Raw genomic sequence first — 72,089 nt, forward strand, 5'->3', positions numbered from 1 at the left:
AGCGCCACTGCCGACTTCGAAAGTGTGTGAGAAATCCGATCATTGCCTCAGATAGATCATACCATGAAGATGAACCTATGCAAACATAAAGATGATTGGCTACCCTGTACAAAAATAACAGGCCGTTAAAATTAATTTCCAACGGTCCAAATTCAAAGATGTATGCAACATAGGTGATGAGTGGTGCACCGTCCATCTCGACTGCGGTCACCTTATTCAATGATCAGATTTCTGCCAGATTCGCACGTGTGATGCCTCGTAAAGGCAGGCATGAAGAGGTGTGCGTGCTGACGATAGCAAACACCCGATGTGTACTTTTTCTTTATCTTGTTATCTTCTCCCCAATCCAATTCATACCAGAAAAAAAGGGAGGAATCATAGGATTTGTACAACGCACGGTTGCAGCGTATAGACGTGCTTTTGAATTCCACAAGTGGGGCCAATGTTTAACTAATCCAGACCGTTGGTCTGTTGTATCCGACCAAGGATGGAATCTGATTTATAAAATAGCACAAACTTTCAAATTCAACTGAGAAATATACTAATAGCACAAACGTACAAACATCTGCCAGCATGACGCACATGTACAAGATCTAATCCATCCATCAGCATCTACCACTGTGTAGATGCCCCTGGCCCAAGAATCCGGTCAATCCGCTAATTGGGTGGGCCATATTTGCAAAAGACAGTGCCAGAGTTTTCAAACCCGTCCGTTGTTTCTAACATCGTGGCCCGCCTGCTGAGTGGACCAGATTTATTTTTGGGTCAGCGAAGCGGACCCACATGATGGAGGGGTTGGATAATGCTCATGTGGTGGCATTTACATCGGATGCCTAGCACACGAGTGTGGGGTCAGCAGAGCGGGATACAGATAGGGATGCGATCCTAGGGAGCGACTTCGCTGCGACGAGGAACTAGCGAAGTGATGCGGCCCTGCTTGTGGGGCTCAAGGATATTTTATTGTATATCCATGCCGCCCATCCGTTTTTACAGATCATTTTAGATACTGAGACAAAAAATGAAGTAGCTAGAGTTTCATGTGGACCACACCACGGGAAACAGTGATTAATAACCATTAAAAACCTTTTGTGGGTCACAAAGTTTTGGATCAAGCTGATATTTATTTTTTTCATTTCATCGATGTCCATGTGACCTTATAAAAAGGTTGGATGGTAAAAATAAATTATACTGGGCCCTAGGAATTTTTTAATGGTGGGCTTTCAACAAATACTGTTTCCTTTTGTGTGGTCCACCTGAAAATTTATCTTCTTCATTTTTGGTCTCATGATCTAAAATGATCTGAAAAAACAGATGGACGGAGTGGATATACAATACATACATCTAGATGGGTCCGACGGTCAGGGCCGCACCCACATTGCTCGTTCCCCGGTCGCAGCCAAATCGCATTCAATCCTTGGGGCCCACCATGATGTGTGCGACATCCACTCCGGCTCTCATTTTCTCCAGCTAAGTTAAGAAAGGATAAAAAAACACGGCCGATCCAAAATTCATGTGGGGGATACCAGATGGAATTGAGGGGATGAAATCTCCACCGTTGAAACCTTCCTGAGCCCACCGTGACATATAGGCCATCCAACTCGATCATAACATGAGTCCCACCAGGCTATAGGGGAAACCAACATATGAGACATCCAAAACTTCGGTCATCTCAGAAAGGTTTCGATACCATCCCCAAATTTCCTGTGGTGCGGCCTATTTGAGTTTCGGATCGGCCTTATTAATGGAAATGGATTTGCTACTACCCCTGCCACCAGCCCGGTGGCTGATGGTCGGTGCTCTGTGGGCCCCACCATGATGTGTGTGTTTCATCTATTCTGTTCATCCATTTTTACAGATCATTTTAGACCTCTAGCCCATAAATGAGAGGGATATAAATTCAGGTGGACCACACCACAGGAAAACAATGGCGATTGGATATCCACCATTAAAATCCTCCTATGGCCCACTGTACTTTTTATTTGACATCCAATCTGTTGATTAGGTCATACAACCCAGATGAAGGGAAAAAAACAAAGATCATCTTGATCCAAAACCTTTATGGCCCCTCAAAAGTTTTCAATGGTCGACGTTCATTCAACATTGTTTACTATAATGTGGTCAACTTGAGATTGGGATATACGTCATTTTTTGTCTTATATCATCAAATGATCTAAAAAAGTAGATGGACGGCATGGATGAAACACATACATCATAGTGGGCCCCACAGAGCACCGACCATCAGCCATTGGCTGGTGGCAAGGGGAGTAGCCAATCCGTTTCCCTTAGCGAGCTGGTGCAAATGATGGACGGAGTGGATGTCACACACATCAAGGCGGGCCCCACGTAGCTTTTGTTTACGCGGGCTATTCGGGTCCGATGGATAGCTATATATATACAGCAGAGGAGACGGAGAGAGATCTGTCCATCCGATCCACAGCAATGTTTGCTGCAGCAGCAGTTGGTTCTGTTGCGGGTTTCTCATTCCACAGCAGCAGCGATGGAAGCGCTTTCAATCCTTCCATAAATCCATCTGCCTTCTGTTGCTGCTGCTGCTACTCTCTCAAACAGTCCTCCGCAATCTCTTCTCTCAAACGGCTCGCGTGCACCTCGAGATTAGCCGTGTCCGGAGGCAGCAGCAGCAGCAGCACCGGCAGCAATGCCAACATCGAAGGCCTCGAGCAAGAAGTCGATGAGGATCAGCAGGCGGCTGATGCTGCTGTCCGGCTGACTCGGGTTTGATTTTCCAGACTCCCATCTGTTCCCTTGCTTTCCCACCAGTTTGGATGAACAAGTTAGAATTGAAATGTGAACGTATTCAGTCTAATCGGATGAGGAAATCACTAAGCTCTTGTTTCCTAGTATTCAGACCATCCAAATGATGAGAGCCGCACCTAGAAGGCCAACAAACCCAAAATCACCTGACTAGATGTAGGATCTATCCATTACATGGTTTTCTTTTGTTCATACAACTGTCTGAGATTATCAGATACTATTTAGTTTGTTTACTGCAATTTTTGGCATGTCAAGGATTCCATCTATGTCAAAGAGCTAGAATGGTTTCTTTTTGGCAGTCGTTTGGATGCCTGTTAGTTTTTAAGTTGTACATGACTTCTTTTTGGTGAAAGTTGCTTGCAGCCTGTTTGGATTTAAGCTATAAGTCACTTATAGGAAAGTAGTTATTTATTTATTTTTATTTGTTTTATTTTATTTTATTTTATTTTATTTTTGTGTGTGTGTGTGTGTGTGTGTGTGGGTAACTTGTCTATCAAGTATAGGTAAGCAGTTGTGTATTCACACCAAACAGAGCTTGAAGTAAGGAATCGTTCCAAAATCTTCAAATCACATTAAAAAAAGCTTGGCATAATATATGCCATTAGGTTGAGCTCATCTAAATGAATCTATGAGCCGATTCTTAGGCTAAACCAATCGTCAGATAAGATATAAAAGTGGGCCCATAGATTCAAAATACCTGAAATGTAGAGCAGCTACTTAAAGATAAGTGGTCACATGTGGCAAACTTGTGCCACATCCAAGCCTTGTAGCAGGTCATTGTGTGGGGCCCATGGCCCAAAACATAGGAAAGTCCAATTATTCTTATTTTAAAAAAAACACGAAAATTTGCAATACTTAAAAATCTAAGTTATACATGGAGCTAGTTGCACACACCCTTTAGACCAACTAATAAAAAAGAAAGAAAATCAGAATCCAAACATAACTGATTAGTGGAGATAATTAGTTTGCTTGGCAATGCTACATATTGGTTGAGCTTATTAAAGGCAAAACCAAGCTTTTCAATATGGAGATTAACATGGGTGGTTAATAAAACTTATATTATTTAGACATTGCACACGTCTCATCTCGTCAAAGCTCGAACACACAGTTTACAAGTGCCCACAAATGAGAATATAAAAAAAAAAAATCCAATGGTCCTATCTCATCAAACAAGTGCCTGCAAATCGGGGGTTAAGATTGTTTCAAAGAATATGATTTTGGAATTGTGAACTAGCAGACAGTGGGTTCCACAATTTATTTGGTTTAAGTTGAGAAATGTCTACCACATACAATGTTTAAGTGCCTAGTATCAAGTGTCATACGTGGCTTGAGTGTCATATTACTTGACACTTGGTTCCCATCATACACATAAGACTGTATGATCCAAAGCTCTGCGGGGTCCAGCATGATGTCTGCTTGATAATGATAGGAAAACATAGATATCAGCTCACTCCAAAACTTCTGTGGGCCCCTAGGGTTTCAATGGTAGGTGTACAATCCCCACTGTTTCTTGTGGTGTGGCACATTTGAGTCTTGGTTCGCCGTTATTCTTCGGTTCACGTCTTGAAATGATATAGCAAAACTGATGAATGGAATGAATTTTAGACAGACATTGCAGTGGGCTCCAAGTTGCTTTTGGGTTTGCACAGGTTACACATGCTCGGTCCGTGATGACCCCACACCTCTCACACTTGTCTTCTTCAAACTCCACTCTTTGAAGAAAAAAATGCTTGAAAAAAAAAAAAGATTTCACATACTTCAATTTGGAACATACCAGAGGAGACAACAATTGCCGGAAAGGGGTTAGAAGGGACAAACACTGCTGGATGCTCACCGAACACCAAAAAAAAGAAGAAAAAAGAGAGAGACTTCAAGTCACCTACAACTTATCCCATTTATAGACATCCAAACGGCCCCTAAGTCAGTTCATGCAATTGAGGCATGTTTGGGACGCACCCTCAAAAGGGTCTTTGGCAGCTAAACGCTGTTTTGAGCCAAAATCCATTCCGCCTCATGCGTTTGCATGCACTTTCGCAAACCTCCATTTGGTCCCCACTCGTCTAAGTGGGTGCAAAAAAGCCCACTTGCCGAAAACCAATATGACTAGTGTTCGGCGAGTTAACGAAAATGTTGTGTGAGAAACAAGGGGCTTGTGGGAACCCCTCTTGTGGGAGATATCTCCAAATGGGCCCTTATTCCCCTATGAGAATACAAAAAAACTAGTTTGTGATTCATTCTGCAATTTTTATTTTTTAGGGAGTAACCATTACACTACTCCAATGTAGATTGGGGTGTTATCTACTCCCTGGATATGCTTATTCACCATGAAAGTAAATGATACTTGAAATTCGACAAATTCCCCCCTTAAAGGTGTTTTATTGATTGTGGGGACGTTACATTATCCACCCTGACATATAACATGCCATTAACTTACAACTCTTGGAGAGAAAACTTGATTTAAAGGAAAAACTATACTACATTGTGTGTTTAGGATTTGAATGGTCAATAGTATGTGTACGAGTGTAGGTGATTGTGTGTGATCATGGTTAAAGTTGGGTGATCTAATTGATCAAAGATGTCATTATTAAATAGGTCCTTGGGTGGGACTTGTGTCAATGTTGATTCACTCCTATTAGTTAGCATAGGTCTAAAGTATCATGGCCAACACTTTCCAAAGTGTCTACAGGTTGTGTGAACTTGAACAAGAATACAATGATGTTTGTTTAGAGGGTTTATGCACTGGTGGGAGCAGTGTTTGAAGTATCGGTATCGTTACAAGTTTTTCTAGCCGGGGATACGAAAACAATATTGATGTCGTTGATAATATTGTTGATAACTGGAAATGCGGGGAAACATGGGGAAAATGGTGGAATTTCTTAGTGAAATTTCAGAGGATGCTAAAATACACATTCACATCTTTAAGAATAAAAAATTGCAAAAAGAATGCATACATAATAAATTTCCATTTAATGGGGGCTTAAAAACATGTGTTGTTGTAAGAAATCAGTCCAACCATCCCATTTATCCACCCAACCATACATTCAACCATCCAACATTCCATCCAAACAAACATCCATTGATATTTCAAAATATTGATAACACACGATATTTCGCCGAGAAATTGTCAACAACTGAAAAGGAAATGAAAGATTGTGGTCTTGATCCCCCGCCCATGTTGTTATAATGATAATATTGTGATATTATCAATATTATCGTTGATAAATTGAACACTACATACAACCATGCGCTCATAAAAAAAAATTGAAAAGGAATTTTATTTTAATAAATAGATTTTTGGCGATATTGATACATTGGCGATATTATCGAAACACCGCCAATACACTAGTGATACTAGCGACACCTGGAATTTACACAATCGAGGGCGATACATTGGTGATATCAATATGTTAGCAATACAAGCGACACCTGAAATTTACATAGTCGAAAATATTGGCGATACATTGGCGATACTTAGCGAGCGGAGTCTGGTAATATCGATATATTGGCGATACTTGGATTTTTTACACTGCCAGTGTTATTGGTATCACTGAGCTGGAGATACGGATGATATCGAGAATATTTTGATAATATCAAGGATACTTCAAACAATGGGTGGGAGTCATGGAATGTGTTGTGAATAGTGGGTTGTCTAAAGGGAGCAGAGTCTGGTGAGACTTAAGGTGCAAAGGTGCTTGACATCTCAAATATCCAGGTTGACTCTGCTAGAGCCCATGGAGTGTGGACTCAAACAATGGTGTTTGGACGTAGGAACATTTTACCGCTGCTCTAAAAGCTCGAACTAATAGAGCGTGGCGAATCAATCTCTATATCTCATAGCACGAGCCTCACTTCACATGGGTCAGGCCCTCGGCCGAACCCGTCCATTGTGGGCCCCACTTCACATGGGTCTTGCCTCACACGAGCCACTCGCCTCACACGGGTCGCCCACCCCAAGTGTGCCCTTGCTTCACACAGGCCACCCCACTCGAGCCTAGTGTGAAAAATGAAAATCCCCCTGCATTAATCATCCCTGGTGAGGAGTCTCGAACACGAGACCTCCCGCTCTGATACCACATTGATGTAGGACAACTAACCACTTGCTCTAAAAGCTCAAACTGATAGAGCGTGGCGAATCAATTCCTTTATCTCATAGCCCAGGCCTCACTTCACATGGGTCAGGCCCTCGGCCGAATCCTCCTCGTGGGCCCCACTTCACATGGGCCCACTTCACATGGGTCTTGCCTGACATGAGCCACCAGCCTCACATAGGCCGCTCAACCCAAGTGTGCCCCTACTTCACACAGGCCACCCCACTCGAGCCCGGTGTGAAAATGCCCATTCATTACACAGGTTGTGTATGACTCAATCAAGAAAACAAGCCGGTGCACTATGGGCATGTTACTCTTTACTGCACGCAAAGGAAGCCTGATGATGCTTCATTATAGGACTTAAAACACTGTTAAGAAAAGCACCATGGTGTGGTGTTATATACTGTTTGTAGGATGTTATTTGGACATTGTTGTGTTCAAAATCACGTAGACCCACAACCTAGTAGTTGTAGTGGCAACTGCATCGCGCTTGGGATTAGGCCGAAAGCAATGTTAATTGGACTGTGGGTTGCTTCGATATGTACAAGGGAATGGGAACGGGTACACGGTATCCTACTTCCTCCAATACATGATCTTCTAGGGTTAGGATCATGTGGGTCACTCCAATGTGTAATTTAGCATCTGCAGTGCAGTTTTATATGCAAATTGATATTGTAATTTGTAAACTAAATGATGACTATGATCATAAATCTCACATGCATAGAATCATAATATATGTGTGTTAATGTGTAAATTGATGTATAAATCTCTAAGATCTAAATATAAACTCAAGTTACATAGTGGTGGTGCAGATCTAGGTTGCTGTGAATTGGGGGAGTTGGTCACGATAGTAGCATCATAGAGCTGATTTTTAATTTTACCAGGGCCTATAGGGAGTTGGGATTCAATCTCTAAGATCCAAATATAAACTTAAGTTACAAAGTGGTGGTGCAGAGCTAGGTTTGCGGTTATTGGGGGAGTAGGTCACAATAGTAGCGGCATGGAGCTGATTTTTAATTTTTTCAGGGCCTATAGGGAGTTGGGACTCTAGTTATGCAGAGGTGGCAACTATGTTGTCACCTGTGTTGAGGGTCATTAATAATTTAATTGAACTAAATGCAACTATGCTGTCACCTATGTTAAGGGTCATTAAAATTTTAGTAGAATTAAACATTCTTCCGGCAATTGGTGAGGGAGATTCCAGAAATGCTATTGAGTGCGTGAGAGGAGGGCTTTTCCTGTGGAGATGAGTAGATTTGGTTGAGGTCCTGAGGAATCAGACCATTGTATGCTTTTAAGAAAATATGCTTCCTCATGTCCCTTGGGAAGCTAATGATGTGGCTTACTTTGTGGCCAAAGGTGGGGTGTCAAGGGCTTATCTCCTTATCGATGATATAAGGAAGTTGCTGAGTCATTAATGAACTGGGCGTGCGGTGTTGTGTATTTGGTCTTTCTTATTTTGCATCTTTGGGCTTGTTGTTGTTTGTTGTCTGCTCATGCATTGAGTCGAGCTGTTTCTTTGTTGTTTCATTCTCTTGTTTTTTTGAATGAAATTTCTATGCTTATATATATAATTTTGGATCAGTAAAAATATTGACCCAGATTGCACAATTCAAAACTAAAAATGGATGGTTGGCACTTTAGGTAACATTCACCTAGAGTACTTGGCTAGAACACCATCTTGTTTATAGGCTTTGGAGTTGGATCCAGAGGGGTATGATCGGTCTGAAAGATTGATTTAAGGTGTTAAACCGGGTTGCATGCTCTGACTAGAGCTTCGTAGTTAGAGAACAACCATATGTCTTGAGTGGGGGCATAGATTGCATCTTTGGTATGAGTGTGTTAGCACTTTGATAGAGTGAAGTGAACGACTTTCACGGTTTAATTGGAACCACGTTGAAGGCACTGTGCTATCCACTTGGTGAATGAAAGGGGTTGCACATTGATATGTGGTCCTTGTTGGTACATGACAGTGAACAAGATGGTATTTGTGAAGGGATAAGCACGTGCTTGTAGACACCTGTGTACTGGGGCAAAAGGGGTTTTTTCTGTGATTCAAATGCGAAGGGGACTATCTCCTAACATTGGGGCCATCATGCCCTTGGTTGTCCACAGGGAGAAGTTCCTTCTTGAGGAGAAATCTTCCCCTTGACATAGACACCATTGTGTCTATTGACTGTCTTGAAGAGAAATCTCCATTCTCAGAGGAGAGACATGACTTGGATTTTTCTGAATCCCCTTACACCATTTGGGAGTGTTGGAGGGAAGTATGCATAAAGAGAGAAGAAAGGTCTGCACATCTATTTGCAAAGCATGCTACTCGCCTTATTCTTTTCATAGGATGCTCCCTAGAGGGAATGCGTATATCTCCAGGACTCCCTCAAAGTGGTATTTATATGACCTTGTTGAGAATTTTAAGGTGGTGTAGAAAAGTGGTATGTACATGACCCTGCTGAGAGTTTAAAGCAGTGTGGCCTTGAAAGAGTGAAGTTTGCCCATGTGGCAGCCCACCCTTGGTTGGGCTGTTACTAGGTTGCCAGCATGTTGGTCTGAGGTGGCAACCTCTGATTGTGCACCGAGAGTCTCTTAATGGAGATCAGTTTCCCTTCACGTGCTTGGGCATGAATAATGTGTATGTAGTTGAAGGGAAAATTTTCTTGTTTAGACGATTTCTTGGATTGTGGAAAGTATATAACTCCAGCCTAAGTAAGAGATGCTTGCAACGATGCCCATCTGTAATGGAGTGGCAAGCCCATCTAGGGTTTTCTAGTCCCCTTTGGGAAATGTTGTTGCAGCTGCAACTGCCAGTAGACCCCATACAATGCTTGGAAATGGGTGAGCCTTATGGAAGCTCCAAGTGGCTGCCAGTTGCAACATTCCCTGTTCGTAAATGATCATAGCTACCCATCTTGTGCGCGGAAGCTTTTCGACTTTGCAATGTGGTAGGGGCTGCCTTTTGCCAGACTTAGTAGGGCAAGTCCTTGCTTGTGTGATCTGTTGGGAGCTTTGTGGTTTCTGCCATGTGGTAAAAATTGCGATGGTCAAGCATAAGCTGAAGGCAGAAGTCCTTTCCTTTTTTGCGAACATTTTTTTTAGCAAAATGTCCCTTGACACAAGCTACGGGCGCAAATAGAGTTTGCCCCATACTCGTGCCCCATACTTGTGGCTGAGTATATTGCAACCGTTATCTGTGGCCTTGTTGTGTGAATTTTCTTACTCAAACAGCTATGAAACCATAGTTTTTGACAGTTAGAATCCAAACCAGTGAACAAGAAAGGTTCAAGAAGAAAAATCTCTCAAAAATAGAAAGCAGCAAAAGAGTTGCAAATAATATAAAATTAGTAGCATCAAAGGCAGATTTGAAGAAGTCATGGTAGTGGAAGCGAGAAAGGGTTTCAATGTGGGATTTGGTAGGAGCTTATTGCCTCCAATGTTTTAAATATCGATGATATTGGCCGATATATCCCACAATAAATCTTGTATCCCACTTTGCGATACAAAATGCACAAGTAGTGCCGATATATCCCACATGTTCTATCCAATGAGCATTTTCAATTTCCGATCTTTTTTTTTTTTTTTTTTTTTTGTTGAAAGTATGTTAAATCAGTATCAAATGGTTATAAATCCATTGCTTCTTCATGTTTTGCATGACAAATCATGCAGTTTGAGCTTTGATTTCGATATCCATTGGTTCTTCATGTTCTCCATGTTTTTTTCAAAATTTTCCTTCAACCAGCTATCAATTGAGACTAATTTCGAAATATTTAGGAGTATATGATGAAAGGATCATCCCACACACTCCAATTTCGAAATTTGAGTGTAGGTAGTTTGATTTGGGGAAAATTAAGAAAAATTCAAAAATTCCCAAATTTCTCCCAAATTGCTTACAATGTTGCACTCTAAACATGAAATCAAGCATGTATGAGGGCTGGTCTACTGATTTGTCAAGTCCTTGTCAATTTTTGGAAAATAAAAATCATTTTAATTAAAAATGATTAAAATATCAATTTGAATATAGTTGCATTAGTTCAAGAGTGTTTAGGAGTGTTTGATGAAATGATCATCACATACACTCTAAATGTTATGCATTCAATTTGAATGTAGTTGCATTAGTTCAGTTAGACATCGCATAGCTTAGGACCCTATACAAAGTGTATATTAAGATATTTTTTAACAATCCTTGAAGTTTCATTGAGAAATTCAACCATTTTCCCAATGTTTCCCCATGTTTCCCAAAAAGCGCGATAAATTACCTGATACAGACGATATATCCCGTGCAATGACCGATATGTATCTGTACCCAAGGATGCGATACATAACACGATACTGATATTTCGAACACTGATTGCCTCTAAAGAAATAATATCCTGCTTATTCGCTAACAATCATGTACTATAAAGGTTCATAATGTATTTCTTGCGTCCCTATAGAAGTATACTTTTAGTTGAATATCCACTTGGTTTTCTTGTTTATTATAAACCATATAGTCACCAACATGAGTTTCTCCTCATATACGAGTCGTTAAAGTATTTTGTAGATCTTGTTTATTTGGTGTCTTTAGTTGCTTCATAGTTTATCCATCCTTTAGATGCTAAGGAATTTGAACTGTTGTCAGAATTGCATTGGCTTGTGTTGCAGGCTTTTTGATTTCATGCGCCATAATTTCCTGATTTTGATATTTCTTCAGGTTGAAATTGTATTAATGTGGGTCTATTTTCTGTTTTATTCTGCTCTTAATGCATAAATAGGATCTAACACTTAGTTTCTGTGAAGAAGTAGAGGTCTGCTGATTGGAAGCTGGCGGGGGCTTATAAAGATAGTGGAGACATCTACGAGGGTAGGATTGAAGGCTTCAATGGTGGTGGTTTGCTGGTTCGATTTCATTCGCTTGTGGGCTTTCTCCCATATCCTCTACTGTGTCCTGACCATTCATATAAAGGTAGTTTACTCTATTGTATTTTCCATTGTCAAGATTTGAGATATTTTACTTGTAAATATCAATTAAAAGAACTGTTTCGATTTTTAACCTTGTTTTTATAATGGCATGCATAAAATACGTGAAACATGTTGAACATGTTTGATTGATTACATTATGGTTACATGTTTTCCCTTTTTGTTCTCATTTGTACATATAGAACTTCTCTAACTGAGGCATATTGTTTAACATAGCATGTGAAATGCTATGTTAAACAATTTCATGAAACATGTCAAACATGTTTACCTTGTTTTATAATGGTATTCAGAAATATGTCGGTCATATTTAATGATAATAGAATGGTTACAGTGGTTTCCTTTTTGTTCCAATTTGAGCTAATAACACTTCTCTTTGGTCACATGAAATGCTAGGTCAAAGGAATACATTCTCTAATTCGATAAAATGATGAATTTCATCTGTAAGAATGCATACTTCAGGGATTGAATATCATGTAGATTCCTTTTCTTTTCTGGCATTCAATTATTCGATTATTGTATGTTTTTTTTTTTTTTTTGCTATTACATAATCCTTAATTCATAAAAATGTTTTCTGATGTTTTTTATTCAAAAATCAAGAAATTTATTGCTTAAAGTTGATTATAGAGCAAATAGACTCAGACAACTTTTGTCCATTACAAAATTGGATGAGATAAGCTCCATAGGAAAAGAATATGTAAGAGAGCTGATGCTATGATAATAATGTGTATGCAAGAGTTCATGCTTCATTGAGAGCTGATGCTATGATGATGAATATGCAAGATTTTATGCGTCCTTGAAGGCATATGAATTTTGAACATCTCCAATTCAGCTGATTAAAAATCAAGATTTTGAAAGGGCTTGATATACTATTAGGAATGTTTGACCTCTTCCATTCCCAATGGATAACATTGAGGAGTATCTACAAATACATGGCTATGGTCCCTTCAAATCACAGTGGTACCATAATCATGATGCATAGCCTACACCTTTTTATGGAGTCACTAATGAGCAATGTTCAGAGTATCGGTATCATTACATGTATCGATGACCCTATGGAAATATGTATCAGTATTGCTGATGCTGGGAAAAATATCATTGTTTGAGGAAACATTGGGAAAAAAGGTGGAATTTTTCATTGAAAATTCAGGAGATGTTAAAAGACACTTTTTTTTTTTTTTTTTTCCCGACAACATAGGGTGTCCCCACCCCATTTTGAGGTGAGACTATTCCCTGTGGATGCACGCAATCACCCGCAACCATGTGCATTGGGTGATAAGTTTTAATTTACACAAGTAGGAATCAAATATTGGAAAGAATAACTATACATAATAAGTTTTAATTTTATATGGGCTTAACCATGTATTGTTGAAAAACTCAATATAGATAAATATATAAATTGTAGCCAATCAATAGATTGGCCAACACTCATTAATATATGAAATTTATACATTAAAAGAATACACATCTTCCAATATAAAGATGGAAAAATTAGGATTTCCCCATTTTCCCCCATTTTTAACTTAAATATTAAAATTTTCACCACAAATCCATTTCAATGCATGAGAATAATGCATGGACATGGATTTCCATTACAATCCATGCTAGAAGTTGAAAAAAATAAAAATAAATGAAGTTTCTATGGATTTTTTGTCTCCTTTGAGTTCCAACCTGTCTTCATTTGAATAAAAATTTCTCCCCAAATCTAAACTCTGATTTAGTAAAAACCAAGAGTGATCGAAATCACCTAAAGAACAAAATTTCAAAAAAAAAAAAAAAACTTATTATTATTATTATTATTTTGGGTTTTTGAGAAAATTTCCAAATTCCTGTTTAATTTCTGCCAACTTACAGATGTTTCCTTGGTACCGGGCATATCGTTGTTGTTATCGGTGATATTATCTATTGTATTTCCAACAACAGGGAACTTTTATAAGGGATTCTTCTCAAAGTATCGCTTGTATCGATAATATTGCCAATATTATCAAAAATATCAGTGATATTGGGAATTTTTTTACACTTCCAGCAATTTTGGTACCGTTGACATGGCAATATTGATAATATCAACGATATTATCGATAATATCACTGACATTTGGAATGCTGCTGATGAGTAATGGGCCCTGATTCAGTGAGCGCTTTCTTTTGCATTTATGAAGAACCAACAAATACCAATAGATCCATGGTTGCCTCAGCACCTCTCATTGCATGAACCTAGTGCAATCATTTCCCTGTTGAGTGAAAAATTTCTTCTAGGTCCTTTCTATCTCATCAAAACTAGGGTTTTATAGATAAAGAGGTAGTAAACATGGGCATCAGGTGAAGTAGTCAAGACTTAAGTGTGTGACTTCGTCTAGCAAAAACAATGCCTAATTCAAGTAGGTAGTCTCTTTCATTCTCTCAACAAGTTCTTAATCTTGGTTGTTTTAAACTACGTACTTAAGAGCAAAATACAAGTACTTTAAAGGTTGTTAATTCTCTTAAACCAAGCCAACTAGCTAATTGCTTTGTCAAAGTAGTCTCGGTATTCAATGGAGCCTTAATGATGAGTTCCTAGCAGTGGTTGGTCTTCATTAAGGGTCGACGTTAAGCCCTTCCCTTCATGTGGTCGTTATGGATGAGTTAACCCCTAGGGCTCAGGATGAAGTCCCTTCGAATATGTTATCTGCAGATGGCGTGGTGTTGATTGACGAGACTATAGATGGGAAAATGCTAAATGAGAGGTTTGGAGGAAGGATTTGGAGCCTAGAAGGTTAACAATTAGCAAAATTAAGATGAAGTATTTGGAACACAACTTTAATAAGAAGAATTATGGAACGATTCTTTAGTTAAACCGATGGTTGGGTACCTTAATGCAATGTGTTTCGCTACCTTCACTAAATTATTCGAGAGGATGGGAAGATTGATGTGGATCCTTCCAATATAATTAGCTCTAGGTGGTTTAAGGCTTGCCTCTGGGATGTTGTGTAATTGCTGCATGCCTGTGGAACTGGAATATTTTATATGATAATTATTCCACTGGCCATGCTATATGAAGCAGAGTGTTAGCAATTAGAAAGCAACATGAATTGAGAATGAGTACTGTGAAGATGAGAATGTTGAGATTGATGTAAGAAGACTAGGAAGGACACAATCTGAAGTGGCTTAGGAGTGGTCCCGATAATGAGATGCAATGATAGAGAGTAGATTGAGATGGTTTGATCATGCGCAATGATGAATGGAGGTGGCTTTAGTAAGGAGGGTAACACTGGTCATGGTGGAAGGGCCTGAAAAGATGATGAGAGTAGGACTTAAAAGGACTTGAATTGACGTGGTGAGAAGGGATATTAAGGTTTGTTCACTTACTGAGGATAGAGACTTCAGTAGGATTGATTGGTGAAATAGGATTCATAAAGATTGCCCCAAAGACTTGGGACAGGGCTAACCATCTACCTATTCTTGCAAGTAGCGAGCCACCTTATGATATCAATTTTGGAACCTGCCGGAAATTATGTTGATTGCCTTTGGAACAAAGATTGAAAGAAATTAGTAGTGGGGTCTATTTCGAAGATTCCAAGATATGGACATAAATAAGTGGGACTGTTCTTAATTGGAGTCTGAAAGGGAAATTTTGTAGGATCGCTATAAGACTAGCCTGCTTTACGGGACAAAATGTTGGGCACTTAAGGAACAACATGTTCATAGGATGTATATAGCAGAAATGAGGATGCTGGGATGGATGAGTGGCAAGACGAGGAAGGATAGAATTAAAAGTTCAATGCACTCGAGGGAATTTAGGAGTAATGCTTTCATGTAATAAGATCAGGGAAAGTAGACTTATGGTTTGGGCATGTGCAATGGAGACCGAGAACCGTGCCGGTTATTTGGAGTGAGTTGGTGCAAGTTGAAGGCTGTAAAAGAGGAAGGGGACGGGCCAAAAGGATGTGGGTGGAGGTAGTAAGAAGAGACTTGACGACCTATGGTCTAACTGAAGTCATGGTCCTTCATAGAGTGGAATGGCGGAACAGGTTCAGGTAGTTGGCCCTCAATTAGTTGGAAGGCTTAGATGATGACGAGGATGATGACTATTGTTAATTGCAACTATGACATGATCAAGTGAAATACACAAGTCCATGCAGAAGTAGTATAAATTCTCTCCAATACGAATTGAGGGAGTTACTAAACCATATTGTTCCCTTCCCAACTTCAGGTTTGCTAACCAAAACCTTTATAACCATGAATTAAAATACTGTCCGATTCGACTCGTTATCGCTTGAACGCGTCAGAGTTGGGCCGCCTATACGGTCAAAATGGCTAACTCGGCCTCAACTTAGTCAATGCAACAAAAGATGAGTCGGCTTGATGCTTAATGAGTTGGGACTAGGGCTATTAATTGGTACCCGGACTTGCGGTTAGCCTATGGATCCTACCCGGTTTTAATAGGTTGGGTCCATTTTCTTGGACCTGTCAAGTAGTCGGGTTGGGTTTGGATCTCAACTTTTGTGAACTGGTTAAATTCAGGTCCAGTTGGGTTCGAGTTGGGTCCATCAACGAGGACCCGGTTAAAATTGGGTTCAATTAGGTTCGAGTTGGGTCCATCAACTAGGACTTAGTTAAAATTGGGTTAAATTCGAGTTGGGTCCATAAACTAGGACCCGATTAAAATCAAGTCGGTATGGGTTAAATTGGTTGAGGTTTGGGTCCAATTAGTTTTAGTGGTGATTTTATATATTGTTTATTCTAGCAATGAATAAGGTATCCCAAGCCATAGGCATGCACACCACACATTTGCGAAAGTGGCACTTTGGCACATTTGTATGTGCTCTAAAGCTATCTATGAAGTGGCCTAATGCAAGGGAATTTTCACATTGGGCTCGAGTGGGGTGGCCTATGGGATGCAGGGCACACTTGGGGTGGGCAGCCCGTGTGAGGCGGGTGGCTCGTTTATAGCGGAACCCATGTGAAGTGGGGCCCACAAGGGGGGTTCGACCGAGGTCCTAACCCATGCGATGTGGGTCTTGGGCTTATGAGATAAATGGATTGATTCGCCATGCTCTATCAGTTCGAGCTTTTAGAGCAAGTAGTTAATTGTCCTGCATCATGGCCCCAACCATGTAAATGCTCATTTGTGACCTCAGCTAACTGGAAACCTAGATTTGAATATCCAATGGGTACCCGAACCCGGTTTGATCTAGGTCTGGGTCCTCAAGTACAAGACCAGACCTGGCAAGATCCAAACCTGTTAGCCCAGGTAAGGGCACTATAGGACCCGATCAAAACCCGATTTGTTATGTGACTCGTTTGACACATGTGTGTCTACAAGCAAACACACATGCACACACACAGAAACATGCACGCATGCATGCCTCGCTAGCAATTAGTTAATTGTCTTGCATCATGGCCCCAACCATGTAAATGCTCATATGTGACCTTAGCCAACTGGAACACCAGATCTGAATATCCAATGGGTACCTGAACCCGGTTTGATCTAGGTCTGGGTCTTCAAGTACAAGACCAGACCTGGCAAGATCCAAACCTGTTAGCCTAGGTAAGGGCACTATAGGATTCGATCAAAACCCGATTTGTTAACAACCCTAGCTAGGATGCATTATGTGACTCGTTCGACACATATTTTATACATGTATGTATGTGTGTCTACATACACACACATGCACACACACAGATACATGCACGCACGCATGCATGGCTAGCAATTGGCTAGGCCTGGGCCGAGCAAAAGCAAAAGTTGGAACAAGCCTAGTTTGTCAGGCCCAGTTTGACTAGTTCAAATTTTGGGCCTAAACCAACCTCAGGCCTGCCCATTGCCAGGCCTATATATGTGTGTATGTGCGTGCACGCGCGTGCATACACATGAAGATGGGTTTTTAATACCCATCTTTCATTCTTTGTTTCTCATTTTTGAGGATTGGAGAAGGAAGAAGACCTCTTTAGGAGACTTTGTTGCCACCAATCACAAGTATCGATATCGCTACAAGTTTCGATGGCCAGGGATACAAAAACAAAATTGATATCATCGGTAATATCACTGATAACCGTAAATGCGGGGAAACATGGGAAAACAGTGGAATTTTCAGCGAAACTTCAAGAGATGTTAAAATGTACATATTTGCATATTTAGAAATAAAAAAATTGTCAAAAGAATGCATGCATAACAAGTTTCCATTTAATGGGGCTCAAAAGCACGTGTTGTTGTAAGAAATCGGTCCTACTATCCCATCCATCCTATTTTAACCATCCAACCTTCCATCCAAGCATCCATCAATATTGCAAAATATCAACAACACATGATATTTCATAAAAAAAATCATCAACAATTGGAAAGGAAACGAAAGATTGTGGTCTCAATATTGTGCATATTGCGATATCGATAATATCGAGATATTATCAATATTATCAATGAGAAATTGAATACTACATACAACCATGTGCCCATGAAAAAAATATGAAATAAATTTTTTTTCTTTCTAATAAACAAAAATTTGATGATATCAATATGTTGGTGATATTATTGAAATATCATCGATACACTTATGATACAAGCATTACCTAGAATTTACGTAGTCGAAAATATTGGCAATACATTAGCGATATTGATGCATTGGCAAGACGAGCAACACCTAGAATTTACATAGTTGAAAATATGGACGATTACCTTAGTGATATTGATACGTTGGCGATACGTAGCGATTAATTGCTAATACCTGGAATTTCTGATACTACCAACGTTATTGGTATCGCTGAGCTGGAGATAAAGATAATATCGGAGATATTTCGATAATATTGGAGATAATTCGAACACTAATCACAAAGCACATTAAAATCTTCAGATTTGTGATTTGAAGTTTCCGACCAAAAAACCCATTTTGATTTTTCAAATTGGAGTAAATATTTAGTTCATGTTTTATTTATTTATTTATTTTTATTGGTAAACTTGTTGATTGTAATCAACCTATGTAATAGACTATTAGATAGTACGTGATTGTAATCAACCTATGTAATAATCTATGTGCTTGTGGGAGTTTTATGCTCTCATTGCCAGTCCCTAGCACGGATGGAGGGTTGTGTCAGGTTCGTAGCTGGCGTCAAACTTATGCTATAACTTCCAACATGAAGCCAACCCCAATTTGTTGGGATAAGGCTTGATGAAGATGATGATGATTGTTTTATATTAGTGTTTTTGAACACAAAAGCACCCCTAAATCATAGATTTGTGGAGTTGAGCTTACATCCATGAATCTATGATGAAAATTTTATTTGTTGAAAAATATTGGATAAATAAAAATTCATTTTCTTTGCTGTTTTGCATGTGCTCAACTTTCTATGATCATGATATGGTGTTGACACTATTTTCAACCTTAGATCTGTCTTTCGTGAATTTAGTTGTTACACACTTGTTAGACTTTGAAATCTTGAATGCATCTCTAAGTCTCTTTATCTACATGTCTGTTTTGCACGTTTTTGCATACTTAGTGTCTATAAATCATTAAATCCATTTAAATTTCTTGCAAAGTTTGTTGAATTTGCTTAAATATATGAATATAGTTTATATTTCTAATATTTCTATTTTTTAAAAAATCAAATTTTCTTAAAATATTTTTGATTCTTCCTTAATTTTCCAGACTTTTTAAAAACATTTTTAATAATTCTTCCAATTATTTTTTGGAGCTTTTTTTTTTCCACCGCAAAAAATAAAATAAAATAAAATGCCTCAAACAAAATTCTTCTAGTTTATAGATCATTTGCATGGACAGAAGTAGTTCTATTAATACATACTTAAATTTTCAATTCCTAAAGATGTACCATTGTCGTAAGAACTAACCTATTATCAATGTTTGATGATACTTTCATATAGAACCTCGAAGAAACATTCAAGAGATTGCAAAAGATCTAATCGGTTCATTTATTTCTGTGAAGGTAACCAGTTTCTTTGTTCAACATGTCAAGATGTTTAGTTTATTCTGTTTCACTCCAGTAACTTCAGATACCTTTTACTTCATTATTTGTATTTTGCAATCGTTGAAGTTTAATTTCAATTTTTTATGATACTTATTTTGTGTCTCATTTTTTACTATTTATTAATCTTAAACTTAAGAAGTTCTCTAGGAATGTCTCTTAGGGCCTGTTTGGGAGCTTGTATTTGGAATGTATTGGAATCCAAATCACAATTACACTGTAATCAAGGTGATTTCAAATCCTTAGTTGTGTTTGGCAGCTTGTAATTGGAATGCACCGGAATCCAAACATTTTGTTTGGGAGTTTGTATTTGGAATGCATCGGAATTCTTTAGAATGTTTATAGGACATGAATTTTATGAACTAAATCGGCTTTAATATCCTAAAATAGTATACATATGTGAATTTGATAGAATGATTGTAGTATGCCCATTGAAATATATACTTTGGCAAAAAATGAGGGAATTTTGAGCCTCGGGTGCGCCACAAACTTAAGGATCATCAACGAGCGACTCATCGATTACACCCGAATTGTTTGGACAGTTTGCATCATTCTATTGATGTGATTTTAGTGTTGTAGCTGATAATTGGGTTATTTTGAGGTATCATCAACGTGCCACATGTATAGCGTATTAGTAGCCTAGTGAGTAGTGACACCTTTGTTACTTGTGTGACTCTTCTGCCTTTAAGAAGGGAGCCAAAAAAAGGCATTTCATTCCAATTACACCCAAATCACAACAAAAAGTGAGATTTTAAAACACACCAAAACCATGTAATACCTTTGATTCCATTTACCGCCAAATACATGTCACCAAACAATGGATTTGGGGTAAAATCCCCTCAAATCCTCTCAATCCCCTCAAATACACTTAAATACAAGGTGCCAAATGGCCCCTTAAGAGAATTAAATTTCAAGGATTAATGCTAGGAAAGTGCAACCATAAGAGTGCATCAAGGTGGAAGAATTCAATTTTGGATGATCTAAATTATGAATGTATGGCTTGTTCTTTATGTTGTAAAGCCCATATTTTACAAGAATATTAACATCTACATTTTAAGAAAAAGAATCCATACGATTCTCCTCAAGAAAACTATTTTGCCAAATGACTTTCAATTGCCACCACCACCATCACATGGCGGCTACATTGAATGATCTTAGCCTTCCAAGGATGTTTTAAACATGTGAATCAAAATAGCATAAACAAAATCAAGTTTAGGGCATAGAAGCAGAGTACAAAAGAACAACTCCTCCCTTTTATGGAGGAAAAACTCAAGGAAGAAGATGGTCCAAACACCGTAGATCCAAAGAGGTAATTTTCCTGCAATTTCTCTAACACCACCAACACTATAGAACAAACCCTAAGAGGATGGTGTCCTCTTTCTCTCTACCAAGCCCTAAGCAATGTCAGGGCAAATGCATTGGGCATAGGATCCTTAGTACCGTTGTTAACTGGAAAGGCTAGGTTGGGCCGTGCTCTGTCCAAGCCCAGTCTGTTAAATCCTAGGCTTGAGCTTGGCTCAGGTAGTGTTCGAAATATCGGTATCGGACAATGTATCGCACCCTTGGGATACAGATACGTATCGGTTATCGCACGGGATATATCGTTTGTATCGCATAGTTTACGCACTTTTTGGGAAACATGGGGAAACATTAGCAAAATGGTTGAATTTTTTTTATAAAACTTTGAGGATTATTTAAAAAAACCTTAATGCACACTTTTAAATCATAAAATATCAAAAAAGAAGATAATAAATTTCCTTTGTATAAGGTACTAAGTTATGCATGTTATCTGATTAAACTAAGGTAAATATATTTAAATATGATGCATACCATTTATAAATGTATAAAGATATGTATGAACATCCAAACATCAATTGGAATTCATTTTAACATATCATTTTAGCGCATGGGTCGAAAAATAAGGTAGATCCAAATCTGAGGTGGACCACACCACACAAAATAGTGTTCATTGAATGATCATCATTAAACTATTTTGGGCCTATAATTTTTTTGGATAAAGCTAATATTCATGTTTTCCCATCCAGGTTTGTCAAACCTCATGGATAGATTGGATGGCAAATAAACGTTACGGTGGGCCCTAAAAAGCTTCAATGGTGGACATCATTGCCACCACATTTCTTGTAGTGTGGTACACTTGATCTTTCATTTGTCTCCTTTTTGGCCTCATGCGTTAAAATTATTTATGAAAATGGATGGAGGGTGTGGATTGGCTGGTGTACCACACGAGGTATGAGCATGTGTCGTGCGAATATGGGATGCAGATTTCCTACTAAATCCTTTCGCAGGAGTGGGGCACACCGTGATGTTTGTGAGAAATCTACTCTATCCATCAGTTTTGTGGGATTATTTTAAGACTTGAGGCAAAAATTGAGCAGGATCCAAGACTCAAGTGGGCTGCACTAAAGAAAAAGGTGGGTAGGGAAATTCCTACCGTTGAAACCTTCCTGGGTCAACAGTGATGTTTACATTCCATTCATACCGTTCATTACGTCATCACTACTGGGATGAATTGAAAATCCAAATATTAGACTGATTCAAAACCTATGGCCCCTCGAATATTTCAACTGTGGACCTTCAATCCTCACGTTTTCGGCCTACTTGAGTCTTGGATCCGGCTCATTCTTGGCCCTATGTCTTAAAATGTGTTCAAAAAATGGATGGATGAAGTGGATTTCTCACAAACATCACGGTGGACCCTACCTAAGTTTCCAGCGCATGAACTTCATGCGAAGCCCGGACGCGTCCCACGAAATCGGATTGCGTACTGAGTTACTCAGTGCGCTTTTATTGTACTGAGTAAACTCAGTTGGACCCACTGTGAATGTTTGTGGTTTATCCACACCGTCCATCCATTTTTACTGCTAATTTTAGGGGTTTATACCAAAATTGAAGTAAATCCAAAGTTCAAGTGGACCATTACACAGGAAACTGTGTGGAATAATGATTTCCACCGTTGAAACCTTCCTAAGGTCCAAAGTAATTTTTATTTGTCATCCAACCTGTTCATAAGATCACAAAGACATGGATGAAGAGAAACCACAAACATCAGCTTGATCCAAAACTTCTTTGGCCTCCAAAAAATTTTCAATGGTAGAGGTTCAATCAAAATGTTTCTTGTGGTGTGGTCCAGTTGAGATTTTAATTTGCCTCATTTTTGGAATCAAGCCATAAAATTATCTTTTAACATGGATTAGCGGAGTGGATAAAATAAAAAAATAACAATGGACCCCACAAGTTTACTCAGTACGCTAAGGGTACTGAGTTACTCAGTACGCAATCCGCTTCCGTCGTCCACGTCGTACAAACAGTTGAAGGGAGATCAGAGTTACATGGCCCCACCAATAATGTATTTATCATATCCACACCGTTCATCCATTTGGAGAGATCATTTTAGATCGTGAACCCAAAAATGAGTGACATCCAAACCTTAATTGGACCACACCACAAATAGCAGTGAGGACAATGATTCGTACCGTTATAACACTCGTAGGTCCACCATAACGTTAGCTTTCCATCCAATCTGTTCATGAGGTCACAAAGACCTTGATGAATAGGAAAAACAAATATCATACGATCCAAAACTTTTGCAACCCCAAAAGGGTTTCAATGGTGGACGTTCAATATCCAGCTGCTTTTTTCCAGTGTGGTCCACTTGATCCTTGGATCTGTCTTATTTTTCTCATAAAGCCTTACGACGAGCTCGCTAAATGGAAGAACGGTTTGGATATAATATATACCTCATGATGGACCTACATAACTTGATGACGTCAACATAATCGGTGACGTGCGAGGCACCGTCCGTCCGTCTCCTTTGAATAAGGGCTCAGGGCCCTTTTTTTCGAAGCAGAGAGGGTTCCGGCGCGTTCCAGAACCCTAAAATCTCTCCCAGGGGCACCCTAAAATCTCTCCCAGGGGCTGATGATTTCGGGGATTTCGACGGATTTTGCGCCCAAATCTCTCTAAATTAGAGGCTTTTGTTCGAATGGCCCATCAAACACAGCTTCCGATCAGGGCCATCTTCTTTACAGGTACCGAAATCTACCGTTGAAAGTTTTTCTTTTTTTTTTTTTTTTTTTTCATTTTTTTCGGATAATGACGCTGTCCCAGGTGCGATATCGACGATAATATCGGCCGATATCTGAAGTTTTGGATTTTTGGTATCTTCCGGGGGTTATCGGAGGAGTTTCGTCTCGCTAGGGTCCGATACCGATAATATCGGCCGATATATCGGCCGATAGTATCGATATTTCGAACGCTGGGCTCAGGCTCAGGAAGGTCCAAAATGTACAGACCCAAGTCTTTCCTATGATGATTATGCGTGGCTTGTAGTGTTACCTAGACATGTGGCATGAGTGCCAAGTCTTCTAAAGTGTCCGACATGGTAAACTACAATAATCTGGGCAGGGGATACTTCAATACACAAATAAATAATAGTTTAATTAAACAAATAACATAAAATGATAGAAACATTGAAAAAAAAAAAACTAGAAAAGAGTATCAACATAGTTCCAATAACCAATTGCTAGTAATCTAAAGAAAGAAACTAATAATTGATTAAGAGAACATCAAGAATCACACATAATCATCTTAAAAATTGTATTTTATATGAGCATCACTTGGTCTTTTAAAGAATTAGTGCATCCCAACAAAAGAACAAAAGAAAAATGAACTACAATGCTTGTGATTTTTTGTTGTATCAGTTATGGAGGTATCTATATTGAAAAATAAATTTAAATCGAGAGATCTTTGCCTTGAAAATAGTGTTTCACAAAAAAAAAAAGATAGAATGATGAAAGAAAAACTGTGGACTATTGTTTGGACTCCTCACTCGAAGTGTCCAAAACTTGGCACTTTTCAGTGACATCATGATGTCCAAAAAAAGTAGGTCAACTATAACAAAAATGAGTTCTTACCATTCAAATACAATACAATGCAAGTAATAACACATCCCTTGTCAATTTGAGGGGTAAAAATGTAGAAAATTGGATTTTCCTAATTTCCCCCATTCACCCACTTAAATGTTGATTTATTCACCACAAATCCATGTCAATGCATGAGAATCATGCATGACATTACAATCCATGCTAACATTTGAAAAAAAAAAAATGAAGTTTCTATGGATTTTTATCACCTTTGAGTTTTGGCTAGACTCTGATTTCTCCCCCAAATCCAAGCTTTGATTCAATAAGAACACCCCCCCCGGAAAAAAAAAAAAGAAAATTGAAGAATAAAATAAAATAAAATTTGATGATTTATTTCCCACGAATTTCTGGCGTTTTATGGAAGTATCTGTGGTATTGATGATATTATTGTTGGCATCGCCAATGCCAAGGAACTTATACTGTTCAGAGACCAAAGTATCAACTGCATTGCTAGCATCGCCAAATATCCCCAATAATATTGAAATTATAGCCGATATTTGGAGTTTCTATATTACATGGGGTTTCGGTATCACTGACCTAGCAATACCGATAATTTCTGCGATATTATTGATAAAGCTGATGTTTGGAATACTGATCAATGCTGATTGTGGATCCAAAAATAGATCTTTAACTTCCTACAAGTGGAGCCTACTTTTGAGGCTTGGGGCCATCTAATAGAAAGTAGATGTGGAAGGATGGACTGTTTGTAAGCATTTTGTGAGAAAGCTTGGACTTGTGAAGGCCCCTTCTTATAATCTAGGACATTGAAGGCAACTTTGATAATTAAGTAGGGGCACTTGGGTATTAATGTAAACTCTATAAGTAATCCCACAAGGATCTGGGTTGTTAATGGGTTGGGTTGGCCTGCGGGCTTTCAGGCCTGGCTTGCTTCGGGCTGGTCTTGGGCTAGAATATTAGGCCTGAGGGATGGGCTCGAGCTTAAAATTTAAGCCCTTTCATTAATCTGGCTAGGCTCGGGTTGTGTTTGGGAGCTCGTCAGCTTGGTCTAGCCCTTATGGTTCAGCATCATATCAAATGTTGGTTCCATGTTCTTATGGTGATACTGGAGGACTTTAGACATCGAGCCTGAAATGTAGCACTAGTCGTGTCATTACCATGGATCTAGACATTGTATTCTTCCTTTTGGTCAGATGAATCTGTGCCAGGGATTGGTCATGACAAAATTTTTCCTCTCATCCCTGAGCATTAGATCTAACTCTCATTTCTTACTTGTAACATCGAGCGTTTTGCTATTGAGAATACTGGCTAATGGTTGATAGTCATCATTCTTGCAAGTTTTGTGCACCAAGCTCTAATAAATAACTATCCATGTTGCATCATGCAACAATTTCAATCATTCCAATTAAAATAATATGAGAGAAATATAAGTCATAAAGTCATCACTCAGGTTTTTCAGTGTGATAACTACCATTCACGTTAATAGAACATTTCACTTTGAAGTGGACCCCACATGTGACTCATGTCTAGGGCCATCAAGTCTCATGTTATCCCCCTGTTTGATGGACTGGAAAGATGTATGTATCAATGAGAAACTGAATCATGCAATTTTGTAATTTCTTTCAAAATGGGTCCACAAAATGGAAAAAAATAAAATAAATCTACCATAAACTGGGCCTCCATTTGGATGATGCATCTCATAGAATCGGGTTTAGATATGTATTATGAAGCTAATTCATCCATCCAATCCTTCCCAGGATGAGGGAATTGCATGTAGTTCATCTACAGTGTATGAAAACTGCAACCCAAGGAGAAAATTCTGCTCATTGATTGTAGAAGTTGCTTACAACCCATCATCTGTATCAGATTAGTAAAAATATTTGCATGTTAATGGTTCACTCATGGAACTAACAGAAACGAAGATGAAACTCAACAATTCATTGCCAATCAAAAGTTATGGCCCATGGAAGACGTGGTTTCAGAATCTGTTCAGCAATGACAGTTTTGTAATTTTACGAAAAATGTGAAATCTCTCAAGAACGGTTTCTTTTTTGATCGTTTTCATCCTTGTTAATATCAGAAGGCCTTGATCATCCCCAGGAACTCAATACAGACTTAAAGATTGAAAAGAATTGCAAAGATGAGGTGATTCCCTCAATTTACAAGAAATATCAAACCTGAATTTGGTAAGTGTCTAATTTTGAACTAAGCACCCTAATTAAACCAGATCCCTTTTTCAAGAATTTCTAAAAATTAGGAAATTTCTAACCTTAGATATTTTCTTCTAATTAGGTTTCCAATCGAACAGAAAACATCCAGCCTACGGCCTTTGGTCCCTTTCCTGTATGAAAATTTCTATTTATGATACTCTTTTAGAGAGGATATCTAGATCATTAGTAGCATGACAAAGGACGAAAACCGTAGAAGGAAACTTTCTAGAACATGGATTCTTTCCCAATTTGTTTTTTAAAACATGTAACATAGTCCATTCTTGTGTGGAAGGGCATCACAGGATTCATGCAGCTGACCCCAATTAGTTGGGATAAGGCTTAGATGATGATGATGATGATGATGTAATATGGAGTGCAAGCTGGAATAGACATCCATGGCACCCATCTTTTGCGCAACTTGCAACCATGAAACTGCTTTAAAATGGGTTAGATCTTCATGGAATGACCGACAATAAGACCCTGCAAATTGTTCGTGGTTAATCCTGAACATAGCATTCAGTTCAAGCTTTATCAACTCCATCAGTTGAAGCAAAAGCCGATTAAGTTTGCTGAAATTTCAAGGATGGAAATCCCATGAATGGTGTCCTGCAACATGATAAAGAACCCACCTCTCATTCAGCCCTGCAAGAAAAATACTATGCAAACAAGAGCCCATGCAATAGGTTCTTATATTCATATATTTGGATGTAGGCTCAGATCTGATCACATGTACAGCCCTTGTAGTATTAAACAAGCAGCTTAAGATTGATCTAAGCATGCTAATAACATAAAAACATGCTGTGATAGAACCAAAGCATAGTTCAAAAATAATACCCCAGAGTAAGGCTAAATGTATAGCATGGAGAAGCATCAAATGGAAGAGAAGTGTGTTCCAACGTGATCGATCTCCAAAAGTCTAAGATTTAAAATGACATGTCCGAAGCAGCCCCAAACCGTGGACTCTAATACCTCTTTTGTAGGCTACATTGAATGTTTTTAGCTTCCCTATATGTGAACCAAAATAGCATACAAAATCAGATTTAGGGTATAAATGTAGTGTACAAAGTACAACTTCTCTTACCTTTCGTGAAGGAAAAAATTGTAGGAAGAATATGATCTAAAAGCCACAGACCTGAAGAGGAAATCTTGCTTCCAGTCTCTCACCCCAAATGCACTCTAGTCAAACTCTAAGAGAGGGTGTGATGTGGGACATGAAATTAAATATGACATGCAAGAGTTCAAGTTTTAGATTATACTAATTTTAGACAATCACAAAATTCCACATCCTACATACGATCAAATATTCAAAAAGGGGTATCTATGGGGGTCCAAGTTTACACAAGTTTAGGGATGGATCAAATAACATTATAAACCAAATAAGCCCAAAGGATTGTAAGATTCATCCATTCTTGCAAAGGATTGTTCCTCAATTCAAGAGATTCACCATGTTTCAATTCGGGGGAAAATCTAGGGTTTGCAAAATTGGGGATAATTGAGATTTGGGATTCTTTAGGGTTAAGGACATGAATTTAAGGCTAAATAGGAGGAAAATAAAGGAAAGATAGCACTTGAGATGAGCCACGTGTGTGGACAACAGCTGGCCCTCGGTGCACGTCTGTGACCACTCTTCCGCACGTGTGTGGGGCCCACAAAGTCGGAAAACGACTCCTAGGCTAGGATCGGCCAGGGTAGGACTGCCTCCATGCCAAATTTCGTGTCGATCCGCTGCACGGTTTGTGCGTGATGCTCCATCAAAGTTTCAGCCCCCTTGACGGGCTAGAATCTGAAAGTCTATTGTGAAAGAGAACTTGGGTACAAGAAAGGGTGAATCTGAAGATGTGAGGGATGTAGAAGATGATGGATGTGGGGTTTAAAGAAGTGAGGATGATTTGGGATGGTTGTGGCTTCGCACCACGGTAGTTAGCTCTTGAGGAAGGGAGGGTTTCACACCCAATTTGATTCTTCAACCAAAGAGATAGAGAAGAAGAAAAACGTAGAATTTGTATTTAAGTAATCTACATAATCAAAGCCGTTTATGATGTTTCTAATAACGAGAATAGTCAAAACTCAAAATCCTAGATCATCAAAGGTAGTGGGCCACGATCATGAGATCCGATGGTAGAATCTATATGATGATCAGGTCCACTCCAATGCTCCATAGCACAACCCCTAACTGTGAGGCCCTCCAAAAATGTCGTCGTCGATCTAGATTGAAAGTGGGGCCCTCCTCCTCCTTGAATATGTGCGTAGGGTGGGGGGCGTGCGCATGACGTCCCCATCAGGGTGATGCTCTCCTCTTTTGCTCCACAAAACCTTAAACAATTGGAGAAGGAAAAGACGCTAGTATGTGTTGGAAGCATGGTTTTGAATATCGGTATCGTATTGGCTTGATATGATATGCAATATAGCGCAGAAACAACTCACCCAAAAAAGATTGGCCATATCTGTTTGTATTGCGGCCGATATTCTCAATATAGGCTAATATGGACATAAAAGCCTAAATTTGAATTTTTTTCTTCTTCAAAATTTCTCTAATTTCCTTTTCTTTTTCATTTCAACTATGGGGGAAGCTTAGAAAGTCATGTGACTAGATTTAAGCCCATTTTGGGGATAAAACAAAAGATTTGAGTGAGATTCAATGATTCAAAGCAGAATGGACCACTATGGGAAAAATTGGAAAGGGTGACCATCCATTTTATTTTATTTTTTTTCAATTTAATGGGCACCAATTTACTAAATCATACTTGATTTTTGTTCAATTAGGACCCATTTGGTTGACTTCCAACATTTCAAGCCGGAAAACAACGTTCTTATAAAAGAATGGTTTGATGCACTTTTGTATGCATGTCTAAAATACAAAAAAAAATGATAGATTCTTGAATATCTCGTCCCCCCCCCCCCCCACTTCTTCTGATTTATTTATTTATTTTATATCGTAATTGTTTGCCTTACAAAAAATTCTACTGATATGGGTCAATATGGGCTGATATTGAAATGCGATGCCCGTACAATATCGTTTTTTGACCGGGCTAATATGGACCCCAATACTGATTTTTAGACCTCAATAATGCACAAAGCAACCCCCTCCACAATCACACTCAATAAAACATACAGTAGTAACCTCTGCTCGATAATCCCACTTTTTAATGCATGAGATAACCCTTGCTCGATAATATCACCCCTGCTCGATAATCCCACTCCTTAATGCATAAATTATCTAAAAAATATAGTCAAGGCAAACAGCATGTTCCAAAACAACCATCTCTCACATGATTTCAACATACATGATTTCTATGAAATGAGTTCAAGTACAACACATGCTAACAATTTAAGATCAAAGTAAAGTATTTTTCCAGTAATAAATTTATATTAAAAAATAAATAAAACACATCTGGAAATTTAAGAAATTACATAAACAACCCTGAAAATTAGAATTCTAGCCATTGATTTAAGCAATTTCAAACAACGAGGTGTAGGTTTTCGCATAATTTTCGATCCAAGGCTTGGGTTTTCCATGCAAATCACTCCCTGACTTAATTGAAATCATAAATTTAATATTTAACACCTTGGATTATAGAGAATTAAGAAAAACCCTTCTTAAATCTAAAGGACGGAACTAAATGGAATAGAAATTTCAATTCTAGCACATACGGACATAATTTCCCTACACTGCTTGTCAAATTGATATAAAATTTGGAAAAATTCAAGAAAACCTAATTTCCATGATTAATAACTAATATTACTCTAGCAATAAACATAAAAATTTAGAAATTCAACGTCTATTCACAATTTTTACCAAAACAGTGCATACGGTGCTTGAAATTACAGTTTAAGAAATCAGGTGAAAAAATAATTCAAAAAATTAAAACTTCAAGTGGAATCCCCAATAGTACCATTAAGATCTCATATTGTTCCAACAACAAAGAGGGTAAAATAAATTTATAGGGTTTGGGGAAGAAATCATCAAAATTAGTGTGTTTGGGTGCACGAATTTGCATAGTTTTATACAATGTTAGAAATATCGGTATCGTGTTATGTATCACACCTTTGGGATACAGATACGTATCGATTATCGCATGAGATATATCGGTTGTATTGCGTAATGTATCGCTGTCATTGGAAACATAGGGAAATTGGTCAATGTTTTCAATGAAACTTCAGTGATTGTTAAAAAAGACATCAACACACACTTATAAATCAAAACATTACAAAAAATAAGTGCACATAATAGGTTTTCTTTGTATGGGGTCCTAATTTATGCATTGTTTAACTAAATTGATGCAAGTATATTCAAAGTCTATTAATATAATTTATAAATGTAATAAGACATACCAAAAAAACAAGCAATACACTCAAAAGCAAAAGAAGAATCACTAGATTAGGTTACATATGTTTGATTTTATGTTTGGACACATAACCGATTTGCTAGAAAGTGGGAAATTTTGATTTTTTTTTTTCAATTTTCAGCAACTCGGCCCATCTCCTCCAAGTCTCAAAATTGAAGCTCCCAATCCATGTTTTTTCATGCAAAACATGAAAACTCATGGATTGTAATAATTTGACACTGATTTAACATGATTTATAGAAAAAAAAGGATTGAAAATTGAAAATGCTCATCGAATCAAAGATGTGAGATATATCGCACTACTTGCAAGTTTCGTATCGCACTGGTGAGATACAAGATATATCGTGTGATATATCGATCAATATCGTCAATATATCGATCAATATCGTCGATATTTAAAACATTGGTTTCGTGAAACTACTTATCAAATTAATCTAAAAATTGAGAGAATTAATGTAATCCTAATTCTATCATCTAAATATCTATTTATTCCAAAAAAAAAAGAAGAAAATTTTGATTACAAGGTTTGGGTGAGAATTCACAAAAACAATGTAATTGGGTGTGGAAAATTGGGTAGTTTTTGGAATTCGGGGGTGAAATAAAATAAATTCAAAAGTCACGTCAGGATCACTCCCTTTGATGTAGGTGAATTTAGAAAAGAAGAAGAAAGAACTCCTTAGCCAAAAGCTCCTCCTCTCTCTCACTCTCTCTCACGTTTTTTCTCTCCAAATCACATGAGGGCTAGACGTCCCAACCCACCCTATTTATAGATTTGGGTAGCTCTCTCTCTGCTCACACATGTGAGAGAGATCCTCATCTCCTTACAGAATCTTCCTTCCTATACTCCTTCCATTCCAATTACCTTTAATTCTAGGCTCCTTAATCTCGAAGTAATCCAACTTAAACTAGAAACACAATCCCTTTTGGAAACTCTAAATTTAGAAACTATTTGATGCAAGACAATTAACCACTTGCTCTAAAAGCTCGAACTATTAGAGCATGGTGAATTAATCCCATTATCTCTTAACCCAGGCCCCACATCGCATGGGTTAGGACCTCGGTCGAACCCCCCTTGTGGGCTCCAAATCACATGGGTACCGCCTCACACAAGACACCTGCCTTCCCCGAGTGTGCCCCTGCATCCCACAGGCAACCCCACTCAAGCCCGGTGTGAAAATGCCCCTGCATTACTATTTCTCACCACACATTACTCCTTTTCCTTCTCCACCACTACTTTCTAGCTTCTCACATTTCCTTCTTACCATGAAATACAAGGTATGTCACCACCTGCCTAACGTAGCTAGGGATGTCCCACCTTAGGGTCCATGTGATGTGTGTGTAATCTCATGTGATAATTGCTCCGGTGCGATTAATGTGAAAAAATGTAATATATGCAATCCACTGTCAAAATTGTATTCGGATGGGTCATTTGATGGATATCATGAATTTATAAAATGGATGGTTGGGAAAGTTTGTAAATGTGAAGCGAATGGATGATTCGGTAGTCAACAAGGTGGGCTAACTAGAGAACGGTTTAGAATCATGGATCGATTGACGGTTGAGGTGATGTAAGGGTGACATGGGTAAAGACATGTGAACCGTTATAATTCATGGTGTATGGCTAGATTAATGTAGGATGATGTGATGGGGACATGGACAGTTGGATAGGTGTATGTATGTACGCGAAAGAGAATGTACGGACTACATTTTGGTTAAGTGATGTACAATTGTTTAAAATCAATAAAAAAGGTTATTATGGATGATTGGGTGGTCCAATGGTCAAGTGAGCGGTCGAAAGGCTAGATCGATGGGTTATTGGGTAATGTGGTCGGGTGGAATTGCAAATGGTTAAGTGTAAATGAAATTATGTGGTTCAAAGTATGTATGCCTTGAAATGTACGTGGTTACTAAAGTGAGGAATATCTCATAACAGAGTTATTAGATAAGAATTTAAATGGTAGGAAAGGTTCATGAGAAGTTAAGGAGCAATTCGGTTTCCTTCATCAGATGGTCAAATATATGGATGGATACAATGCTTTAAGGGTTGGTTTACCATAATGGGGCCGTCTACAATTTGAAATGAATTGATGAATTACATGGTCTAAGGTTACTAAGTCATCTCAAAGGGCCGGATTGGTAAAAGATCGAGTCTATAGGCTAAAATGCACGAAAGATCGTCACTTAGGATATATGTGAAAATAAACCCAAAAATACAAAAATTCCAAAATAGAGCCTAACTATTATAAGGTTGAAGAAAATCAAGGTTAGCTACCAAAATTCAAATAACAAACTCGAAAAAATATTTGGGATATTATAATATCCTTTTTTTTTTTTTTTTTGAAGAGTGAACAATACCCTTCTTGAGCTACCTTGTTCGTGCAGCTGCTGACATTAGCTATCTGGATGTTGGCATCAGCAAGTCACTGTAGCATGATCAACTCAGAAAACTGTAAAATTTCTTTTACCTCGCTCTAATACCAAGTAGAGATTCAGGTAATCCTAAAAAATGGAGAAAATAAGGAAAAGATGAAGAAGAAGAAGAGAAGAAAAAAGAGAGGAGGAGAGGAATTTTGGGGAGAGAAATGATTAGTCTATCATAATGATAGGTTAACCTACTTATATTAATGAGAATGTACGAAATTATAATAGTGCCACTTGGTGGTAAATGACCAACTTACCCCCCACATACAAAATATAGAAAGCACCTGAAGAACAAAATATGCAACTAAAATCTCTCCCTCTCTCTCTCTCTCTCTATATATATATATATATATATATATATATATATATACACACATACATACATACATATATGTATAGGGTGGGCCCGATAGTCAAGAAAAGCTCATCATGGGACCTCATGATCGTAGCCCACTCGTCGGATTGATGTCATATTTTAGGTTTTGCTTATTGTTATTATTTAGAACATCGTGAACGCTTTAGATTTCTTTGTTTGGTCTTTATTTTAGTTTACGTAACCGCCAAGTAATAGGTTGCGCACATGGTGCGAGTTTTGGGGTATGGGATTTTTCCTATAAATAGGCACCCCTTGTAGTTTTTTTCATTCATTCAAGCTTAATAAAAAAAATTCTTGCTTTATTTTTCTGCTCTCTTCGTGAGTTGTGGAAGAATTTAAAAGTGGGTGCGAAGCTCTCCCTTTTTGAAGGGCTAACTACGTGGTGTGAAGCCACATCTATCCCCATCTGTATCTACCCTCTCCCATCCATATACCTCATCTTTTATCATCATTATTGCTTTGAAATTTTCAGCCTTTGTAGCTATTCATCCCCGTACAGCCAGTTTCCATAATCTAGACCTGTAGGAGGGCTGAAACTTCGGCGGAGCACTACGCCTCGACCTTACATCGGATCGTCGTCAAACTTGGAGGGATTGGAGGTCTCCCCCGGCCTACCAAGGCCTAGGTGTCACTTTGGGGAGGCGGGCTTTCATCACACGTGCGGCCAGCCCACCCGCGCACGTGCGTCAGCTCCGGATCACCATCTGCAAGTAAGAGCTTTCTCTAGGTCAGGTTTTTCTCTTTTCATTCGTACTTCCTAAACCCTAGACTTAGTTTGCATTAGCCCTAATTTATTTGGCCCCCCCCTCCTTTTTCACCCTAGGGTTCCTTGAATTGAAATTGGGGAATCCCTTGGATTAGGGATTGATTCTTATGCATGTGTGGTTGATTTCTATTTCCCTTTGACATCGTTTGGCTTATAATTTTTATTGGTCCAGCCCTAGCCTATGTCGGCCAGGACTCGCATAGATTCTCCTTTCATTGAATGTTTGGACTATCATCTGTGTAATTGTTTTTGAATTGGTATGATCTAAGCCTGAATTCTTGCACTTCATACTTGAATTTCATGTCCTGCATCTCTCTCTCTCTCTCTCTCTCTCTCTCTCTCTCTCTCTATATATATATATATATATATATATATATATATAGTTTCCTATTGGCTTTCCTCATTCTGAACGAGGGGATAAACTTGATCCAATGTGGGAAGTTCATCTTTCCCAAAATCTGCATGGGGGTTAACTCATACAAAGAGTTCAAACCCGCTAGGAAATCAAATATTCTATTCTGTTCAACCTTTTTTCGATGTCTCTCCATATCGGCATTCGTATAGCCCTGTAATAACTGGTAATGGTCAACTCTTCCTATAGACCCTGAAGAGTGGAATAATAAGTAGCCAAACTCTTCTCCCCCTGACGAAGAGTAGAATTTCCTGGCAAAGCTGATAGACACAAGCAATATTTTGCCATTGGGAATAAATTTTGTTTACTTTATCCTACACTTATAGGGTTGTTCGCAAGAAGTCTATTGATATGAGGTTGCGTGGAGTTAAAAGTGGCTAGACATAACCATCAAGTTCTCTTGCTCCCACTCATCATACGAAGAATCATCAGTAGCAGGTTCCCTCACCTGACCATTCACATACCCGAGTTTTCTTGTCCCCTGATATTCATCTTGACGGATTGTTGACCATTCAAGAAATCTAGCGTTGCCCAACTTCACAGTTGTTATTTACAATTTAAGGTTGTCACTATAACCACCTATGGTTGACATGGAACTCGATACCCCAGAAACATTAAGTATCCTCTGAATAACTGCTAGTCGACATCTTCTCATGGAAACAACTTGTATTCTCCAGAGTGTTGGAAAAATACCATCTAAAATTCTGATTTTATCTCTATAGAGTTTCAGGGTCAAATTAGAAACAATGAGAAATTCGCGAATGAAATAGGGACGAGACATCGGTGTACCTTCACAAAGATCTCACGACTTTCAAATCTTCATTGAATCCGCTGCATTTTGCCCAAAAAATTAAAAAAAGAAGAAGATGATCCAGATCTTATGCTCATCAGGTCCAACACACGAGGCCGTATGATTGCTGACGTCAGTCGTATGGATCTATGGCATAACAGTCAGCAACAAAGCTTGTATATGAGAAAACACAGGTGCTTTCCCAGGTCTGATGCCAAAAAGAAAACGAGGGAATAAAACTAGCAAGAAAAATGAAGGAGAAGGAGAGAAGAAAAGTAGAGGAAAAAAAGAAAGAATAGTTTTGGGGGTCAAAATACCAGGTGTCTCAGGCCCCATTTTTTATAATTACAAAAGCAACTTTGAAAAATTAGATATAAGACTCTATTAGTACTCATATTACAAAAAAGCCCTTCTAACCTCATATCTAAACACTTACATGCTGTGTCAGGCCAGGCCATTCATCATTGGCCTTAGTCCAGCTCGGCCTAGGTACCGAGCCTGGATTTTAGGATTAGCGAGCCTGGATTTTAGGATCAGGCCTGCCCTCAGGTCAAGTTTAGGGGTCCAAGCCCAAGCCCTTTAGGACTGGGCCAACTAGCTGCTCAGCCCATTGGCACTCCTACGATGTAGTAGTGCGTGCGTGTGTTGGCACATCTGTGAGTGTGTAAGGGTTTGTGGGTACCATCTACTTTACCGTAGAAAAGGCAGTGCCTAAATTGCTAGAGCCTGGATTTTAAGTCCGGGCCTGCCCTTGGGCGAAGTTTAGGGGTCCAAGCCCAGGCCCTATAGTGTTGAGCTGACTGGCTGCTCGGCCTGTTGCCACTCCTATGATACATTGGTCAGTGTTGATACTTAAAACATGTGTGTGGGTGTGTACGTGTGTGTGCAAGTGCGCATGAGTGTGTGTGTGGGTGTGTACGTGTGTGTGCAAGTGTGCATGAGCGTGTGTGTGTGGGTGTGTTGGTGCATGCACGCCTAAAGTATTGGAGAAAAGGCAGTGCCTAAATTGCCGGAGGAAAGGCAAAGATGATGATGATGATGATAATAAAGTGCTGCTACCGGTTAACCTATTTTAAACTTTAAACTTAGTCACCAAGTAAACAAATAAACCTAACTTTCTAAACTTATCAAGCAAACTACCAACTATTGAAACGAACTAGTAACTATAGAAACTGTCCAACCTAATGGACAACATGGGATTCATAGATCAATATGATTGGACATGGGGCCCCTATATCAACTTGACCACCATTAGGTCCGCTGCATAATTGATTGGTAGTTCTTGGGGTCCATATCATTGATCATATAGATGGTAGGATCCACCTTTGGCCTCATGGCCTTAATTGTCTTATAAATGCTGAATTAAGTTTCAGTGGCATGTGGAAAAATATCGTTCCAGAGACAAATTTCTACTTCATCTACCCTGCTAAGCATCAATCTCTTCATCCTTTTGAATGATAGAGCCATGATATGAGACAAACATCATTATGAGGTCATGGTGATAATGAAGATATTGAAGGATCAACATGTTGGGTTATGTTCAGGCCCAATTTTATTATCTATTTTTTGTCATGTGTTATATTGTTACCAGAAATAACAAGACATAATACATGGCTACACTGAAAATGTCCATCACATTGTTTCTCTTGGTTGAGGTGTGCAATCATCTAATATTTGTGGGGCTGGGTGTCGTACGGTTATTGGGTCACCAAGACCCTTCCCTCTTTATTTTCCAGTCTTATTTTCATTGTGCTCATGTTCATTTTTAGTTTTTTATTGTATTCTTAAGATTTTTATTCATATTTCCATACTACTTTTTCTCTTTATTATTGTTGGTTGTATTATCTTCATCAAACTGAATCCCGGCTTTCTAGGGTTGGTTATATTAGTTATCTTCAATAGACTTAAATAACATATTGAAACTAGTTTATTTATTAATACTTGGTTAATAATCGAAGATGATGTCACGTTAGAAACTAAAAGTTGTTCTTTTTTCTTGATTTTCTAGGCAATCCAAGTGAGTGAGGAGAAGAGAAAGTTGATCTTCTCTGAAAAGGATGCCATTTGGTCAAGGTTTTCAGGCCAAGTAAATATAGGGGATGTTTTTGAGGCAAGGGTGGGTTCTGTGGAAGACTATGGTGCCTTTGTTCACCTTCGCTTTCCTGATGGTATTTATAATCTTTAAAAAAGTATTCATTGCCATTCGTGTTTTTAATAAAAAACCATCTTACCAAGATGAAAGATGACTAATGTTATTCTTGCAAATTAGGTTGTTATTATCTCACTGGACTTGTACATGTTTCGGAGGTATCTTGGGATTTGGTTCAAGATGTTAGAGATATCCTAAATGAAGGGGATGATGTTCAAGTCAAAGTTATTCAAGTGGATAGGTAAGGTCATCAGGTTTCTCTGTGTTTTTCTTAGTTACAAACATGGCATTTTACACATGTGACCATAGATTATGTTCTTTGTATCATTTTTCTGACTATGAGAAGAGATATACTCTTAATGTTGGGTTGGCCAAGTCATCCTCATGGTCAAATCTTTAAAAATGCACCTTCTTACATTATAGGTTTCTCGTTTATCTCAGTCCATCTAGTTTGAAAGCTGGTAGTGCTCTTTTCTTCTTCTTTACTTCAATATAATATATGATATAATTTAATATATATTACATTATATAGTGTCATTGTTCGAAGTATCCCCGCAATTATTGAAATATCCCCGATATTATTTGTATTTCTAGCTTGGTGATACCGAGAACACTGGTAGTATAAAAAATTTCCAGGTATAGGTGATATATCGCTAAGTAGCTAATGTATCGATTTCACCAATATTTTTGACAATGTAAATTCCAGTTGTTGCTTGTATTGCCAATGTATTGATGTCGCCAATGAATCACTAATGTTTTTTACTGTGTAAATTCCTGGTGTCGCTTGTATCGCCAGTGTATTGGCGACATTTCGATAATATAACCAATGTATTGGCGACATTTTGATAATATCACCAATGTATCGATATCGCTAAAAGTCTATTTTTAAAAATAATTCCATTTTAGTGTTTTTTTTTTTTTTTTTTAAATTTATTGGTGCGTGGATGTATGCGGTGTTCAATTTGTTAATAATAATATCGATAATATCACGATATTATCATTACCACAACATAGGCGATATCGAGACCATAATCTTTTATTTCCTTTCTAGTTGTTGACGATTTTTGAGAAAATATTGTGTTGTTGATATTATGAAATATCGATGGATGTTTGGATGGATAGATGAGATGGATGGGATGGTTGGATTGATTTCTTACGACATGACATTCTTTTAGGTCCCCATTAAATGGAAACTTATTATGTATGCATTCTTTTTGCAATTTTTTGATTCCTAAATATGTAAATATGTGTATTTTAACATCTCCTGAAGTTTCACTGAAAAATTCCACCATTTCCCCATGTTTCCCAAATGTTTCCCCGCATTTTCGGTTTTCGGTTACTAGTGATATTATCGACGATATCGATATCATTTCCATATCCCTATCCAGCAAAACTTCTAGCGATACCGATACTTCGAACACTATAGCATTCATATATTCAGTTACAATTCACAACATTGTATGTGTGCATATTTCACTTTGTACTTGTGTTATACTCTTGCCTTTTATATTTATTAGTGACACTCAAACAAAAGATTTACATGTTTGAGGTGATAAATGTTTTGAACTGTAAAATGATATGTGATACATCACATATAATATGATATTATAATATATACTAGTTTATAAATGTTTGATGTTATGTTATGAGAGGAGGTGGAAAGGGGATCTTTTGGCTCGTCTTAGAATTCTAAGAGAGAGGAAAGCATTGAGAAAAATTGCAGTATCATTTATTAATCTTGATTCACTTTTAGACCAGTCATCATGCGTCGGGGACTCTGCAAAGTTCTTGGCGAAGTAATCTCCAAAGTGCAAGGAGAAGTCATGTTCGGTATGTAGAAATTGGATGGGGCCTTGATGAAGAGAGTGTGCAACTAATTGGATGTGGGGCCACACCACATAAAACAATGGACAACCACCCAAGAACCTCCAAATTCATGTGGTGTCCCATCTAATACTTGGACCAGCCTTAATTTTGGGGCATCCCATTTTCATGGTGGGGTGACCCCATATAGTGGTATACTTGATGGTTAGATCAACTTTAATGTTTGGGGCTCCCCATTTTAATGGTAGGGTGCCTATGCTGGATGGGTTGGATGCCATAAACCATGTTGGGCCCCATACACACCTCTTTTGCAACTAGTTGGGTACAAGACTGCTACTTGGTGGAACATGATTTATGCAGTTGACTCATTTAGTTGGGATAAGGCTTTGGTGGTGATGACGTGCATTTGTGTCTGTTTGTGGGGGGTTACATATGTGCGTATAGTGATCTAGTAGCGTTGAACGATGGGTGGATTTTAGAAACACAGCGGAATAAAAAAGTTCTAAAAAATCCGATATTATTTAGTCAATAAGGATCTCTGTTTAGATCTGGTCATGTTTTCAAAAAAAATAAAATAAAAATCTAATTCAATTAGATAGTGATCTAGCAGTGTTGACCGATGGGTGGATTTTAGAAATGCAACGGAATAAAAAAGTTTTAAAAAATCTGATATTATTTAGTTAATAAGGATCTCCGTTTAGATCTGGTCATGTTTAAAAAAAAATAAAAAATCTAATTCAATTAGATATACCCGATGATGAGCCATTGATCGAATGTTGCTGTCGATCTCCTAAGCAAGGGAGCCTCTCCCAGATCTATCCCAGGTGGAAAAGGGCAGAGAGTCGCCATCAGGATCCTGGTAAGGGCCGGATTTGACCTTGAGCCATATGAGAAATGGACCACTACACACATAGATGTACATGTGTGAACTAGAGCGGCCTAGGCCTGACCCACCTCTCCTCTTCCTCACTCTCTCATTATCTCTGGCTCTAGCTGGAACGTCCACCATAAAGAAAGGGGTTCTCCTTGGAATAAGATCTTATAAGGAGGATTTTAGGGTTGCAGGAGGAAACACACCATATAGTGCTCCACCACCCTACGGAATATCTGTGTACCCTATTGTGAAGGATGTTAGTAAACCTCTAGTAATCATGCACTCCAGTTGTCCAAATCTCTTCACTATCAGTGGTTACCATTCAAGGAGGATTTTAGGGTTGCAGGAGGAAACACACCATATAGTGCTCCACCACCCTACGGAATATCTGTGTACCCTACTGTGAAGGATGTTAGTAACCCTCTAGTAATCATGCACTCCAGTTGTCCAAATCTCTTCACTATCAGTGGTTACCATCCTTGGGCAATTCCCATGCCACCTAGGGTATGGATAATCTCATATCTCAATCATTCGATATCCATTAAGTGTGATTTGATTTAAAACAAATCAACGGTTGAAAAATCTCGGTTAACCAATTGAAAACCTCATAGGTGCCGGCTGGCCTTTTAAACACTTGATGGACTATCCAAACCATAAGATCACCTACCTATTCATGTGATATTCATGTCTCGGGAAGACATAGTGGATCCCTTGTTAGATCATGCATACTTTGAGGACCCTGATGAAGAAGCCCAGCTACACCCACTTTTAGTGGCTATGCAGAAGCCTTGTAAGGAGAGCCAAAGCATGATCAATCAGGGCCTCTCCATCTGCACATCCTGAGGTCATAGGGATTTGACAGAGCTAGTGTAACCACAAGCCTATTCAAGTCTGGGCACGACGAGTCTCCAAATCTTAATGCTTGTAAGCGATCCGTGTCAACGCAAGTGACAAAGGCCTAATCCAAGGAACCATTCATGGCTCACTTACACACTCATGTGGGGTAAGGAAAGAGGCGATCCGACACCAAGTCGGCCTTGATGAGTGGGGACTGTCCATCCTAACACCAAGCTAGTCCTCTCACATGAGATGACCATCCAATCATAACACAGTTATGCTCTAGAACCAGTTTGGTCATGGCTAGGACAAGTAGATCCATGAACGCAACTCTCCCATGGTTATCAAGCCGATGTGTTCAATCTCGAGTGCCTAAGAGTATTAGAGGCGATGCCTCTCAAAACCCACACAAAACATGTTCCATAAGAATTAATTAAGAATAATGAACACATAATATAAACTGAGATCCAATAACATTGGTTTTCTAGGGCACAACCCTAACATTGACATTACTATAAATTATAATTAGTGTTCATCTCGGTGGGCATTTCCCCATCATTCTGAAGCCTCAAGTTCACCCTTGAGCCCCAAAATCATGTTGTTACAAATCTCGGGTGGGCCACACTAGAGGGAACAACATAAAATCATGCCTAAAACCTCACGCATTTAAAGAATGGATTGGATGGTGTATACATGTCATATTGGGCCCCATGCACAATCAATGGAGGGAGTTCCTTATGGTGTGGTCTACTTGAGTCATGGTTTGACCTGATTTTTGGGCCCAAGGCCCAACCTGGGAGGGCTCATCTGACGAACAAATTGGATATCTGACACACATCATGGTGGGGCTCATGGCGGAACCTATGATAAGTTATGGTAGAGTTGGAACTATTAGATCATACACACAAATACACTATTTTCTCTTTTATAGGTTTATTATTATTTGAATTTTACTATTATGATACTTAGGTGCCATTTGGGAAACAGAAAAATAAGGCTTGAAAATTAATTTAAGTGCTGAAAACTTAAAAGTGCTGAATTTTAGTATTTATAAGCAATGTTGTCAAATTGCATATGCGATTGTATGCGATTAGCATATGTTGTTCGCATATGTGATCGCACAATCGCATATGCCATGGCATATTTTTTATGAAATAATAAAAAATATAAAAAAGGAAAAAAAATGAAAAAATTCTAAAAAAAAAAAGGAAAAACTTGCCTAATTAGTACACATGATTGGATTAGGTTATTTTACTTATTTCGTTATAGTTTGAGTGCTTCATTAAGTTATATATATTTAATTACTTATATTATATTATATAAAATTTAATAAAACAATCAAGCTACATTAAAAGAGAACTAATTATTATAAACTTTGAACAAAGAAATTTTAATGATAAGTGGATAATTTGAAACAACTTACAAGTTATAACTTACAACTTAATTTACAAAAAGCAAGCACAACTTATAAAATACCAAAAATAAACGTACTTGAAATAATTGTAGAGAGATTAAAGTAAGAGAAAGAGTAAGAGATTTAGAGCTTTGGAGTAAAGAATAGTGAAAATGGAGGGGATATGAGTGCCTATTTATAGGCAAAAGTTCTCCAAATTGAAATAAATAAAAACTAAAAAATTGCTTCCACTCTGGCTATTAGGAAATATGTGATTGCATATGCAGTATGCGATCGCATATTGGTCGCATATAAAAGTATGCCATGACATACTTGCTAGGATCGCATATGTCATGATGGCATATGCGATTCGATCCATAGTAGGTGCATATGCGATCGCATTTGACAACAATGTTTATAAGTACTAAAAATCTGTTTCGTAATTTGTCTAGAAAAGTCTTGATATCTGAAAAAAAAAAAACACTTTTTTCACGAAAAACTTGTTTGGTAAACACAAACTACAAATGCCTGAAAATTGACAATTTGTCATATTTGCCCATATTGTCCTAATTCTATTTTTTGTAGAGTATGAGACAGAACTTGTTATTGTCATGCCTCAAAATTTGGCACACCTATGCCATTCTTTAAAAAAAAAAAAAAAACTTTTCCCAAGAAATAAAGCCGAGTAGATGAATGGGTTGGATCTTTTATGTTTGCCACATAAGGTAACATGAATTGATTGTGTAAGGAGGCAAGTAGATGATACCCGTCTCAAGAATATGCACTGTACGTTCAGATTTTCAGTTTCCACGTGTGGCCTTTAATTTTGTACTTAAAAGCACATTGGTGAGACGAACCACACCATTGATGATGGATTCCATTTTAGATGGAGAAATAATTCAAATATATATTTCTTAGGGCCCATCATGGATGGCTTATGATTATAAAGAATCACTTTTTAAGGCAATCACAACCATCCCATTGATGGCTTGGAAAGGGAATGACCATAAAATAAGGCCAAATAATGGATGGATTGGATCATCTGATCGGTGTGGTTTTGCATGGTAATCCATGAAATGGACTTGATCATCCGCTAGTATTAAATGGAAACAGATTGGGTACTAAGTCTGTGGGGCCCACCGTGCATGCATCTTATACATGCCTGCCATCCATTTTTAGGATAATTTTAGGGCATGAACCCAAAATTGAAGCATATCCAAAGCTCAAGTGGACTACACCGCAAGAAACAATGGGGATAATGATGTCCATCGTTGAAACCTTCCTACGGCCCACAATGATGTTAATTATCATCCAACCTGTTCATAATGTCATGTAAACCTGTATGAAGGGAAAACAAAAATATCATTTTGATCTAAAAAATCTATGGCCCCCAATAAATTTTCAACGTTAAGTGTTTAATTCACAATGTTTCCTGTGGTGTGGTCCACTTGAGTGTTGGATATGCTTCAATTTTGGGCTTGTACCCAAAAATGAGCCTTTAAAATGGATGGATGGCGTAGATAAAATAAATACATCACGATGTGCCCCAGAATTTACTCTATTAGGCCCATCGTGGGTGGTCCACTTATCGGATTGAGTAAACTCTATTAGGCCCATCGTGAATGTATTTGGTCTATCCACGCCGTCCATCCGTTTTTCCATATTATTTTAGGGGTTGAGACCAAAATTTAAGCATACCCAAAGATCGAGTGGACCATACCATTGGAAACAGTTGGAATAATAACTTCCATCGTTGAAACATTTCTTGGGCCCGGTGATGTTTATTTGTCATCCAACCTGTTCATAAGATCACACAGACATGGATGAAGGGAAAACACAAATACAAGCTTGATCCAAAGCTTCTGTGGCCCCCAAGAAATTTTCAACGGTAGATGTTCAATTCACACTGTTTCTCATTGTGTGTTCCACTTGAGGTTTGGATATACTTCATTTTTAGGCTCAAGCCCAAAATTTATCTATTAAAATGGATGGACGGAGTGGATAAAATACATAAATCATGGTGGACCCCACGGTGGGCTTGGACGGTGCAAGCTCACTTGGTTGCACACCACCCCACCACGGCTTTTAGCGTGGTGTGTGGGTGCGAACGTCAGTAGCGTGTGGACGTGACGTCACCAAGTTCTGTGGACCCCACCATGATGTATGTGTTATATCCACATGGTCCATCCAATTAGCGAGATCATTTTAGGTAGTGAACCCAAAAATGAGGTAGATCCAAAGCTAGGGTGGACCACACCGCCAAGGCAGTGGGAACAATGATTCCTACCATTGAAACCTTCATAGGCGCTATGGCCCACAGTGGTGTTTATTTGTCATCCAAGTTGTTCATAAGATCATACGGAGATGGATGAAGGTAAAATACAAAAATGACATGGATCCAAAACTTTTGTTGCCCCTAATGATTTTTCAATGGTAGGCATGTTCAATTCACATTTTTTCCTGTGGTGTGGTCCATTTGAGCATTGGATATGCTTCATCTTTGCGATCAAGCCTTAAAATTATCTTGTAAAATGGATGGATGGGGTGAATAAAATACATAAATCACAATGGGCCCCACACAGTTGACTCAGTACGATAAGCATACTGATTAATAGGTTGCGCACGTGTCACTTGTTTGTATCCATGGATTGATGGGTCGATGTTATGTGGGGCCATCATAATGATAAATATTTTATCAATGTCGTCCATTTATTTTGATAGATAATTTTAAGGCATGAGTCCAAAATGAGACAGATCTACATGACTGCATCTTAGGTGGACCACACTAAAGGAAACAGTGGTGATTAAATGCCCACCGTTAAAAACTTCATAGGGCCATTGTAATGGTTTTTTTTTTTTTTTTTTTTTTGCCATCCAACCTCTTGATTAGGTCACACAGATCTTGATGAAGTGAAAACACGGTTTAGATTATGTTAGAATTTGCCACATGTACCATTTTCAAATGCTAGGTATCAAGTGTCATACGTAGCCAGAGTATCAAATACCACACTGATTGGATAATCTAATCCATCCTTGATTTGACATCTTTGAGTTCATTTACTTTCACATGTCTTAATTACTGTATGACAGCTGCATTTGTATTATATGAACTCATTTTGGTTACTATTTGAGTGATTTCTTACGACAACGCACGCTTTTTGGCCCCCATTAAATGGAAACTTCTAATTTAATGCATTCAATTTTTTCATTCTTGAATATGTAAATATGTGTATTTAGGCATGTCCTGAAGTTTCACTAAAAAATTTCACAATTTTCTCCGTGTTTCCCCCTTTTCCCCTACATTTCCGATTATTGGCGATATTATTAGCGATAATGATATTATATCTTTATCTCTGGCCAGCGAAACTTGTAGCGATACTGACAACTTGAACACTGGATGTATATGTTTGATCAACGCCGTTCATCTGTTTTATCAGATCATTTTAGGGCATGAGCTAAAAAATGAGGCAAATCCAAAACAAATGTGGACCATACAGAAGTTAAAATGAAAATTGAGCATCTACCGTTGAAAACTTCTTGGGGCCATAAAAGTTTTGGATCAAGCTGATATATATATATATATATATATATATATATATATATACAGAAACGCTCACCTGCGAACCAGTTCGTACATACTACGTACGAACTTTTTTGAGAACCCATCATACGTGATTTGGATCCAAAATCCGAACCGTTCATGTGAAGCAGCACCTCCTGAAACCCTCCGGGCCCAAGTTTTACTTTGATTTAAAACTTTTATGGGCCATGAAAAATGAAAATGGTTTCCTCCCTTGATTTGCATTTCTCTTTGCTATGGCCCACCAGAATATTAGATCGGGGTGAAAATTTGTCAAATGGGGTTTTATGGGATTCCGCATCACATGGACCATTCAGATTAGACACCCATGGCACGTGTGCAAAGGTGCGCACGTGCATAGGTGCGCAGGGGAGCATGACTCTATATATATATATATATATATATATATATATATATATATATATATATATATATATATATATATATATATATATATATATATATATATATATATAGGCCGAACCCCCCTTGTGGGCCTCACATCACATGGGTTCCACCTCACGAGCTACCTGCTTCACACGGCTGGGGCCCGCCTCACACGAGCCATTTGCTGTGAAAATGCCACTACATTAATCACCCCTGGTGAGGAGTCTTGAACACGAGATCTCCTGCTCTGATACCACTTTGATGTAGGACAACTAACTACTTGATCTAAAAGCTCAAACTGATACAACGTTTTAAATCAATCCCTTTATCTCATAAGCCCATGCTCCAGTTCCCATGGGTTAGGTCCTCGGCTGAACCCCCCTCATGGGCCCCACATCACATGAGTTTCGCGTCATACTAGCCACCCGCCTCACACGGGCCACCCACCCCGAGGGTGCCCCTGCATCCCACAGGCCACCCCACTTGACCCCAGTGTAAAAATGCCCATTGTGGGCCCCACACAAAATTTCATTTTTAACGGTGGACATCATTATCCCCTTGTTTCCAATGGTGTGGTCCACTTGAGCTTACAATCTATGTCATTTTTGGGGCTGATGCCCTAAAATGAGTTGGCAAAACAGATGGATGGCATGGATCAAATACATGCATCATGGTGGGACCAACGGATATTATGCACCCGATATGTGGGTTGCAATCTCTCTTTTTGAGGCACATTTATTATGTTATTTCTGTCTCTCTCCAAGTGTCTGTGAAAAGTAATCATAACCCATTTACCACCATTTATTGGGGTAAATGGTTAAACAAACAAGCCCTTATATGTATTGTGGAATGATGGTGTTAGAAATCAAAATATCTTTTTTCGTTGATATACGGAATCAAATTCCGCTTTTCCAATGTGATTCTACATTCAAGAAAGGTAACAAGACCATAAATTATTAAAGGATCCTTGTATGTTTTTTAAGAAAAATTTCTTGAAAGACAAAAGAAAAGGAAAGATGAGAATCATTTAATTTTTGAATAATTCTATGTTATGATAGCGTTAAAGTTTTTAATTTTTTCTGATTTATTTATTTTTTCATATTTTTAAGAAAATCATTAAAAATCTTACGATTTACAGTAAGATTTGTGATATGATAACGATTTTGATAACATTGGCCCTAGGAAGTTTTAAATGGTGTGTGTTTAATCACCATTGTTTTCATGTCGTGTGGTCCACTTGAGATTTGGATCTCCTTCATTTTTTGGACCATGCCCTAGAATGATTTGGAAAAATTGATGGACAGCTTGGATATACAACACATAAAACGAGGTGGGCCCCATGGTCAGGGCAACGCGCACTGATGTGTTTCTTGGTAACACAGTCTGCTCCCTGCCTACTTGGGATGCAAATTGCCTGTGAAAGGCTTTCACAGAAGTTCCTGTGCTTGGAAGCTAAGTGGGTCCCTCTATGATGTTCGTGAAAAATCCACTATGTCCATCCATTTTTTCCATATCATTTTAGAACATGAGACCAAAAATTAGTTGGATCCAAAACTCAAGTGGGCCGCACGAGAGGAAATAGTGGGGATTAAACGACCACATTTGAAACATAGTATAGCCACAAAAGTTTTGTATCGGGCTATGTTTTTTGTGTTTTCTGTTCTTCCCAGTAAGAATGACCTTATAAATGGTTTGGATGGCATATAAACATCAAGGTGGACCTCAGGAAGGTTTCACCGGTAGGCATTTCTTTCCCCACTTTTCCCTCTTGTATGGCCCATTTGGGTTTTGTATTCGCCTCATTTTTGGTCTCATGTCCTAAAATGAGCTGGGTTAGTGAACATGTCCGAACAGAAAGTTGGACCTAGCTTTGGTTAGTGAATATGTGATATTGTTTTCCGTTTTACATTCCATGTCTACGATTGTTTTCTTCTGAGGATTCAAAAATAATTGAGTTCTCTTCATAAAATTGCTCCTATTTACATAAAAGTACCAGTTTGAGCTTTAAGTGGTTTCATCATGCAGGGAGAAGGTGAGAATTACCTTATCAATTAAACAGCTGGAGGATGATCCTCTTCTAGAGACGCTGGACAAAGTTATTCCTCAGGTGGGTATTTTGCTATGGACATGGTTTGTATATGCCCTCTTAAATTTGTATTAATCTTGCCTAATCTGAAGGTAAATAAGTTCTAAAATGCTTGCTGAATATGAACTTAGCAGGTCGAGTCTGATAATTCGAGCATGCCAGATAATTTGAGCACTGAATCTCTTCCAGGTCTTGAAAGCATCTGTGAAGAGCTTCTACAAGAAAATGGGTATGGTTGGTTTATTGCTGGCTTATAACTGAATCTGTTTGTGGAACCTTTGTTTCTCTTGTGTTTTTTTATTTTATTTTATTTTTTTTAAACCTTCGTAGGTGATTATTCTGTTAATTAAACCTTTTTGACCAATTTAAAGAAAAAACATTATTGTGATAATGCTGAAGATGATTAATTTTCAAAATAATATAGTGAATGTCTATAAGTTTAAATATTTCAACTTTTTTTGGTTCCTTCAAGATTTGAAATACTAGGTAAAAGTTTTTCTACCTTTCACATGTGCAATGATATGTTTGTTTATCTGCTCAGGAACGATGCTAGCAATATTCACTCCATATATTATGAGATTTTTCCTTAAGAAATATCCATGCTGGCATCATAAAACTGAACTAGTTTTATGTTTATTTCACAACTCATGAAAATGGAATTGCTCATACAAGCATTTTATCATTATTCAATTTTGCATGTCTATCTAGTGTGTCTGGTTATGAGATCTACTCATCCAGTTAGGCTCTTTACAATTGTTTGCATGGGCATTTCTTTTAGCCAAGAAATTCAAAGGAGGTAGATTAGCATGTTGCATTTTTCGGTGTTGTTCAAGAAATGGGAACCCCATCTGAAGGGAAGCCTTGAAATACAATTGTGACAATGTTTAGTTTTACTGGAGACTGAAAGCTTCTTGCCTGTGTTAGTGTTGGATGTGTCCCTTGCCCCTTTGGACTGCAAAGAGACTGTTAATAAATTAATGTTGTCATGCCTTCATGCTAAATCCTAGTACAATGGGAAGGAGAAAATCAAGTGATGCATTTCAACAATCGAACCAAAGAGAGTATTTCAACTGCAAAGGACATTATTGCCTTTGTCATTAGGCAAGATTTATAGTTCTCAGCATTATCCTTGAAGCTGGAAATAACAAATGATCCAGAGGTATCTTTCTGCCCCAATATAAACCAATACAGACCCCAATCTTTTTCTTATTTATTGGGTTAGTATCTGCTAACTTCCACATCCTTTCTCAAAAATGATCCAGCGGTATCTTTCTGCCCAAATATAAACCAATACAGACCTCAATTTTTTCGCATATCTTGATAAGGAAGTTTTAGTGAACCATGGGCATAAGCATTATCCTTGTTTCATCGTTCAAAAAAAAAAAACCCACATTACCCTCGTTTCTCCACACCTCATCTACCATTTAGCGAGGAGCATGGTTTCACAAGGATCCACTTTGTATTTCCAACCTCTTTCATGGAAACCACCTCCGTATGAGTCTCATCCATAGTGGTAGCCTTGCAGGATCCTTCTAATTAGGTTCTGTTCCCACTTCGAATTGTGTTCGGACTCTTGCTCTTGTTCCTGCTTCCTGCCTATTTACACTTGTTTACATTTTAAAAGAGATGCCTCCTGGCTCCCACACCCGAATCTGTTGCTGCTTCACTTCATGCTTTGTGCAACTATAATCTGTTAAGCCTCCTTCGCTGAGCTCATTGGGGAAAAAATCATCAATGTTTAGTCATTCTTATTTTCCTCTTACCCTTAAAAAAAAAAAAAAAAAAACTTATTTTCCTCAGTATTTTCTTAGTTTTAATACATTAGAATCAGTTAATTCATGGCAAACCTTCATGCGCAAGCTGGTTTTTGCCAAATACTGGCTGATCTTTTACTGCCACATGAGGGGTTCAATAGATCCAAGATTTTAGTATCAGTCACATAATGTTTTAGGAAATATGTTCTTTTGTGCATATATTAATTAGACATGGATTTCATGAAAGCCACTTGGATGTAGAAGGCGGAACTTACTACTCTTAGAAGGTTTATATGTTGTTTTTGTCAAATTCTTCCTAGCTCTATATTGTGTTCCTATGTGCTAATCCACGTGCTTTATAGTAAGTGGTGACACACAGTTTGATGCACAATGTAGGAACGTTAACCCAACATTTCATGCTGCTCTTTACATGCGTGGGCGCGCACGCACACCCGCACAATGTTGTTAATGATAAGTGGAGTACTTGATTTCTCTGTGAGTGGACCCACATTGTCATAGCATGTGTAATGGGGTTTGACCATTGTTAGTTGAGAAAACCCACATAATTATTTAGAAAAAAGAAAACAAAAAAATTGCTAGTATATATTGAGCCATGTCCAAGGGTGTTATGTACACATTCATGTCGGCATGGCAGAAAACCTAGAAGTACCATTTCCTTGTTAAATAGGTATTTTTTGTATATGAACAAACACATGTATTTTGAGGTAGTTTGTGATAAATGCAAATTGTTGGTTTCAAATATTAATTTTTTCCTGGATACAGTACTTTGGGATGCATCATTCTTGAAAAGTTTAATGTTGTGCTTGTGTGCCAAACATGGGTCTTGGGCATGCATGTCAACTTTAGCATTTACGCCAGAACCTTGATTCACTGCTTCCTTTTGTATATTGTTAATACACTAGTATGTGTTTTCTTCATATTCTATGCTATACATGTATCTGTAATGGTAGAAAAATAATTAGTTGGAATGTATCTATTATTAAATTGAACAATTCTTTTTCAACTCAATGATTTTCTTTCCACTCCAGAATTTCGCATTTATGCAACAAAGAAACTTGATTTTGGTATATTTTTGCTTCAAATAACAATTATAGTGCACAAGGCCATTGAAACATTATCAATACATCAACCTGTGGCAATGTCTTAATATTACTGTTTTCTTTCATTCTATACGGTAGTATGTATTTGGAGCTTTGCTAAGCCCACATATATGTTGAGCTCAAGGTATTCAATAATGGTAACAGTTGGCATGATGACTGATTGTTAAATCATTACATTACAAGCCATAATGGTCAATATTGTTTTAAGAAACAAATCTGAGAAAATATTAAAAATTGCAAAAAAGGGGATTCCAAATGTGTATTCTTTTCTGGTTTTGAACATGTTTATGATGGTGTAAATAACTTGAGAGGCGTAGACTGACTTCAAAATTCCTGTGTGTGTGTGTGTGTGGAGGCGTAGACTGACTTCAAAATTCCTCTGTGTGTGTGTGTGTGTGTGTGTGTGTCCACGCCCCATTTTGAGGCAAGACTATTCCTTGCGGATGCACCCAATAACCCGCAAACCACGTGCGTCGAGTAATCCCGGGGAGGGGAATCGAACTCATGTCTGTGGGGAGCACACCCACGATGCTCTTGCTGTTCGCCCAAACCCTATGCGGTAATTCCTATATTTAATTTTCTAAATATTTTATATCAATGATTCGATATAAATAAAATTACATAGCACGAATCTAATGATATGATAGTTATATATTTATGTTTATATAACCATTTTACACAATTTTCCTCAAGAAATTTGAGGGAAAAATAAAAAATTAAATTCGGATGAATAGCATATGGCCAATTTAGCACCCAATCAAATACCCTTAAAACAGCATGAAATTCATGCAATCTATGGACTCATCCCACTAATGCGTATCCTTAACCATTTTACACCATTTCCTTTAAGAAAATTGAGGGCAAAAAAAATAAAACTTAAATTCAGTGGATAGTGTTGGGTTGATTTAAGATGACTCAAATGTCCTGAGACCAACTCAAAATTCATGGAATCTGTGTAACTTGCACCGTTAATGCACATCCTTAATCATTTGACGCCATTTTCCCAATGAAATCTAAGGGAAAAAAATTCAGATGAACAGTGTTGGGCTGATTTAAGACCACATGTATACCCCCAAAACGGTTCGAAATTCATGTAATTTTTGAAACTCATCTACTAATGCATATCCCTAACCATTCGACACTATTTTCCTCAAGAGATTTGTGGAAAATTTAAATTAAATCTGGACGAATAGTGTGGGGCAGATTTAGGACTGCTTGAATGTCCCCAAAATGAGCCAAAATTCAGGCAATCTGTGGAATTCATCCCATTAATGCATATCCTTACAATTTGATATCATTCTCCCCAAGAAATTTAAAAATAAATTTGGTACTATTCATTCTAAAAATTAATTAAAATTATAAATGCTAAAAAAGAAGAAAGAAAGAAAGAGATGAAAACATTGATGAAGTGCATGGTATGTAGATCTAAACTCTATGCACGTATTTGAACAATCTTTTACCTAAAATTTTTTTTTTTTTTTATTTGTCCAAATTTGGCTCCTGATCTTCGATTCTTCAAAAACGGCTTAAATCTTGTGTTTTAATCTTCAAGGATTGCACAAATCTAGCTGAAAATAGGTTAAAAATGACCCAAGAGGCAAAAAGAGCAAAAAATGGAGGAGATGATGAAAAATTAGAAAAACATGCTCTAAAAGGGGGCTTATATATGAGGCACAACCTTGGGCCATTATGGTCCTTTCTTTTCTGTGGAACGGGTCATTTCGACTCCATAACGCGTAACAGCCTTGACCATTACCGTTATGTAACCATTTTTTAAAACCATGGTGGATCCCTACCCATCCACACATAGGAAAATGTGCTAACACAGAACATGTGTATGAGAGCCGAGCTTTCCATTAGGTGGGCTACACTATTTTGATCTTCTGGTTCAAGAATAAGGTTGTTTTGCTTAGGTTCTACATGATAGAAAGCTCAGGTTTCACAAATGTTCACGTGTTTCATATTGGTAGGTGTGCTTGCATGCAGTTGGGTAGGGCTTCACAAATTGTGGGATTAGCAAACAATGTGTGTTCCTTTCTACTTATGTAGAATTGTATTTGTGTGTGTGTGCGCGCGTGCGCGTGCATGCGTGTGACATAGAGGTTTGCTTGCTCCTGATTGCCTCTCCACATAGCCACAAGTACAATCCTGGTATATATGTAGGACATCCAAGCTGTCTATCAGGTGGGATCCACTATGTAAATGATCTGACCAAGAATCAAACTGGCTAATAATCAGGTTGCATTTATGAAAACTATGGACAGCCTAAAAGAAATTGCAAGTTTTTTTATTTTTTATTTATATATTTTTATTTAAATTCTTGTAAGTGTTTTAGCTCATGTGTGGTCTTTCTTATAGTTTACCAGCCTGACCTTTTGGCCAGATCATCTACATGGTGGTTACACCTGATACACAGCTTAAATGGCCTACACATGTGCCAAGTAGGTATGTGTGGCTGTGTTCGGGGCTTGCCAACCTTTGCCAAATAACTATATGGATGTCTGAGCATGTTAGATGCTGGGTCTCATGTTTGATGCCTCATGTTCTTGTTAGATGTACATGTTTGCTTTTTTATTTTTATTTTTTTTACACGCATTCACACCCCCACACACTCACACTACAGCGGGATTTCACCACAATGGGTACTCGAACCCCTGACCTCGTGTTGAAACTCTTGCAAGTCTACCACCGAGCCATGAGGAAGGACCCAGATATATACGTGTATGCTAATTAGTTCCATTCACCGCTATTAACTGGATTCTCTTTTTACTATACAAAGGAAAGTGGATACATCTAGTTTAGTCTGATAAAATCTCAACTACGCATTTATGCTATCACCTTCCTGCTGCAAAGACCCACAACTACAAAGAGTGAGTGAGCAGATACTGAAAAGATTGCAATGCTCAAGCCACACAGAGAATAGGAGCATTTGGTTGAAGCAGTTTCTTTCCAACCATTTGCATTTTGAGGATCTATCATCCTTGGCCCAAGGATATGAATAGTACCCTCCAGCCATTAGTTTGTCTGAGAGCAACCTAGCTTTTAGTGATCATGACCATCTATCTGATGGGTCCTACTATGGACAGGAGATGACCATGTTTCTCCTACACTTAACAATCCTGACACTTTGATCAGTGTCAATAATTCACATTCAACAGAAAAGGCCAAAAATTGCTTGTATAAGAACTTCCATTCTGTAAGTTTTTTGAGCATCCCAATCCTTGCTAGGGCCAATCAGATCAACCACCTTGGTTATTGAAACATGTGCCCAGGTTGTAACACTCAGGATTAAAGATACCATGTATGCGCTGAGATCATATGATCCTTATTGCATTTTGAGCACTACTGCTGAACTGTTAAGAGGTACACAAGAACCAGCCATCTGAGCTGCTTACTACATAAATTCTTGTGATTCTCAAGCTTACAGTCCTTGATGAAATTACTTCGATCTGTTTTTTGACATTCCACCTATTCTTGTGCAGTATTACTGGTGTAAGAATTGGCCGTAAAGGATTCGAGAAGCGTGTGGTTTCACAGGACTTGGAGCTTTGGCTTTCAAATGTGGGTTATTTGTTCTTGTTCAAAATATCAACTAAGAGCTATTCTGTAACTTTAGTTTTCATTATTGGCCTTTCAATCATGTTGCTCTCAGGCACCAGTAGAGGACAAACAATTCACACTCCTTGCTAGAGCTGGCAGAGAGGTTAGTGTTTCTTTTCTTTTTCTTTTTTTTGGGTATTGGTGATCTGTGACTTGTCTTTCGCTCGGTACTGGCTGGTGTACTTTTGAATAATGGTAATCATAGCTGATCAGCTGGTCAGAAGGGAGCCATGGTGATGTGTAGAATTTGGAGACAATGATGGTCATTAGCTGGAAGGATCAGGCATTTGTTTCATTCTTTTAACCTTTCTATAATATTGTCAAAATGTTCATTAGTTCCCTTTAACTTCTGGTAGGTCAAGGATTCTATCTGTTCCAGAATCCTGCTTAGAGGCATTTAGTGTCAGCCTAGCAAATGTTTTATTGCTGAGATGTAGGATTCCAGATTTATGGGGTTTATGGTTCGGTGATCTGGAGTTTTGATCTGATGGGTCCCACCATGAATGGGGGTTACCTTAAACAACCCCTAGATAGGAAGATCTCAACCTTTTGATCAATGGCCTACAATTGGCAGCTAAAGATAAGAATAGAAACAAACTGCATTCAATGAAAAATAGGCGAAAGTATAGAAGGATTAGGATCAATCTGGGTGATTTGCAATGTCTTCATCTGATGTGGGGTCAATCAGATCAACTGTTTGGATCGCTGAGCCATGAACTCGACATGTAAGGCTTGTGGAGGTGCTCAGGACCTTATAGTTCCTTGGCTAAATAAGGAAAAATATTGTTATACTAAAAATCATTTTCATGAGGGCTTTTCTTCTAGTTTCGCTTCTCTCATGAAAGGGGGGGGGGGGGGGGGGAAAAAATAATTGCTAATAAAAAAAATCTTGTTGCTTATTGATGGCATTCGTTATTCAGGTCCAGGAAGTACATCTGACAACCGATCTTGATCAGGATGGCATCAAGAAGGCAGTACAACGAGTATTAGCACGCATCCCATGACTTCATACATGATACAAATGCAGGTCAGATTTCGGCATGAAGATCTGTGGCTGCTGCTTTCTGATTATCCACTCAGAGTAAGACCGAAAATTTGTATTCCTACCACATGCCTATACTGTAAAAAAGTAACATTGATTCAAACTAGCCAGCATTTCTTGTATATTGTGTCAATTGAGTAAACTATTTTCATTGAAACCACCACTAATGCCTCATCATCATCGCAATGGTCATCTTCATCATCTCTCATCATGGTCATTATCTTCGTTGTTAATGTAGATGAGACCAATGAACATCAGTCGAAGAAGACTGTGATGTCGTCTCAATAATGAGTGAAACAATGAAGTGCATTTGCCAAACTTTAAAGGAAAAAAAGAAATAGAAAAAAGAAAAGTAAATGCCCTCACACCAATTGAATCAATACTATGAAAACTACATCAAATGTACTTTCAGGATAATTCAGGCCTATACAACAGTTTGCAGCACTAGCTTACACCTGAACACCTTGAATATTGCATCCAACATACAGAGAAGAATTAGATAAGAAGAGGATGTTGTGAATGAGATTTCAGAGAGGTGGGTTTATTGCATTGGCCAAATTACTCTCCTAGGCCCTGTTTATATAGATTTCTCATTTGTACAGGGGCAACTTGGTCTCTTCATTATGCAAAAACCATTTTGGGGAGGCAGTGATTTACTGCCTCCACCAGAACATGCGATGTGTTGCCTGTAACCCACCATAGGAAGCCTATCATGTGAAAGAGCCTTCACTAAATTTCCCATCCAATGAGCGAGGCTGTAGTTGTGCATGCAGTTTGAATTGTCTGTAGAAATTCATGAACATACTAGCACCTATTGAACAAAAATGAACTGAAACCATCTTTTATGTGTCACCCAAACGCAAAACCTCTTATTATTATTTCTACAAGTCATGCTTAGACCTTTCAAAAACAAAACAAAAATTAGAAGATGATGCAGGCATATTTCTAAAAATTTAGTGACTCAACTTGAAACTCAGCCCAGTTTACTATGAAACTCATCCATGAGCCTGACTTGCTTCTGACTCAGCTAGAATCTTTGAGCCAACTCACCAACTCGGTCGACTCGATGCAACTCCAACTGAGTCAATTGCTGAGTGATGGGATTGTTAGTAAGAAAAAGACACTGAGAAAGAGACTCAAACCAACAGCCTCTAGCACTGGTTCAAACAATGTTGCCAAACAGGCATGTGATAGACTTAAGTCTAATTTCACCATTTATTATCTGATATTAATTCAAAATCTTGATTATCACTTGGAAAGCTTCTCTACTTAATTCTTGGGTTGATTTGATTTGAGTCTTCGAGTCAACCAGCCCAACTGCACATTTAGTCAAGTTTTCAGGTCTTTGAACAATGCATACAACTAGTTGGACAGCTAATCCATGTTCAACTACGAAGTTTGATATCCAACCTGCCCAAAAAGATGACCAACACAGGAAGATTACAAGAAAAATTCAGGCCATCCACTCATCAGGTGGGCCACACTCACAATTTGGATCAGATAGATGGTTGTCCACTATTTCTGCAGTGTTGGTGCACATGATGAGTGGATGGACCTGGTTTTTGAACTATTGTGTTAGTTATGTTAGTTCTAACCATTTGGCTGGATTGAATATTGTACTGAATTGACATGTGGACACTTGAGGCTTGTTTGGAATGTAGGATTAGGTAGTTCCAACCATTTGGGTGGATTGTACTGCATTGGGTGGGATATAAATTCCATCCGGCTTTTGAAATTGACGGAGTGAAATGAATTAACCCAGGTATTTGACCTTTTAATCCCAGTAGGAGATACAATGGAACATTTCAAAATCCACTACATCTATAGGCCTAATGTTTATGCATGTGTTTTATACACACCATCCATCCATATGCACCCTTTGCATGTGACACTCGAGTTGCATATGAATATAGGTGACTGACATCGGTTGTAAAATCTAGTTGATTAGAATTCAGTGTCCAACAAACAATGATTTCACATAATACAATGCTTTTCCCAAAAGAAGAATCTGATCGTGGGATTGGATGGTCAAAATACCACGGTATTTTCGGACATATGATCATTGTATAGTAATGGGGTTAATTCCATCTAATGCAATGCAATGCATCTCTCTAAACAGGAACTTAGTGCCAATCAGACTAACCCAACTAGTTACATGTCAGACCCTGTCATTTCAGTGGTTTTATCACTGTAAGGAACCATACAAGCTTAGCAAGTTGTTGCTTGGCACGTTGTAATGCATCTCTCTAAACATGTAACTTCTACCTGGCAAGAAAATGCCTAGAAAATGCAATGCATCTCTCTAAACATGTATCTTCTACCTGGCAAGAAAATGCCTAGAACAAGCAGCCTCTTGTCACCGCAGTTGACTGTAAAAGGAACAACTTTGGGAGTGCCCCAGAGAAAGAAAATAATAAAAAAATCAATAAAATCCATGTTAGATAAGAAATATAGGCAGGGAGCGTTTCTCATGCTCTGATTTTAACGCTTCTGTCGCATAAATTCTGCCAGTCTTGCCCCTGGTTTTGTGGGTTGTGTTGGTGGAAGTCCCGTAACGTATTATCGGTACTGATGAAAAGGTGCACATGATATATATCAGTACCGGTAAACGTGATGCAAAGAGCTTCCTTTCTTTACTGATATTTATATATTCTGGCATTCTTGTCCTTGGCTTTTAGCTTACGTGGATGATTAAGTCATGCAATATATTAACTTATTTACGTAATAAAATCATTAACGTCCATTTTGTATTTTATCAAAGGATTTGCCCAAAGTTTTTAATTAACATGTTGGATGCCCAATCATCAATCTGGACTATTCATCAAGCAATGGTATAAGAATCATGATCAGATGATGATCCCAACGCTATGAACAAGGCTAATTTGTTTTGTTTCTAAAATCATTAGAATCATAAAACCATTGTGTTACTTTGGAATCATAAACAATACAAAGTGGGATCTATTGGATAGATGGTTCAAGATGATGATTGAGCTTATTTTATTTCTCTGCTCAAATTATAACTATCTGTTTTCCATGCTATTGATTGGATGCTTAGGATTTTTCACTCTTTTTGCGCTATAACTTGTCCTTAGTTGTAAGAAAGGATGGATGGTCCGGATTGACTATTGGTCATGTCAATTAAAAGCTATGGGAATGTTGCTAATGTCCAGTGAGGGTAGCAAAAACCTTCATTTACTTAAGACTTGTTGGTACAATATGTAATACTTTAATACTTCAAAGCTATGGCCATGTGTGCCCATAATGATGACCAAAAGAATAAAAAGCATTGGTCATTGAATGAAATACTGCAAAAATATATCCAAGATAAGTGTTGGTACCCAGTATGAGATGGCTGCATTGATCATGGTTGTAAAACTCACCGACTTGCCTCGAAACTCAGATGAGTCAACTCAAATCAATGAGATTTTGAGCTTAGTTGCTGAGAAACTAGGTCACGGCTGTGACTGAATCTTGATTTGAGAGACTTGTTGACACAAAGAAAAGTGTGAAAAAGTGAAGAGCTAGATCGCTGTCTTCTGTAAAGTAGTTTCTTGAATCTAAAAATAAAATAAAAATACAAAGATAAAATTTAAATATTTTTATTGAATAATGTATAATATATATGTTTTCTCGATTACACGACTAATAAATGAAAAGATAAAATTCTAATTCAGAATTATGCAAAATAATAAATTTATTATACTAATTGAAAGTAATTAAAAAAATAAAACTAATGTAAAACCTAATTTGTCAAAAATAGAAAGTTCAGTTAAAATCTCACCAGAAGAGTCTTTGCATAATTACAAGTAATTTCTAAAAAGGACAAAAATTTAAAACTCTAAACATTTTATAAAAAAAACCACAAAAATTAAAATGATTAAATATAGTAAAATTTTCATAAAATCCTGATTTTGAATTAGAAGCATTTTCTCGAGAAATGAACTTGACTCAGGTTGATCCCTGATGACTTGTTATGGTAAAGATTCATAAGTCATGCGTTTTGTGACGATTTCCAAATTAGAAGCTTCAACTGATCTACAGTTCATACTTCAAACGGCAATTTATCCTTTAACCAAAATGAATTTCTTCGAACCAAACGCCTTCTACGTCTTCTTTCAAGTCAACTTGACTTCTCAATTGACTTGACGTGACTCACAACGACTCAAACTGAGTCACTCAGTGAGTTGTAGTGTCACCTTGTGAGTAAAATGCAAAACCAGAATGTGAGAATCAATCCCACGGCCCCTGCCACAGATAAGATGCACTATTTAAACTAGTTATTTTTATTTTTTTAATTTCTTATACTATTTTTAACTAATTTAAATATCAACTACTATTCCCAATATTTTTATTTTATAGTTTATTAAATATAAAGCTGAGTGGGATAGACTCTTCAAGTCAACCTAACCTGACTCAACATCGAAATCGCTCGAGTTTCTGAACTATGTATACTACTTATATTATCAGTCAGAGGTTTTTTAATTTTTTAATTATTTTTTTAGAGGTTTTCTTGAAATTGTCCTACTATATTATATATTATAATTGCACGCATGAGCACATGGAGAAGTGGCATGGAGATTAGTTCAGGGAGAGATTTAGATCGGAGCCATCGAAATCGGGCCCTCCGCCAAAAGAAATTTGGTCCACTCATTTGTTGGACCTCACTTAAATTCAATGGAGATGGGTAGCCCACGTCTTTCTAGCTATTACAACCATAACACGTGGCGCTAATTGCCTGTTGAATTTGGCAGGGATCTGTGGCACGCGGATCTCCTTGGAAAGCCTTTCGCAGGAAGTTCCTGCGCTGGAAACCTAGGTGGGGCCCACCTTGATGTTTGTGAGAAATCTACCCCGTCCATCCGTTTTTTGAGATAATTTTAGTATTTGAGACCAAAAACGAGAAGGGTCCAAGACTCAAGTGGACCGCACTAAAGGAAAAGGTGGGTAGGGAAATTCCTACCGTTTAAACCTCCCCGGGGTCAACAGTGATGTTAACATGCTATCCATACCGTTCGTAACGTCATTCCTGCTGAGATGAACTGAAAACACAAATATTAGCCTGATTCAAAACTTATGTTGCCCCACAAATATTTCAACTGTGGAAATTCAATCCTCACGTTTTCAGCCTACTTCAGTATTCTATCTGGCTCATTTTTGGCACCATGTCCTTAAATAATCTAAAAAAACGGATGGACGGAGTGGATTTCTCACGAACATCACGGTGGGCCCCCCTTAGGTTTCCAGTGCAGGAACTTCAGGCCGAAGCCTTTTGCAGGAAATCCACGTCCGGATCTGTGGGGGCATCTCTATGGCGCAGAAACTCAGTGTTACAATTATTTATGACATGAGAAGCAACTCGATGCTTTGGCAGATCATGGGTACGCATGTCAATGCTAGGAGACCTTCAGTCAAGCCTTCCAAATCTTAACATTATACTCAATCACTCATCCCAAACACACGTGTGTAGAATAGATTCAACGGTGGATATTTCATTTTCACTCTTTCTAGTGTTGTCAATTTGTTAAGCATTGTTTAAGTTTTTCGATTTGTATTGTTTTGGAGCTGTTATTCAATTTTCCTTTTTCTTTTAAAACTTTTTGTTGCGCAATCCTTCTAATTATATACTTTAGTATGTTTTAGTACGTTTTTTTGGATCTCCCTCATGCTCAGGTGGTAGACTCCCGGGAGTTTCAACACTCGGTCAAGGGTTCGAGTATTCATAGGTGGTGAAAGCCCACTACGCGTGAGTGTGTGGGGGTGTGTGTGCGTGTTAAAAAAATAAAATAAAAATACTTCAGTATGTTTTATTCTCATGTGCTCAGTCAACTCATAACCATGGGACTACCTTAATGCATGTACTATATATTGACTTTGTCCATCTATTTTTACGGCTCATTTTAGGATGTCGGCCTAAAACTAAAGCATATCCAATCTCCCGTGGACCACAACATATGAAACTAATTAAACGCCTACCATTACAACCATCTTAGGGCCTACTATAATGTTTATTTGCTGTTTAACCAGTTGATAAGGTCAAATTGATTGGATGAAAGAAAAATATATATATTAGCTTGATCTAAAACTTTTCTGACACATAAGAAATTTTTAATGGTCAATTATCATAGTTTCTTGTGGTGTGGTCTACTTGATAGTAGAGTTTGCTACAATTTTGGGTCCATGTCCTAAATCAAGCTAGAACATATAGACAGCGTGGATATACAACACATACATTAAGGTACACCTTAGGTCAAGTCTCTTCACACATGGCTAATTATAGGGTTAAAATTTGCCAAACACTACTTGCACAAAGCTATAAGAATATAAATTATATAATACTTCATTCACATATATGCACAAAAAAGGGGCCCATGGTTTGCTAATACAAATTATTTATATGTTAAGTCCCATTGTTGGTGGAGTATATCTAAAAACTTTCTATTATAAGTGTTTATACTTATTCTAGCATGTCCATGTATACCAATGAAAAGTTGTCGTGTGTTAGCACTATGGATGAATGTAAGATGAAATCCTACTAGTGCCTTGAAGATATCTTTCACCCTATATCCCTCGACGGCATGCTACATGCCAAAAGCAGAATGGCTTAAAGCTATATGCACATCTGCAGACGAGACTGTGGCAAATGACATGTAGCATGTGATTGAACAACGTGCTTGATAAGTTTATAAAGATCCGTTAAAATATGAAATCTATTACAATTTAGATACACTCAGTCAAGCTGTCTCACACAATCTTACCTAAATGAAAAACTTTTCAGAGATGATTAGTGCTTTCACGACGACTATGAATGTTTAAGATGTGATTTCTCTCAAATTAAAAGGAAATTGAAGTATGCGATGAGGAATCTGAGTCTGATTAGGATATGGAGTGATCCTCGCAACCTTTGAGGATTCTATGCCAAAAAGGAAACCCAATATAGTTGCCGCTTCACAATCTATATAAGGAACACATGACGGATAGTTCAAAGTACTAATCAAGCCATCACAGACAACCTTTTACAGTGCAACACTATCCTATCCTAGTTTTAGTTTTAAATCCCTTTACGTCAGTCTAGCCTTGTTGCAAAACGTTCGGAATTTAGACACCATCGCTGCAATCAATAACCCTTCGTCGTCGGATCCCGACCAACTGAGTCCATACTTGGAAGATCATCCTAGTCACATCCTGCTAACCATCTGCCTTGATTTTTTATCCATATGGGCAATTACAAGAATTTATCTTTTATTTTCTTCGCTTGTTTTATGTTCTCATTGATTGTATTGATGTTCACCATAAATCAATAAAATCAGCGATAAAGCCTTTATTTTTAATTTCTTCCATCTGTTACTGCGCCCTACGATTAACAATGAAAGAAAAGTCATTAGCTCAAGGTAAAAACATCCCATTCAGAAGGACTGACCCTTCATATTCTAAATTGCCTAATTATTGCAATATTGATGGTTGGATAGTCAGGTCAACTTTCATGGGTTTGATCCTACAGTTGAATACGACTCTGGTATATCCAACAATATTCTAATCACACATGTTTAATCAAATATGGGCTGTTCATTAACACCTGTGACTTCATGTTTGATGGAATTGTAACACTATTTTTTGTCATGTCCGGTGGAACAACAATATGTTACCCAGTGTTTTTCAATAAATCAAAATGGCAGGCAGAGCAAGAAACAATACTTCTATTCCTAGAGTTGGAAGAGGGCCATAATATGAGAAACAATAATTAAAACCCATCGAAATAAAAGCAAGATCATCTTCTCAACAACTGAGAAATGTTGCGTATTGGATTGTCTGCGTGTAACCATGCAACTAAGAACATAGCTATAAAGCATTTTTATTAATATAGATTAATTTTTCTAAGAAGGAAATGAACTTTGCCAAGCCACAGAACCTCTCATATATCAATTAGCACATGTGTGTAATTTAATCCACCCATTCAAATTCCCTAACCATGTCAACCCAACTAAAAAACATGGTCCAAAGACATAATTATGGGCACCCAAACCTGAATCGGATCTGGGTACATCATAGTTGAGTGCTTAGAGGTTTGTTTGAGTTTAAAAGCAACGGCGAGGATCACATGTTCTCGCAAGATTAGGTAGAAACTTTAGTAAATACACAGAAGGTAGGGTGTTAATTACCAATACAATAAACGCAAGGAGTCCTCTTTTGTTGCATAGCAAGAAAAGGAGGGTATATGGTAAGTGACTGTACATGTCTGATCCGTGGACCGTCCTGATTATAGAAGCATATTCACATAGAAATCCAGGTGACCAGTGTCTCATATCTTGTAAAAAGATGCACATTGGTACTGCAGGACAGTTGGGTTGGACACCGATTCCCTGCTATGCCTGTCTGGATCATGACGTGGCCCAATCTCTATGGGTGTTGATGTCACATGTGTGCCGCGTGTGAGTTTTGGTTCACCATCTGATCTAAGTCAGGGTGCGGGCATGTGTGTATATATATATATATATATATATATATATATATATATATATATATATATAATGTGTGGTGATTTTGGAAATGGTCGGTGCTTTGTGGGCCCCACCATGGTGTATGTGTTTCATCCATTCTGTTGTTCATCCATTTTTACAGATCATTTTAGGGCTTGATTCCAAAGATGATAGGGATATAAATCTTAATGGACCACACCAAAGGAAAAAAATATTGATTGGATATCCACCGTTAAAATCCTGCTAAGTCCCACTGTACTGTTTATTTGACATCCAATCTGTTGATTAGGTCGGACAGACCCAGAAGAAGGGAAAAAGCAAAGATCAGCTTGATCCAAAACTTTTTTGGCCCCAAAAAGTTTTTAATGGTCGAAGTTAATTCAGCACTCTTTCCTGTAATGTGGTCCACTTGAGATTGGGATATACCTCATTTTTGGTCTCATACCATAAAATGATCTAAAAAAAATAGATGGACAGCTTGGATGAAACACATACATCATGGTGGGGCCTACAGAGCACCGAGTACCAGCCATTGGCTGGTAGCAGGGGGAGTAGCCGTTTCCAGTGATTTTTGGGTTGTCAACGGGCAGCCGTACCCACAAGTGCCGGGTGCACCAACCCAATTATAACAGTAGTTACAAATCAGATCGGGTTAGATCATCCACCATCTTAGAAACAATTAACATAATGTTTGGTGGAGTCTAGTCTATTTTAGTAGTAATACTGAATGTCTTAATATAGAGAAATGCTACACTACTCTCGTGGCACTCCTAAGGATGACATGACATTTTATTTGTAAGTGCTGTACATAAGTTACTAACGCGTAAAATAACTTATCTCGGTTTCTAATTATTCACTTAATGATATGTTTGATAAACAATATGTTTATCAGTCAAAAAGTAATCAAAAAGTATGTTTGGTCTCTAACATCACATGAGTACTTATCTCTCAAGTTTGTTTGGTCCACCCTTAATATCCATCGTCCATCATGTGGGCCCAAACTTTAATGTGGGCCGTTTATTAATTGGGCCCACTTGGCTCTATCTTCAATATGAATTGTCTAATGTGTGGGGCCTACCTTCAATGTATACCATTTACCTTGCAAGGTCCAACTTTGATGTGGGCCATCCATCATGCAAGGCCTACCTTGGATGTAGGCCATTTTTCGTGCTAGCCCACTTTTAAAGTAGACCGTCCATCATGCAAGGCTCGACCTTGAAGTGCACTGTTCATCAAGTGGGGCCCAACTTTGAAGTGGACCATTCATCAGAGGCTGAACTTCAATGTGAATTGTTCTAATGTGGGGTCCACCTTGATATGGATTATCTATCATGCGAGGCCTACCTTTAATATGCACCGCCCATCATGTGAAGCCCACCTTTGATGTGAATCGTCCATCATGCGGGGCCAAACATTGGATGTGGGCCATTCATCATCGACACCTTGATATGGACCACACATTATGTGGGGCCCACCTAGATGCGGGTTACCGATCATGTGGGGCCCACCATCAAAATAAATTGTCTATAATATGGTGCCCACCTTCAATGTCCACCACCCATTATGGGGGGCCCACCTTTTATGTGGACCGTCCATTGTGCGGGTCCCACCTTTGATGTGGGTGGTCGATCATGTGGAGCTTGCCTTGGATGTGGGTCATTCATCATCAGCTGACCTTTGATGTGGATTGTCCATTATGTGAAGCCCACCTCGATGTGGGTCATCCATCATGTGGGGCCCACATTCAATGTTTTTGTCTGATGCATGCGGCCACCTTTCATATCGACTACCCCTCATGTGGAGCTAACCTTTGATATGGACCGTCCATCATATGGTCCCCACCTTCAATGTGGGTCATCCATTAAGTGAGGCCCACCTTCAATGTTTTTGTCTGTTGCATGCGGCCACCTTTCATATCGACTACCCCTCATGTGGAGCTAACCTTTGATATGGACCATCCATCATGTGGTCCCCACCTTCAATGTGGGTCATCCATCATGTGGGGCCCACTTTGGATGTGGGCCATTCATCATTGAGAGCTTACCTTTGATGTAGACAATCCATTATGTTGGCCCACCTTGATGTGGGCCATCTATAATGTGGGGCCCACCTTTGATGTGGACCATCCATCATGTGGGCCCTGCCTTTAATGTGGACCTCCCATAATGTGGGGCCTCCTTTGATATGGACCATCCATCACATGGAGAGAGAGGTTAAAAAGTCGTCAGCTGAAAAGTAAGAAAAAATATCTGGGGATAAGTATTCGACTCAAGTCAAATAACGGACTAGAATAATGCAAGTTAAAAAGTGACAAATTGGGTGGTATCCAAACTGGGCCTAAGTGACACCTGTTCTTAGTTGGGTTGGACTTTTATAGTCCAACTGATACAATCCGTTGGAGATATTTCACAGGCTATCACCCAAAAATCTTACAGTTGGATGGTCCAATCTGTCCTTGATTTAGGCTTTATTTTGTATAACCAGCCTCTTTCCATCACATGGATATGATTGTTAGTGATTATTTGGAAACATTAGTAATCCATGATATGCCGGAACAAATAGATGGATCAAACCGTTGATCAGACCTATTTTTGTGTAAATGATCTTGACCATTCACATTAAAGACCACTGATCAAATGGCTAATTATTGTTAAACTACTGTCACAGACCTAACCAAATAGTCCATATGATTGGATTGGATTATCTAAGGGACCTAATGCAACTAGGAAAACCATTTCCCAGAGCAATGAGCATTTGAATTATCTTTACCAACCACAAAACCCCTCATATATCAAATTGGCACACGTGTGTGATCTAATCCACCCATTCATGTACCCTAACCATGTGAATTCCCTTATTTGATGTGAGCCTGACCTGAACCCAACTCAAAACCAAAATCAAAAGACCCAATGGGTGCCTGAAACCGAATCGGATCTGGGTCCAGGTCCTAAAAAAATGAGATCTGGACCCGACAAGACCCTCAACCCGAATGAACTGGGTCCTGTAGCTCTAACACCCAACCCAAATCCATCCTGTTGACAGCCTTAGAGCCGTCCATTGAAGCATCACACCTGGATGATTGGACGTTTGTTTGGGTTTAAAGGAAGCAGATTTCGTGCGAGAGCCTTTAACAGGAAGTTCCTGCGCTGGAAACTTAGATGGGACCTACCTTGATGTTTGTGAGAAATCCACCCCGTTTATCTGTTTTGTGAGATCATTTTAGGATCAGAGAACAAAAATGAACCCGAGCAAATACTCAAGTGGTCTGAAAATGTGAGGAATGAACGTACACAGTTGAAATATTCTTGGGGCCAGAGAAGTTTTTAATCAGGATAATAATTTTGTTTTCAGTTCATCCTGTGGGAATGACGTTATGAACGGTATGGATGGCATGTAAACATCACCGTCGGCCCTAGGGAGGTTTCACCGGTAGGACTTTCCCTACCGAACTTTTCCTTCATTGTAGCCCACTTGAGTCTTGGATCCTGATTAATTTTGGTATGAAGTCTTAAAATAATCTCAAAAAACGGATGGACGGAGTGGATTTTTCAAAAATATCACGGTGGGCCCCACCTAGGTTTACAGTGCAGGAACTTTGGCAGGAAATCCGCGTCCGAGTTTAAAAGCAGGTGGCCTCTACTTTGAAGGAGCGCATGTTCTCACAAAATTAGGTAGAAGATGAATATACAAAAATAGGGTGTTATTTATAAATTCAATAAACCAAGGGAGTTCTGTTTTGTTGCACAGAAAAAAGGAAGTATGTATGGTAAGTAACAGCGCACGGCTGATCCGTGGACCGTCCTGATCTTAGGAGAAGCATATTCACCTAAGTACTCCACGTGATGAGTGTCCCATATCTCCTGCAGAAGATGCTACATTGGTACCTGGGGACAGTTGGGCTGGACGGGGGTTGCCTGCAAATATCCGGTGTACCACACACCAGCAACCTATCTGGTGTGGGTACGTGTCGTGCGAAGACCATCGCTGATACTTTGAGTTTACAAACGGTTCAAAAGAGATCAAAGTTACATGGCTCCAACAGTGATGTATTTATCATATCTACACCGTTCATTCACTTGGCGAGATCATTTTAGATATTGATCCAAAAATGTGTAATTTTCAAAGCTTAAGTGGACCACACCATTAATAGCAGTGAGGACGATGATTCTTACCGTTAAAACGTTCATAGAGCATATCATAACTTTTACTTTCCATCTAATCTACTCATGAGGTCACACAGACCCAGGTGAAGAGAAAATATAAATATCATATTGATCCAAAATTTTCATGAGCTTTTTACAGCGTGGTCTACTTGATTTTTTTTTTTTTAAAAAAACTTAAGCGGTAGGACGAGCTCACCGAGTGGATGGATGGTTCGGATATAACTCATACAATGTGATGGGACCTACAAAACCTGGTGACATAAACACATACATCGTAATGGGACCTATAAAAAACACACAAGTCACAGGGCGTCGATTAGATACTGATAGCCAAATCGCCACTGAACTGGCGTCACAAAGATCAGTGGACCCCACCATGATGCGTGTGTTGTATTCATACCGTCCAACCATTTTTAAAGACCGTTTTATGACATTACAAAGAAAATGAGATAGATCTAAAGTTCAAGTGGACCTCACCATGGAAAATAGTTGGGAGAGTGACATCTAGGGTCACAGTAGTTACCGATGAAGCTGATATTTTTGTTTTCACTACAATCTATTTCTATGTTAACTTATGAATAGGATGGCTCTCTAAAACACATCACTGTGGGCCATATAAATGTTTCAACGGTGGGTGTGACGGTTCCCAGGGTTTTCTGCGGTGTGTCCGCTTGAAATTTAGATCTATCTCATTCTCTCTCTGTAATGCCATAAAACCATCTCGAAAAAATAGTTGGACGGTATAAATACAACACATGCATCATGGTGACGTCACTTCAGTAGCAATGTGGCTACTGACCTTGTCAGTATCCAATCCGCGCCCCAAGCCACATCGATGGTGTGTGGTACACCAGCCAATCCGCTTCCGCGGCCTTTGCCATGTGGGGCCCACCTTGATGTATGTGTTTTATCTATGCTGTCCCTAAGTTTTGCCAGCTGATTTTAGGGCATAAGCCCAAAAAAATACAAAGCAGATTCAAAGCTCGAGTGTATTACACTATAGGAAACAATGGGGATTGAGCAGTACCCACCATTAAAAACTTAACGTGGGCCACAGAAGTTTTGGATTGGCTGGTCTTAGGAAGGTTTCAGCCGTGGGCATCACTACTCACACTGTTTCCTGTGGTGTGGTCCACTTGAGCTTTGGATCTGCATATTTTTTGTTTCATACTAGAAAATGAGCTGGAAAAATGGATAAACGGCGCGGATAAAACACATATATCACAGTGAGCCCCACATAACTTGGGCCGCGTCCTGCTCCAGGGAGATTTCTGGAGACAGGCGCGGCTGGTAATCCGCGTCCTGTTGGGTTTACCATCTGCATGCGTGTAGGCTAACATCGCTTGCCAGGGTGGAGTTATATGATAGACTAGCAGATTATGATTATCCATACACATGCATTCAAGCACGGTTCATGTGGCATGTATGCTAACCGTCCAATTAGTAACCATCAAGTCCAATTAGTAAGCATCAAGTTGATGGTTAACATGAAAAACCATTAGTGGTCCAAATTTTGTTAATCGGAGGTTATGAAAATCTGGATATGATGTCGGAGCCACGTCTCACCTAAGGTAGCCTGGTGATTTGATGTACATGAATTGCTCCGACTATTTTTCGGTATTATCAAAATATCTTCTGTATTATTCATATCTATATTAATAACATAGATGGTGATACCAATAACATTGGTAGTCTCAAAATTTTCAGATATTTGTGATGTATCACTAAATATTGCCAATACATTGTTAATATGTAAATTGTAGGCATCACTTGTATTTCCAATGTATTGATATCATTAATATTTTTTACTGTAAATTACAATGTCACTTATATTGTGAGTGTATTCCTGATAGTTCAATAATATTGCTAATGTATCAATATCACCAAAAATCTATTTATTAAAAAAAAAAAACTCATTTTAAATATTTCTTACGAGTACATTAATGTACGCACAATTGATGCAGAAATCTGGTTAGCCTTCGCTGAACCTTCGCGTGCTTGCACAAGAAGAAGACAAAGGAGACCCTGACTAAAGTAGGGGACCCTCCGATGCCAATGTCAGGCAGAGGAATCTATGTCATGATTGAGTAAAAGATTTTAGGCTAGAGATTGTGTGTACCTTTCAGCATTAGATCTCTACTTATAGATTAGGAGAGACGGTGGTGTAGGACAGGCTTCCTCATTTAGTAGGATATTCTATAGTAGGATTAGAATCTTATCGAGAATTGTGGTGATCGCCCTAGATTCTCAGCTGAGATCTCGGGCGAATCCGTATCGTGATAGGCTTCCTGGATCTTCGGCTAGGATCCCGGACGGCGGAGGTCGGATTTTGATAGGAGGTGGTCCGTGCTGATTTGAAGTACATCGGCTTGTAATGTGCTGGCTCGGGGCCTGCCAACCTGGGTTTTGTTGAGGGTGCGCTGATTGCTTGCCTCCAAGTGCAGAGGTTCGTAAGTAATATCCTGTGAATATAGGGTCGATCCCACAGGGAGATGAATTGCGAGAAGAAAAAAATCAAATGCAAAACAAACTAAGTAATAAAAATTAATCTGATGATTTGATTTTGGGATTTTTGAATGGATGTAATTCAACTGAATAAAATAACACCCAAGCTTCAAAGTTCCACATATAGATTAATGTTCCAAAATCATAATGACTTGGATAACACAACTAGGATCTGATAACTATGGTCAGCCTAATCGGAAAATAAAACAGTTTAAATATTTTAATAAATGATATAGAAGATTAGGAAATAATGGATTTGCACCATTGACATATATTCTCAAGCACCAGTGATTTTAAGTTTTCAATATCTATAGGAT

The 72,089-nt window shown here is 38.4% G+C and overlaps 1 protein-coding gene across 2 annotated transcripts; it reads left to right on the top strand.

Moving 5' to 3' along the window:
• The first annotated feature begins 2,402 nt into the window (after positions 1-2,402).
• LOC131239694 (uncharacterized) lies at positions 2,403-56,793 on the top strand. 2 transcript variants are annotated; one of them, XM_058237524.1, is made up of 10 exons: positions 2,403-2,733; positions 11,640-11,799; positions 19,662-19,723; positions 37,992-38,151; positions 38,253-38,373; positions 49,053-49,134; positions 49,245-49,342; positions 55,471-55,549; positions 55,641-55,691; positions 56,509-56,793. In XM_058237524.1, the coding sequence occupies exons 1-10, from the start codon at positions 2,440-2,442 to the stop codon at positions 56,590-56,592; spliced, it is 1,191 nt and encodes a 396-aa protein (XP_058093507.1). In that variant the 5' UTR covers positions 2,403-2,439; the 3' UTR covers positions 56,593-56,793. The 2 variants fall into 2 exon arrangements, with proteins under 2 accessions (XP_058093507.1, XP_058093508.1); XM_058237525.1 differs by having other exon boundaries at positions 49,248-49,342.
• Positions 56,794-72,089: the final 15,296 nt, after the last annotated feature.

Source organism: Magnolia sinica, chromosome 3 (genome assembly GCF_029962835.1).
Source record: "Magnolia sinica isolate HGM2019 chromosome 3, MsV1, whole genome shotgun sequence".
Taxonomy (NCBI): Eukaryota; Viridiplantae; Streptophyta; class Magnoliopsida; order Magnoliales; family Magnoliaceae; genus Magnolia; species Magnolia sinica.

Excerpts from the sequence above, each read along its gene's own strand:
- LOC131239694 (XM_058237524.1), top strand. The coding sequence starts at position 2,440 with ATGTTTGCTGCAGCAGCAGTTGGTTCTGTTGCGGGTTTCTCATTCCAC. Across the intron at positions 11,800-19,661 it reads TCCTGACCATTCATATAAAG|AACCTCGAAGAAACATTCAA; the intron begins GTAGTTTACTCT and ends ACTTTCATATAG. Across the intron at positions 38,374-49,052 it reads AAAGTTATTCAAGTGGATAG|GGAGAAGGTGAGAATTACCT; the intron begins GTAAGGTCATCA and ends TTCATCATGCAG.